The 72,089-nt window shown below is 35.6% G+C and overlaps 1 long non-coding RNA gene across 1 annotated transcript; it reads left to right on the top strand.

Annotated features, from left to right (window-relative positions):
* Positions 1 to 51,960: 51,960 nt before the first annotated feature.
* LOC131423579 (uncharacterized) lies at positions 51,961 to 68,129 on the top strand. Its single transcript, XR_009225307.1, has 4 exons — positions 51,961 to 52,272; positions 64,997 to 65,138; positions 66,328 to 66,505; positions 66,745 to 68,129. It is a non-coding gene; the product is annotated as an uncharacterized LOC131423579 (long non-coding RNA).
* Positions 68,130 to 72,089: the final 3,960 nt, after the last annotated feature.

The raw sequence follows: 72,089 nt of genomic DNA, 5'->3' as shown, positions 1-72,089 counted from the left end.
CATACAGTATACAGTCCATATATTTTTTCAAGGACTCAAATTTTAGAATTGGGAAGAAACTTTGTTTTAATCTAGTGATGACACTTTACAAAAGACACATGGGAATCTGAGATGGTTATAAAGGACTTGTTCAAGGTCAAGTTAGGTCTTCCTTCCATATTGGCTTAACTTCTCAATTCGATATTTCCCGAGTGCAGCTATTTTTATGGGGACAGAATATTAGAATTCAAAGACTGAAATTACTACAGCATAACCTGATTATCAGAATGATAAAGATACTAGGCATTCGTAAGATACACAAAAAGAGTTGTACTATTTTCACAATTTTAAAAAGGCTAGAAACTTTAACCAAAAATTAAAATATCAAAACAATAATTTAAAATGCAGGACCCAAACTTTGTTGCTTATTTCTGTTAGGAGGAAAAAAAATGATCTTCATTCAGTTTGCTCAACCCCTGATTTTTGCCTGGTGTGAGGGTTCAACCTGTGATCCCATTGATTCAGGAGTCTGAGATGGAAGGATTGAAAGTTTGAGGCCAGCCTCAGAAATTTAGTGAGAACTTAGAACCTGTTTCAAAATAAGAAAAAAAAAATTAAAATGGGGTGAGTGCCTGAGGACAGTACCAGTAAACAAACCATTAATTTTAAGATTGCTTGGACACTGGCCCATAGTTATCATTTGGTAGGGATATTTTAAAAATGCTATACAATTCATGGTGACAGCGATGTATATACTTCCCCCCTTTTGTTTAAAAGAATAATAGAAAGATACATTGAGAAATAAACTGAAAATCTTTTGTATTCTCTTTATAATATTAATCTGTCCAAAGATCTAGGTATATAATTTACTAAAATTTTGTTTTATATTTAATTAGAAATAATACATCATCAACAGCAATTTATTTCATGAAGATAGCTTACATCTTTGAAAATAAGACGTGTCTGTGAAATATGAGTGTTTCCTCTGACTTTCATCTTTAAAGTAAAGGAGTAGGATTATGAAGTAAATCATTCGAACTGGATTCATGTTGGTCTTAAAGACCTATGAAAATCATTAAATTTGTTTTTAAGCTTTTAAAAATTAATTCCTTTTTTTAGTTTTATTGATTTTATTTTTGAAAATCATTAAATTACCCACATATAACAATATTTTATAAAGTTATAGATATTTAATATAGGGGGCCAGGGAATTTGTCAGCAGGGGTACAAATCCTGGTCCAGTCATTTCCTACCTATGTGACCCTGGGAAAGTTACTTAACCTCTTTTTGCCTCGGTTTCTTATAGGGCTAACACAAGTGTTTATCTCATAATTATGTGATTTAATATATATGCCAAACACAGAAAAATGCTGAATAAATGTTAGCTATTATTATTATTATTATACACTGAAATAAGCATACTATAATAATGAATATGCATATATAATTTTAATTAATTAAAAATATTTTTAGTTATAGATGGACATGATACCTTTATTTTATTTATTTTTAATTTTTTTTAGTTGTCAATGTATCTATATTTATATGTGGTGCTAAGAATCAAACCCAGTGCCTTACACATGCTAGGCAAGTGCTTACCACGGCCCACTATGACCCTAGCATCTATTTGTTTATTTTTAATGTGGTGCTGAGGATGGAAACCAGTGCCTCACACATACTAGGCAAGTGCTGTACCACTAAGCCACAACCCCAGCCCCTAATTTCCATGAATTTAAAAATGTGTGTTTGAATTCACGTGAATTGATTTGGGGTGTGATAGTGTTGGTATATTCTGTATTATCCTCAAGTCTGTTGAATCAGACTTTTTTCAGTGTGTGCATGTCAGAGAATAAAAGATTTTTTTGTGTTGGGTCATGAAAAAAAAAAAAAAAAAAGACTGAAAGTGGCCTTCCCAGAGCATCTAGATTCTTAGGCTCCTGAGAGTTTCTGAGTGCTGTCTCAGGTTTTCACCCTCTAGTGAACAATGAGCAATAAAACTGGCTCCAGGGATGGGGAGTGAAGATAATGGCATAAGCAGCTTGGAGGGCGGGGGATCACCCCAGGGTGTAGACTGGGCAGGGGCCGAGGAGGAGGAGGTGGAGAAGTATAACAGGGTGGAGCTGCAGAGGTCCCAGGACAAGCAGTAACATGTGATTCCACTCTGGGCTGGGCTGTACTGAGGGCTAGGGAGGCTTCGCTGAGATTAGGCATGCTTGGTTCTTGAAAGGATGGAACGCAGGTTGAGAGAGACAGAAAAAAAATGCAAGTAGGCTAAAACTTTCTTAGCATAGGATGCAGTTCCTAGGGGTAATGCTGTTGAAAACTTAAGAGAAGGTGGAAGTAGATGGGGCATGGCGGAACGGTGAGAGATACTGGGGAGAAGAGCTTAAAAAAAAAGAGGTTGGTATCAATTAAATAAAAATTTTGACACACAGGACTCTCTATGACTCAAGATGGTGTGTTAGTGCTCCTAAAGCCAATTAAGAGCTAAATGGAACAATAGCAACCAAAGTGATGTTGCTATTCATGATTTGTACTGGATCCAGGGAATAAGAACAAGAAGTTGTTGCAACAGCGAATTCGAACTTTGGTTTCTGTGGCTGATGATGAGCTTTGGTTGAATTGCAATATTCATAAAGAACTGAAGAAACGTGAAGGGCAATGGTGGGTGGGATTCTCAGTGTGATCTGTTTAGGGAGTTTTCTAAGGAGGTATTTAATCTCCCAGGAAACCACCCAGAGTTATAGTCATCTCCTTATTAAAACCGATAAACTGTATGGAGGCAATGAGGGACAGTCTGTGGGGAAAAAGGATAAATAAATCCCTCTGATCCTTTTAATTTTAATTGATCTTTTACCGGATAGGGCCCCTCACCTGCTAATAAACCCTCAGATCACTAAAAGGATCATCCTCTCAACTGCCCCAAGCAAGCCTGAGATTTCTAGGAGAATTTCACCCAGTGTTCATGGGCAGAACTGGTTGGATGCCACATGCAGCACTTCCCATCCCCAGATAACAACATTATCGCTTTCACTGGGGACAAATGGATCCTAGATGCAGACATCTGGGGAACCCCTCTTTTATTATGGAGGGGTATCCAATTAATGAAACATTATAAAAATCCTTCAAGAGTGAAGATCTGTGGACCACTGTGAACCTAAATCTCGCACATGGGCAGTTCAGGAGAACTCTAATAATGCACAGTGACTGTTCTCCAGTGTGCCTGACTTTCCCAGAGCCAAGGCTTTGCCATTGGGCAGAGCTCTGTTGGGCTGTCTCTTTCCTTACAGCGAAGTCGTCTCTGCCTTGCTACACAACCACACATTGATTATTTAACTTTTTTACAAATAATTTAAATTGACTATAAAATGAAACAGGACTCTCAAAAGTTGCTTGAGGGAATAAATAAATTAGCATCAATGCTTTCATTTAAGAGCTTCTAAAGTACTTTGTTTTTTCCATAGAGAGCCCTTTTAGTATTTAGTAATTACAATGAATAAATATATAATTACATAAAATATGTTCTATCCTAAAATGAAAGGGTTGTTAACCTGCGAGAAGCATAAATCTATATGTAGGGGAGATCCCTTTCTCCAATCCCATTGTTTGCCTTTGGGTGCAGCATGTATGAGATGGGTCACCAGGAATGGTGGTCTACAGGAGGGACTGATAAGCCACCTTGCAGAAGATCTTACCTGGGAAAAAGAATCAGGAAAACTTGGGGAAGAAAGAAATATTGGTTGTAAGACGTGAAGAACCAGTGATGAATATACCTGTTGAGCATCATATAGATTTGTCTCTTGACCCAATATATTTCCAATTCCAATAGAAAAGGAGGTAATGTATGTAAGGCTGAAATGACAATTTCACTGAAACCTATAGACATTGATTACTAATACATGATTCCCAATCCCAACAACTCCTTGTAGAACCCACTGCAGCTTCTGCAGTTTGAGGATTCTGGACATGTCCAGTATTCCTGGAGGATACAGAGTTTCATGGTAAAAGATGATGGTAAACCCTGCAAAACTAGCTTATCCCGAGCACTGAATTCCACAGGAAAAATATCAGCAGAGAAAAGAGGAAGAAAACGGAGGGTGCTTAAGTGGGGGCAAGTTCATGAGCATACATGAGACAACTTTGCATTCTTAGAAATCCTGGGGTTCCACATAAATTTCACATATATATCACTTTGAAAAGTAGGGTGCAATTGTCTTTAGTTATCATTTTACTTTGATTTTTTTTATATATATAGGAGATTGAAACCAGTGCTTAACTACTGAGCCACATTCCCCACAGAATTTTTTATTTTTTTTTAAATTTTGAGACAAAGTCCTTCCTAAGTTGCTTTGAACTTGCCATCCTCCTCCCTCAGCCTTCTGAGTTGCTGGGATTATAGGTGTGCCCCATCCCGCAGGGCTAGTATGGGCTTTTAATCACCTAGACAGAAAAGTTTCAAGTTCTGTTGCCAAGTCATCATTTTAAAAACCATGTATAAAAAGAGCAATAACAACAAAAATTAAGAAAAAGTTGTGTCATCTTGTCAATCCTCCATCAACCTCCTCACCAAATTAAAAAAAATTTAATAAAATTTAAAAGATAAATTATATTTTTGTTGCATTAATGTAACAAATCACACTAGACTCAAGGCTGACTTTTACTAGCTTTTATTAACACTAAATTTTGGCCACATCTAATTTCTTTGACACAATGAACTATAATTATGCTCAAAAAGCGAATTAAGGTCTGTATGTCTTTCAGAATAATACTAGTCGTTAGCTATAAGAGAAAACCAAGGAAAGAAAAAAAAAAAGGCTACTTGTCCTCTTTGAGGACCAGATTGAAAGAATGCGAAATGGTACATAAAGCCAGGAGATAATAACTTAAGGTTTCATAATATATAAAAACTTATGGTTTCATAGCATAGTGTAGAGGGTACAGGGAGGTCAAGGAGATGCTTAACAATCTGCTATTCACAGATTGTGGTTATCAAAGGCCAGACATATTTGTCATTGAAGAAAGAACTCAAGTTTATTGGTTCTTTGTCTAAGACGAATTGTTTTTGGAGTTTGGAATAATATCAGAAATGAAGCAACAATTGCCTGACAACTATAGTAGAATATTTGGAGAATATTCAATGTTAGTATTCTACTCTCAGACTATGAAGAGTTTACTGAAGTTCTCATAACATGTAATAAATGCTAAGACTATGGAAAAAAATCCAGAAGAGAATAATGAAAATAATTATTCATGTCGAATACTAGACTTCAAGCAATAAACTGTGTTTATTTCCTTTATAAAGTTAAAGTCTGAGGGAGGATAGTTATTTTTATGTCTATTCATTTAGTAAATATATATCAATTCTTGATATATGCTAGGTTCAATTTTAAGTGTTTGGGAAGTAAACTAATAGTCCAAAACCCCTGAGTTATTGGAGCTTACAGTCTAGTGAGGGAAGACAGACAAAAACAGTAAAATGATAGCTAAATTATATGATATGTATTAAAGCGTTAAGTGCTTTGATAAAAATTAAAGTGTGGAAAAGGAATTTAAGAGTGGGATCTGGAACTGAGGTGGTAGAGTGATAGAGTGCTTGTCTAACACACATGAGGCACCGGGTTCTCTCCTCAGCGCCACATAATAATAAATAAATAAAACAAAGGTATTGTGTCCATCTACATATATGAAAAAAAGGGGGGGCTGCCATGGCTGAACAGGGTGATCAGGATAGTTGATCCCATGATCTTTGAGCACAAACATTGAAGAGTAAAGGGATTATCCGTGCACATATCAGGGGGATGAATATCTCAGCAGGAGGAAACGGCCAATGCAAATATTTTAAAGCAGAAATACCTTAAATAAAGTAGAGAGGAAAGAGATGTCACAAAAGTAAAGGAAAAAGTGGGACAGATGGATGATGTGGGACCTTTGTAAAGATATCATAAGGAATTTGATTTTTACACTGGATATAATAAAATATTTCTGACTTTTAAACAGAGAGAAACTATGATTCAATGTTCATTTTCAAAGGATTCTTCTTATTGCAACGTGAAAAATCGATACCAGAGAGGTAAAAAAAGATAGCAGTCAGACCACCTAAGAGCCTAAAGAAATAATCCAGGTGAATGATCTTGGTTGCCAGTATCACTATTACAACCATGGACATGGAAGGAAATTGACCTGGATAGATTTTGGAAGTTGAGTCAAGAGGATTCACAGACAAGTTGGATATGGGGCATGAACAAAATAGAGGAATTCAGTTGAAACTGTTCAGTTTGATGTGCTGATTATGTTTTTAAGGGGATCATTGAATAAACAGTTGGCTAAGTGCTTTTGGAGTTTAGGAAGGAAGTTTGGGCTGGATGTATGAACATGATAGTGATTGGTGCCTGTGGTTTTTCGACTATAAGACAAGAGAATATAATCAACAAAGTGCAGTGAGAAAGATGAGAGCAATCTTTTGGAATTAAATCTTTTGGAATTACAAAACTGAGAGCTAATGAAAGAGAGGCAGAACCATCAAAAGAATCAACAGGTAAGAGGAGAAAAGTAAGTTTGCTGTACTAAGACATTTCAAAGAAAAGCAGATCAAGCATGATTGAATAAAGCCAATCAATTATATTGAATAATTTCACATGATATGAAAGATGAAAAATCGACCATTAGTTGGATCCTGTTTTTCAGAGATTAGAGAAGAAAAGCTTGACTAGAATGGGTTTAAGAGATTGAAATGGGGCAAGAAGAAATGGTGAAATGGACAGATCTTGCCAGGAGATTTGCTAAAACAGAAAGACCAGAGGGAAATGAGGAGGTAGCTGAGAAGAGAAGAAGGAGTAACAGATTTTTGGATAAAAATTTAAAAATTTTAAGATGAGAGAAGTGGAAGTACATCTATATGTTTGTGGAAATGGTTCAATATAGAGGGACAACAATTGAAAAAAAGATGGGTGTTTTCCTGTCCACTGAGGACTGAATCAGGGGGAATGCATTTCACTCCTATTGAGGGATATTCAAGATAAATATTAGAAAGAGCTTCCTGACCACATAACAGTGAGACCAGAAGATAAAAACCATAAGGAGTTATTTGAAGTTGATATGCTGACATTTAAAAACATCAATGTAAATAATAATGTAACAGATGCTCATGGAATATTTATAGCACTCAGGACCATGGAGATACAATGATGAATGAAACTGTCTTGGATTTTCAGGAGTTCACCATAGTGGACTGATAGAGAGTAAAGACCTGAGAGTCAGGCTGGCTGGCTTGAATCCTGCTCTATTATAGCTCTTATTAGCTAATGTGACTCTGGGCAGGTTACTTAAACTCTCTCTCTGCCTATGTTTGCACTTCTTTAAAAAGGGGTAATAAGAGTATGTACCTCATACATTAGTTATGAGAATAAATTAGTTAATATAATTATAAAACATATGTAGTAAATGGTATCTAGAGCTATTTATTAGCTATTTGTAGTCCAATGTAATATGTGCTCATTTAATGGAGATAAGACAACCAAGGCTGCATGGAAGAGACTGGTACACTTTGACTTAGGGGTTATGAGGGGTCCCAGAATACATGCCACAGAAACCATATTTAAATAGACCTTGCAGAATCAGAATCATTTAACGGGGTAGAATAAAGCCAGGCAGAGCCTTCATAAGTGAAGTGCTCAGAATTTGAGGATGCAGACTGTGCTTGAGAACAGGGAGAAGAGGAGAGTGAATGCGTTGGCTGGGAGGTGGCCACTGGAGACAGAGTAGCTGAGCCTGGAGTGCTTGCTCTGGAGTTTGGACTTGGTTCTACACACAGAGAGCTGTCACAGTGTTCAAACATGGAGTCAGCTCAGGGAGTAGGAAAACAAGAGTCAACGGGGAATGGCCCCAGGTCTCAAGTCACCCTTCTCTTATCTCATTAGCATCACCACCTGCTCCAGCTTCTGTCTTTGCTCAGTTCCCTGGTTGGACTGTTCCATCATTCTCAGTTTCTCACTTTCACCATTCTCTCCTGCCTTTATGTATCTGACCTCTGTGTCCTCTGCTTCACTAGTTCTTATCTTCAGAGTCATCCTGGATGAGTTCTAGAAGCCTTCCTGACCTCTCTGGACAGGCATGGCATGCTGTTCTTTTTTTCTTTTCTCTTGGTATTGGGGATTAAACCCAGGGGTGCTTAACCACTGAGCCATATCCCCAGATCTTTTTATTATTTATTTTGAGACAGGGTTTTGCTAAGCTGCTTAGGGTTTCACTAAATTGCTGAGGCTGGCCTCTAACTTGTAATCCTCCTACCTCAGCCTCCTGAGTTGCTGGAATTACATACAGGGATACATCACCATACTTTTCTGCAGGCTCCCTGAATGCTCTGGAATTCCCCTGCCAGAGTGTGTATCCTATTCCTTACTTTTATTTTTAACTATGAACAAAACAAAACAAACTATGACAACAAAAAAAGCAGCCTTTTAAACTCTGTAAGCTCTCCTACAGTTTTTGGAACACAATATGTTATCATAAATGCTGAAAACACATAGATCAGTGAACTAACAAAGTTTAATCCTTTAGAAAATGAATGATCAGATAATTGGGAGAAAGTGATGTTCAGAGTCTACAAAAAACAGTTTAACGACCCTTTTTCAGTGTTCCTCCCACAAGACAATCCTGGGAAATCACCTATGTTTTCTGGATTCATTGTTGAATATTTTTTTTGACATTGGTGAAGTCTTTTTTTTTTTTTTAAAGTAAATGAGGATTTCAAAGCACATGAAATTAAAGGTTCCAACCAGGATTCAGACTGCATCTTCCTAAGGTCTACATAAATGTGAAACTTTCAACTATAAGAGAAAATCGTGTTTGAACCAGTGGCTACTTCCTGCATGGTCATCAAAGTCATCAAATTCCCTAGGATCCTACTAAGTCACCTGCTCAGCATCCTTGTGCAGGACACTCATGTTCCTTGTGTTGGCTTATGTCTCTGCCCCATCCTGCTCTGCCCACCACAAAACTGTCAGCAGCCACCTTCTCATGAAGCAGCTGGCTCCTTCCATGGACCTGTGGGTATGTCCTTATCATCAGAAGGAACACATCCAGGAGATCTCTACTGTCCATCTCATCTGACTTGCACTGCAGTTAATTGTTTATGCATGTGACCTCACTCACAGCTCTTTGGCATGTGCACCCACATGCACATGTAGGTGCACATGCACACGCGCATGCGTGCACACACACACACACACTCACACTCATCCTGAAATGTTGACATCCTGGAAGAAAGGGGTGAGGTCCACTCACATTCAGGAGCCCTTCACTTAAGTGTTCAAAGAAGAAACCAGTTTTGCAAATACATGGAAAGTGCTATGGAAATGCTTGTGGATTGTTTCCTGAGTAGAGAAAAACCACAGAAAGAGGGGGATTAAAAAAGATTTAAACACAGAGCAATTTGGACATACGGCAGAATATAATTAGGTAGCACCATTCCCACAGCCTTGAATTGGGGGTATTAGAATAGAAAGCTTGTGTGTCTCTCTGTTAAACAAAGAATCTGCTTTAAAAAGGACATGAAGTAAGGGAAGAAAAGAGAATGTGGTTAAGGAAACTAGAAAGATCTACTCTGCTGTTTTAAAGGATCCTGAGTTTCATTTCATCCAGGGTGTGGTGTAGGAGGCCTGGGAAGGTGCAAGCCCACAATTACTGTATTCTCTGAGAAATAAAATAGAAACCTACCTACTTTGATTGAGATCTTGGCACAGTCTAACAAAAGTCAAAGAGACCTAGTTTTTTTTTTTTTTTTTTAATTAGTTACCCATGACAGAACAATGATCTTGACATATCATACATTTGAATCAGATGGGGTATAATTTTTCATTTTTCCTAGTGTACAGTTTGCAGAATCACATTGGTCATGCAGTCCTAGTTTTTCTTAACTGGCTAAAATGATAAAGTGTGGGGGGGAATTCTTAGAACATAGGAAGTCAGATAAGTTTTTAATTTTTCCAAACCAGTGTTTATTTGATAAATAACACTGAGACAATTATGCACCAGAATCGTGTACCTCTTCCAGACTCTTAAAGAATGCAATGGCATAGTTATTTGGTGTTATTATGTTTTAGCTTTGGTCCGAGTGTTCATAATGTGAAAGGAAGTCATTCATTTTCAGGATCGGAAATAAACTCTTGTGACCTTGTAGAAGCAGACAGGTTTTCCAATTTCTATTTGTGTTCTCCCCTCCGCACACAAGGTTGATTTCATTTAGCTCTTCTCATTCTCAGTACCATTTATTAAAAATCCTGTATCTGAAATAATGCAACTACAATCCTTCGCTCAGCCTGTCATCAGCTCTATTTTCAAAGATTGTTTATGAACCTTCAAGTGGTGAGCTTTGCCAGTCATCACTGCAAAAACCTCTCCTGAGGTGAGTGCATTGTGATTCATCCTCTTGGAAAGAGGTGGTGGGACTTCTTGAATGTAGGTTTGGGGAGGCATATAGACCTTAAAACCTAATAATTTTATTTTTCTATAAAAAGCATCCCACCTTACCCTAGAATATAAATTCAGTTCATGGGCAGGCTTCACTTTTCTTTTTTATAATTTATAAGCACCTAACCTATTTTACTCTCTTAAAGCAAAGAGTTCACAGATATGGAAAGCTAAGCCCAGGCCTGTCTGGGAGGCTCAGACACTCATCCTCTGTCGAAGATAATGACTAATCATGAATTTTTGTATACAAAAGGGCCACAAACTATGCAAGAAGTTCTATATCATATTATTGTGAAGATTTTTATTTTTAAATGGGAGAAATAATATTCACCTTCTGAGAAGAAAGAGCTAACTCAAAGACCTGTACATTTAGAATAGCCTGAAAGATGATAATATCCAAAGAAGAATATGTTATTATTTTTTGAAAGACAGCAGTAGATGGAAAGAGAAATCAGGTTTTTTTTTTTTTTTTAAAGAAAACTATTTTATACAGGAAACAATGTTAATTGGGATTTTAAAAACTTGATAGTAAAGATTACCAATTTCAGAATGTAGTTTCTAGAAAAGAATCACAAAGGATCTTGGATCTTCTATGTGAAAGCTGCTTTGTTGACTTAGTCAACAAAAAGATGTTCATTTGAAAACACACACACCAAACTGGAACTGCTTATTCAGTGACGCTACTCACCAGAAGAATTATTCTTTGACTCTGTTTTTAGCTGGGTGTGGAGAGATAATTCTCCCCACCGGCTGGAATCTTGGCGAGGAGCCGAAGTGAACACCCATGTGCACACAAAACAATTAGGAAAGATTCATTCTGAATCAGTGGGTTCCCATGCATAGGCTGGGATTTATTAATCTGTCCTGATTGAAATTACTCACAACACAGACTTGGGAGGGATAAGTGAACAGGGTGAAGATAAGTAAATTGGGGTCAACAAAACAAGTAATCTGAGAACATAAGGATAGTAGTAGGAAAAATAATTATTTAATACCTCTCTTTTTAATAATCATTGTTTCAAAAGAATGAGAAAAAATATTAATGTTGTAATATCTGTTGCACAAACATGGCTTTTGGGAAAGGACAGATATGATTCTAGAAAAATTGGAGCAATTCTACACTTAGAGTGTCCAAATCTTTTTTTTTCTTAAATAAAGAGATTTGTTTCAGTTTTCTATTGACTGCAAAATAATAATTAATAATAATAATAATAATAATAATAATAATAATAAACCTCCTTTGATACAATACTTGCTTCGAAGCTAGGGCCAACATAAATTGTTATAGGTAATTGTGTAACATGTACACACCAGCCTTTTCTTTTCAAAGCTGGGAGCAAGATGTCAAATCCAATCCATCAACTTGTCAGTACAACTGCAAATAGCTTTGGAGGAACAAAAGGGACAACCCAAACATTGTTATTTAATTCACAAGGGCAATTAGTTGCAAGAGTTTCCGCCTGTAATTCTTGAAGACCTGGAGTATTATTCCAAATAATAACAGCAGAGGTCAATGCTGAAGAGTTGATTCAATGATAGCAAAATTCAGAGAGTTATTATTATTTTAAATAGCATTTACATGTTTTTTTTTACTTTAAAAATATGTGTGTGAAGATCCTAGAAACAAAACCTCATGGGATCTTTATCTTCTTGAAAAAAGTTTTGTCAATTCAAATTGATTTTCAGAATTTATGTATTTCTCAACTTTATACAAAGCACTGTCTTGAACTTCAGAATGATTTTTATAGTGTTATAAAATAATCTCTGGTGGAAAACTGTGTTCCATATACAAAGCTTAGCAAGTTACTGAATGTTACTTTTAAGAAGTTTTGATTGTGGATTATTAGAAATCATTGTTGACTCTAGATAAAGAGATCTCTGTAGTTGCATCAAAAAATGATCATGTAAATAATTTCAGTTTCATTTTTCTCAGCTGGAAAATATAAGATAGCTACCAATCAACACCCACTCACTCAACAGGAATATTGTATTTATAATGATAATAATTTAGAAGAATTTTGAACTTCTTGGAATATACAATGATTATGTAATGTTATGTTGTCTTAACATTCTGCAACATAACAGAGTGTTCACCTCAATATTTAGGTATAATTTCTATAATTTTATTATTTGAATAGTATTTTCTTTCAGGCTTCCAAGAACCATCAAATGAATAAAGCTTACCCTTTACTGGAAAGAATATAAAACATTAAATGACATTTTTATATAAATGCCATTTTTTATTAAACCACAATAAAGGATAGAACAGAAATTCAGTAGATTAGACAAAGAGGAATTAAAAGAAGGGAGGGAGGATAGGAATGGGAAAGACACTAGAATAAATTTAACATAATTTTCCTATGTGCATGTATGAAAATACATAAGTGAACTCCATCATTGTGCCCACTCACATGAATGGGGTCTTAATTAGAATCAGATATAACCTATGCTTATAAAATTTTATCAAAATGAATTGTACTGTCATGTGTCACTCAGAAGAACAAATAAAATTAAATTAAAAAAATATTCCTTTAGTAAAGCTAGTCAGTTTTTATTCATTATCTTATATTTGCCTACATTTTTACATGGTCATTACAATATTACACAAAACATTTTACATTATAATATTTTTCTTGACTGTGGTTTTGCAATTTAAAAAGTATTGTCATATTCTGCTTTGCTTTATTAGAATGCTTTAAACTGTTTCATTAAAACAATATATTTTAGATTTTTGAACTTTTTCCCCCTTGGTTTTGTTATTATAAGTTTTCCACTAATATTATGATAAGTCTATCATTTTAAAAGTGTTTTCCTAAGGATTATATGGTCTTAGTTTTCTCTGTCTCCCATATATACTGTACCTTATAGAAATAGTATTAAACTGGAAAGTAGTAATTTATTATTTGTTTCAAGCTCTCCATTAGCATCTTAGGAAAAGGATGGATATTGCTGATATTTATGTTATAGAAACCTAGCTTAAGGGCTCAATAAAAATCCACTGAATAAATAAATAAGCAAATTTTCAGAAATAAAACATGATGTGGATTTTTTTCATGATCATTGAAAGACATTGTTTCTGTAAACACTGTAAAATTTATAAAGTCACACACAATGTTCCATTGGGCCAATTCCTTCACAACACAGCCACCAGTATCATTGAGTAGATTTTTGGCACTTTCATGGGTGTCATTTGGCATCTTGAGGTTGTTGTAACAATGAATCTTTGATTATAAGTATATATAAATATCTTCTGAGTATTTCAGGGAACTAATTTTAAAATATATTTACTTAGCCATTGTTTGTTTATTCATTTTATTTTATATTTTCTCAACATGTATTATTTAAACCATGCCATTGAAAGTGGTTTAAAATTTAGCCTAATTTGTATGCAGTTCAATTTAATGTTCCTTTAAATCACTCCAAATTTTTTTTTTAAAAAAGTTACTACAATTGAAGATTACAATAGAATAGTATATAGTAAATTGCAAAGAATGAGGAATTTTCAGCCTCTTGCTGAGTTCCTATGCTTTGGCCATGCTGACCCAGATACTCTGCGCATGCAACCTTCACCACTCATGTGTCCATCCACTCTGTCCTTCATCAGCCACCCTGAACTGCAGGGTGGTAATGGGATGCGCACGGTGCCCAACACGCCCTGCATTTCTATATTCATTCAACATCAGCTAACTCAGAGATCTTTTTCTGATCTCCAGATTACAGAAACTAAAAGCAAATTTCCTTCCCCAAGCAGCTTGGGACCTGCACTATTCCTCTATCTGAAATTGCACTTCTCCTCATATTTTTCCTGGGAAGTGCTATCTGATTTTAAAGACTTGGCTCATTCTATATCATTTCCATGAAAAATTCCCAACTCCTGTAATCTGAATTCATCTCTCCCACTTGTAGTTTGCAGAAACTGTTTCTACCCCTGTTTTGAAGCACATATCTTGGTCTACCTTTGGTTATAGGGTGCTGAGATGGTCCAGAGCCTACTCTGGAATCAGCTTTTCTGGCTTCGAATCCCATTTTAATCTCACTGCTTCTTTGGGCAAGATTCTTTATATTCCTGGGCCTTGGTTTCCTTTTCTATGAAAAGACACAATAATAAAACCTACTCATATGTTTGTTGAAAGGATTAAATGAAATCATATATTTGAAGTGCATACAGTAAACATCAAAGAGTGTAATCTAATGTTAACTTTCTTCATAGTTTGTGAGTTGTTGGGGGAAAAAAGCTTTGCATTACTGATAATTATAATAGTAAATTGCATGAAGTAATAATGTAATGAATAGCATTTTAATTTGGAACAAGTTTTCTAATGAGTCCTCTTCTGGGTTTGGAAAAATCAAAAGTATTTTGGATAAACTTGCAAAAGAGGAAATGACAGACTGGTTAGAACAAAAATTATTAAGAAAAAATGAAATTACTTCAAAAGATACATATCTTCACACTGCTTTCTTTTGTTCAGAGGCAGCTGCATTTACTCTTTTCTGTTTGGAAGCATACTTTTAAGGCATTCTTCCTAGAGTTTGAAGGAAAGAAAGAAAGAAAAAAAAAAAAACTAGCCTTTTCCTAATCTTCAGTCACAGAAGAAGCTGAATCTGAGCTCCATTGTTTCCTGTCTCCTGCTGGGCATAGGAGCATTCATGTAAATAGAATTCCTTTGACACCACAGGTATGTTTAGAGAGGTAAGGTATGTGGGACTGCATAGGAGAAAATTAACAACTATTATCTACTCATGGTGGAAACTAAGAATTCCCATTACATTCCTGTCCTGGAAGTCCACAGAGGAGAGTCAGTATTCGAATGGAGAGTTGGAAACTAGGTGGAGGCTGAGGATGCCACATCTTTGGTGTGACCAGTCTGTTTAACCCATGGGCAAAAGAGGAGGGAGGTGTTTTGGGGTAGCTCTACCTGGGCTCTCCTTTCTCTATTCACTTTAATAACCAAGTACATGCATACCTTTATTTCGAAGGAGGGATCAGGAAACAAGTAAGTGCATTTTAAAAGCAAACGTAAAGTTTTCCAGGTGACTAAATACTGAGTAATACACTCAAATTCTCACCTGCTCACTTTAGCTGAGCACCAGAAATGATCTTGATGCTGTACATGATTTGATTCCCTTATTATTACACCCCATGAGATTGTGATTCTAGCCAGCAAGCTGATTTTCACATCAAGCCTAAATGGGCAACAAAGACATAACTTAATTCCCCATTGAAAGCAGAAATGACACCCTTCACTCAGCACTTACTATTTCCTCTGTCAGACTCTGGTGTCCAGATCTCCTCCACCTGGCAGATCAGTCCTCCCTTCATGGTGAATCTCACTGCTTCTATCTCCATGTTACTTTCCAAATTTGTTTCTTCCTTACCCCTTCAGCTAACAAGATTTTTCCCCTTTGTCTTTAGATCATCCAATTCTTGCTTTTTGTTCTCCTGTGTCATTTACCAACATCATAATCCTAATTATTTTCTTTTGCCCTTGCCCAACTCCTCTGAGACAATTACCAATTACTTATATGAAATATGAACCCTTCTATTGTTTCTTATATTTCAACATTCATTTCTCTTTTATTTAGGCTCCCTACCTGCCTGTCAATCATGCTTGATTTCTCTTTTTTATACTTTTCTGTCTTCTACTCTGTCACTCATCCTCAAGCCACTCCATATCCAGCTCAATAGAGCCCTCATTCTTTTTCTGAAATCTTCTCTTCTCAAGCCTGTTTAGCAAAATATGGAACAGAGCAGCCTAGTTTTTCTCTTTACATATCCTCATTTCAATCTAGAAAATTCTTGAATAATTGTAGTACTTTGTCTACGATATTAACAGCAGAATTTAGGACAAATATTTTTAAAATTCTTAACTTATTAGTCCCAAATAAGAAAAAAAATCAGATGTATCAGATGACTATGTTGGAGGTTTTTTGTTTTTAACTTACAAGTAAACTTTTGTCTCCATTCAGTTTTTGCTGTTGTCATCTGGATGAAATCAGGACTCCATCCACGATTCCAGTCACTCAGAGAGCTTGGGCTATTGCTACTTCTGTGACTTTGGTTCTTGTCTTGGTGCTTTATCCCAATCTTTAAAAAATACCCCAGGAAAGTCCCTGATATCCTCTAGGCTCACAGAGACAGAAACTGAAGAGAAGACAGATGTGAAAAAAGAAAAAAAAAATAAGTGAAAGAAGAACAATGAAAATGCAATAGGAATAGAGATTGAAATTCTGGCTCGAAAAAGTCCAAAGAAAAAATAATGCAGAGATTGCACTTGCTGCCTTCCAGGGTCTTTTTTATTTGCTAATGTGCATGGTCTTCTGTGGGCTAGTTGGGTGAAAGTGGCCATTTGCAAAGGAGCACAGTCTCTTAAACTGTGGCACAAAATGCTTCATTATCTTCCTGGGAAACATTTGATTATGTGGCAATTTAATTTAGATATGCATGATGACCAATAGGCCCTAAAATGAAGATAGGAGATTACTGACAAGCACTCTAGAATTTAGATGCTTATGTGAAATTTTAGACAGAACAATAAAGAAGTGATGGGAAGCAACCAATCAATTATTAGGAATGAGGAAACCCATCTCATCTTAAAGGAAAGATGCTAAGAATCGGAGGAACTCTGTTGACAAATGATGCAATAAAGGATTAAGGTTTGGAATCACTGAGAAAGGGCTGGTTTGCTCTTCAGAGGCTTTGTGAGTGTGGGAGAACTTAGGTGCCATCTGATTGGGAATGGATGGAAAAATCTGTGTACCATGATTCTTACCAATAAACTCCTGTTTCAATTGCTCCTACATGCCCATATTTCCTTGGGTGGAAGGGTTAGTGTCTGATGGGAAATTTAGTCAGGGATGGCAGTGATCTCCATGTTCACAACAAAAACTGTCTTTTCCTATTGAAGTCCTTAATCGGAGAGTAGAGATTAGGAAACTTGCCTTTTAAAAATAGCAGTCACAGCCACACTATCTGTATAGTGTATTCTAATTTCAAAGGTACATTATCACACAGTATTTTACTGGCAGACAAGAAGACTTTATGGGTGTCTGTTTCAATCTAATTGTGCAGTGAATTGAATAAATACTTTAAAGCCCACTATTTAAATTAGGATTTATCTTCTGACTTATGGGACCATTCTTAGTTTCCAGAATCATAGTCATTATATTTATCATTTTGTTCTTCATATTTCAAGAAAATTGTAGAAAAAAATGAGTGTTAAAATTATTTTCCTGTTATACTCCTTTTATGTGTGATGTGTCAAAATGCATTCTACAGTTGTGTATAACTAATTAGAACAAATAAAAAAATCTAAAAATTATTTTCCTCTGAAAATGATTCAAAGTGGAAATTGGAAAATTGCAATGTTGTCTGACAGCTCATTCATGTAGCATTTATTAGTAAAAAAATGAATATAAGCAATCAGGGAATTAAATTAGATCTTCACAGAAATCAAGGCCTTGAAATCAAGATTTGTAATGAGTTTACTTACATATTTGTAGGTATAGGCTGTACTTTAGAAGTCTTCAGAATCACATCATTTTTTTTTTTTGAGGAACTGTTAGATTGTTTTCATAATTAGTAATAGTTCTTATTGTTGCTTGATGCTTTTACAAGGAAATGTCATAATACTTTATAAATAAGAACTGTTTGCTACAAAGGTTGAGACAGATTTGCTTAGGATGCTGCCACCTTCAGGAAATTTTACCTTGTGATAAGTTTGCATCTATGATATTGGGGAACACATTTCTCTTTAAGGGGTGTTAAAAATTCGCTGTGTTCATGTTATGATTTTTTTTTCTTTACCTGGTAACAAAGAGTTGAATAGCACTTTTGATATTAAGATTTTCTATTTTGGAAAGTATTTGAAAGGGGTTATGTTACTCCATTAAGAAAAACAAAATTTTCAAAACTAATAAAGACATGATGTGAATTTTAAATACTTTTAAATGTTATACCTGACTTGGAAAATTACATATACCACTGCAAATAGTTTGAGAAATAATTAAATAATTTTCCTGCTTAGAAGGGATTAAATAATAAAGCAGTTTACTTATAATTTCTTGTGCCTTTTAATTATGTGGCTATTAATATAGTTATGCTTAATTCCCTAAGATGTGCTCAAGAAAACTACGCTTTTATCTTGAAAATAATTTTCACTCAATGTTGGGATGAAATATTATGGATTATCTTGAGGGTTGTTTTGAGGTCATGATTCATTACAAATGTAAATCCTTCTAAAAATGGAAATTTAAAGAGTTTTGGAGTTGATAATATGCTCCTCAGTATTTTTCAATGTTAATCATGCTCTGAAAACTAATATAATAAATAATAATTAAAAAGCAATTTCTGTACTTGTCTATGTATAGTAACCTTTATATTTATGTTTGTATAGAAGTAACATTCTTGCAAAACACACACACCTATATAAAATATATTAGTTTAGTAGATTCTTTTTTTCCACATAAGACACATATTTATTTTAACCATGAAAATTACCCAATAATTTCATAAATTTAGATATTCCATTGCACTTCTCAATTCCGCTCTCTTCTTTTTCCCCCGCTCTATTGCTACCCAAGTCACACCAGCTTCTGTAGCTGGACAGTTATAGAAGCTGGTGTGACTTGGGTAGCAATCGTTTCCCTCTGTGAGCCCAAGTGTGTTGCTTTGTGGAATTGTAAAAGTGCTCTTCCATGAAGTTTTTGTGATGTTCACGTGAAAAATCACACATACAAGTGATTGTTATCTAAGGTCAATGTTGCTAAGCATATAAAAACAAAACTGATTTGTTGAATTATGTCAAGGTTTTTATTCCAGTTATTAGAATCTCTTTTACTAGAGTCTAAACTCTACATCACATCACTCTTTGCCTGGTTTGAATATTTATTCCATTGCAATTGAAATACTTAAGCTTGATTGCTACATAACAATTTACCTCTGTACTGAAGTGATGATCAAGAAGGAAATGCAAAATACTGATTTAAATTTGAGAAAATAATAACTATGTCAATTTTGGTAGAGGTTACATGAAAGACAGAATGTGAAATCTTTAACCTACTCTCCAGTCAGTACATGGGAAACTTAAAACAAGTTGTCTACTGTTATTTACATTCATTTGGTAGGAAAGTAAATCGGTAATCTTGTTTGTACATAGTTTACAGCGAATCTTCAAACTTTACTTGGTTATATTTATTTAAGGCTTGTTTCTACTACATTTGGTCAGTTGTCCTTTGTGTTAAGACTCTTTAAAGACAGAAAACATGTGCATGAGTGTGCATGTACACACACACACACACACACACACCTCTTCTAGTGTGCAGAAGTAGTTCAGTTTTTGTTAAAACAATCTAAATGTTCTCATTTAGTTCTTTACTCACAAGAGAACCTTCTTTTTTATAAGCATGTCAAATAAGCAAAACAAGCATGAGTTACTTTAGTTAAACATTAAGTGGAGTACAAGGGACCAGTCCCTGATAAGGGAAGAATGTGGATCTGTTTCTCAGAGTGAGAAATGTTAAGGAGGTACAGTTTGCTTTGTAAATAGCAACCATGATGAGACACAGAAAACAGAGAGGTATGCTAAAACACAATGATAGACACCATTTGCTTCTAATAATCTTTTTATTTTACTTATATTCAAGTTTCCAAAAGAAGCAACTTTACAAATGAAATGGACAGAAATTAAAAATGAAATGCATGGGTATATTCAGACTTTTAAAGTGTGATAGATAAGGTTTTAAATAATCTCATGAAAGTATTTGTTAGGAACATGAATTTAAATTTGAATTAGAAAGTGACTCACACTCCTCTTACACACACCTCAACAGACTCAGCGTGCCAGGAGGGAGTGTGACCTCCCACCCTACTGGCTCTGGGCTGTACAGTCATCCCTCTGTTGCTCATTCAGAACTGTCTCAAAGACACATTGAAACTTGAGACTTGAGAGTTTCTAGAAGCCTCTTAAATCTATAGATGCCCCGGAAATTCCTCAGGTTGTCTGCAGAATCTTTTAAATTTGCAGGCCAATTTGGACCTTTCTGTTCCTCTGTCTCTGGAGAATTCATTTAGCAGGGCAGGAGTTTGAGTACAAATCTTTAAAATCCTTGGTTTGGAGAGGATGTAGTCATGCTGTACTGTGTCAAGAATTGGGGCTTATGGGTTCAGAAAACAAACCTAAGAGCCAGGGTGTTAAAAAGGAAATTATTTGGGTCTGTAAACTTGGACAATTTGGGGGTAAAGTTCAGGGAATTCAATAAACTGATACAGAGGGATGAGTAATCAGAGCAGATTAAAGGTCTCTCTACTGCTGACCCATAAAATAATAGAAGTTATGCTTTAAAATGTCAAATAAAATAGCACGATCTGTGAGAAAAATTCACATTCTCATGTTTAAACCCTTTTTCTTTCTTACTGTTAAGTAACTTATATTAGTTTTTCTTCAGTTTAAAATTTGTGATGTAATCTATTGAATTGTTCCTGTGGAAGATGAGACTGTCATTTAGTTTTCTTTAAAACTAGAAAACCACCATCACCACCACCACCAACAACAATGACAAACAAAACAAACAAACAAAACAAAAACAAACAAACAAAAAAGTAAAAAAAACCCAAAACCCTGTCCACATAGATATTTCTGTCTCAACTCATCTTTCTAATTCAGCTATCCCATAATTTGTGTAATTTGTGTAAGACAAAACTTCAGAGCTTACATTATTCTATCTATATTGTACGTATCTGAACCACATAGCAACTATGATTAAATATATTTTAAAAATTTTCCATTTTTCTTTCAGGTAAAAAATTGTAGTGTTGCTTAAATTTCTGTGATCCTTTCAATGAGTCATTTATATATGAACGTTTACAGATTTCTGAAAGCTTAAGTGATCACTCAGGATTTTAATTAACAGTTCATTTGTTTATTTTATTTATTTATTTATTTTTTATTTTATTTTATTTTTTTTTAATTTTTTATTGTTGGTTGTTCAAAACATTACAAATTTCTTGACATATCATATTCCACACTTTGATTCAAGTGGGTTATGAACTCCCACCTTCACCCCATACACAGATTGCAGAATCACATCAGTTACACATCCATTGATTTACATATTGCCATATTAGTGTCTGTTGTGTTTATTTTATTTTTTTTAAGCTGCCTACTAGAATGTCCTGTCTCTCAGCTCCAATGTGGTCTGGCTGTTGTTAGACAAGACAACAGGTTAGACAAGACTTCCCTCCATCCTCATCCTCAGTATTTTCTGTCACTCTTTCCCTTGTTCGATCTACTGATTCCCAATTTCCATAATTTCTGCATTCTTGATCTATTCCTTTGAGAAAAGCTGTATTGGAAGTAACTGAGATGTGACATACCTGAAAATGTATATATTTTACTGTCTCACTTGACTGTATGACTAGATAATGAATTCTAAGTTAGAAATTAATTTTCCTCAGAATATCAAATATATTGCTCTGTTATCTTCTCACTTTCAAGATTACTGTTGAACAATCTTACTATTTCGTGGGATTTTATCAATAATAATACACATTTGCATTTGGCTCCTAATACTTAGTCCTCTTTATTATACCACATTGATTTCTTGTTTTCGCAAATATTTTCAACCTGCTCAAGCATGCCTGATTGTTTCTTAGGGCCAAGAGGTACTACATTGATTTGTGATTTCTGTAAGATATAACATAAATCATTTTTTAAAAAACTAAAAACAATATTAGACAGAATGGAGTCATAGTACAATTGGAAAAGAAGGTAAATGAGTCAAGAAATTTCCCCAAAACACACAAGAGAACTCTGGGGTTACATAAAATACTTTATAACTGTTCAATTTGAGTATCTGTTTATTTATTTTTTTTTATGTCTCTTAACTTTAAGATGGCGGACTAAAAATGGTACGAGCAATTCTTTAGTTTTGTACCTATGTTACTAGAACTTTCTAATATTCAAAATTCTTAAGGACTAATGTTAAACTTATATGCTAGAGAAAGAATTACATGGCAAAGTTCTCAATTACACATGACCTATGAAACATCATTTAAAAAAATACATTTTAAGCAATTAAAACATATCCTTTAAGCTCATTCTTTCACTTTATAATTGTTCATATATTTAACTGGCTTATATCCAACAAGCAATAGATTGACTCTAAAAAAATCCAGCTTCTGGGAAGTCTACTGATGCCTACAGTAACTGGAATGCATTGTTTATGAAACTTAGGTCCCAACATTCTGAATAGTGAGAACCTGATCCCTTTCCTCCGTTAGTCCATATACACCAGCTTCCAGAGTTATTCCTCCTGGTTAGGAAAATGAAGATTCTTTTCCAGCACAGATGCACAGATCTTTAGAATTGGGAATAGTTAAACCTGATTCCCTAGCTAGATTACCCAGTGACAAATTCTACAAGTTGACAATCCCTGTGTATGCACTGAGGCTCTATGCAACTTTTTTTGGTCTCACTCTTAAATATGGCTGGCATCAGATTTCTCAGCAATCCTCATAATTAGAAAACAGAAGAGAGGACTGGGGATGTGGCTCAAGTGGTAGTGCACTCGCCTGGCATACGCGGGGTGCTAGGTTCGATCCTCAGCACCACATAAAAAAAATAAAATAAAGATGTTGTGTCCACCGAAAACTAAACTAAAAAAAAATAAATATTAAAAAATTCTCTCTCTCTTAAAAAAAAGAAAATAGAAGAGAAATGTCTTCAATACTTTAATAATAGAAATCGACTACCAAATTGGAATCCTATTCTTAGCCAACCTGTTAGTTTAGTGTAAGGATAGAATATGGACAGCTTCAGATATTCAATGTCTCAATTTTTTCCCTCTCATGCATCTTTTTGTAGTAAGCTAGCAGAGGATGTTATTCATCAAGGTTAGAACTAACCCAAAAAAGAGAATGATGTGGGATCAGAAATCAGGAGTGCCGACATAAGAGAGAAGAAATGGTCTGGATATTATTTAAAGCAAACCCAAGATGACAACTAACATAGGGAGCCATTCAGATTGAGGAGGACAAAGAACAATAGAAAATTTATTATCCACCCTTCCCCCCAAAAAATTATAGACTCTCATATGTTTGAATGATTTGCAATTTTCCTGGAGATTTCAGGGAGGATAGGTATGTACAAATCTAAACAAACAAACATAAAAGCATGAGGTGTCAAGTTGCACAAACTTCAAATTCAATGTAAAAAGCACATATTAGGGTTGGCTGTGTACATCTAATGGCTTGTTGGTTTAAATTTTAACATTGAGGGCTGGGGGTGTAATTCACTGGTAGCGTGTGTGCCTGGCTTGTGTGAAATCCCGCATTTGATCTCCTGCATTCTAAAAAGATTTTTTTTTTTTATTTTGAACATTACAAACTTGGAAACTATTCATGTGAGCTATCAAGTTTCCTAGGAAGCAATACATGTTCCTTCTTCTTTCAGGACCTTATGTTTGTGTTCTTTCTGCCTGAGATGTTTTTTTCTGCAAAATATTTGATTGTCTCACCATTCTAATCATTCAAATTTTTGCTCAAATATCATCTCTTTGTTTAATTTGTGAAAAAAAAAGTTCCCTGTCATCACTTTAATGTAAGTTAATTCTTCACTTTAACTTCCTCTGCTTCATTTTGTTCATTGAAAATAACAATTTCTGAACTGACCTTATTGGCTTTTTATTGTTTATGCTTTGACTGGTTCTCTGCTATGTCCCAGCCCTTAGAACTTTGTCTGACATGTGGTTCGGTGCTCAGTATGTTGGTAGGTGCTCAGTTAAAACTACAGCACAAGTGAACCCAATGAACAGCAAGTGTCCATGGGAACAGAGACTGTCTTGGGCACCACTGTATCTTCAAACCCTTACAAAGCGTCCATGGGTAGAGAGTTCCAGAAACGTGTTGGTTGAATGAATGAATAAATGAACAAATGAATCCAAGCATGAGATTTCTCTTAACAATTTCAATAAAAATGTCATACTGTTTTTCAGAATTTGAGGATTTCATACAAATAAAGAAAAGTCTCCCCCCACCCAGAAAAATTCAGAATAAATGATGAAGTGAATTCTCTCTTCCCTTCCTCCATGAGGGGTCTCAGAATCTGGGCCGTAAGCTCTGAAGATATGTTTTCCTCACCTCTGAGCAAATCCAGATGAACATGATTCCTGAAGTGGTTAAAAGGGGATAAATATGCCCTGGGGTCAATGTTAATTTGTACCCCCTTTGGAGTTCTGTCCACAGCAGGTCCTCTACTTCTTCCCTGTAGTTTATAACAATTTAGGAAAAAGATGCAAAGTACTTTTTACATTATCTATGAATAATGTAGCTAGGATTCTACTGATTTTTCTTAAAGTAGTATGAAGAGGAGTGAATACTCCAAGAAATGGGCCATAACCTGAAAGTATCATTAGCAAGCACAGACAAGCTCTGGAGAACATAGGCAGTTGTGAAACAGTCACTCTGGGGTGGTGGTGGTGGTTTTGTTGGCATCCTCACTTCCCAGTTTATGAATGTTTTATAGTTTAGAGTTGATTTTGCATTTCTCCCAGGTAAACATTTCCATGGAGTCTCTTAATAAAAGCATATGGCATATATGACAGAATCTTTAGAAATCATGAAGAAAAAAGAAATCCAAAATCAATGTTTTAAGAAAACCGTGACTGAACTAACACTCCCTTGCTCATTCTAAAGTTTTTAAGAGTCAAGGGTGTGTTCTAGAAGCTCCACTTTCAATCAACAGTACTGGCCAAGTTGCCCTTAAGCTGCAGACAAGATCTAACCTGCTGACTCTGTGAGACTGAACTATGGAGTCCCACTCTTGGATTTGAATAAACTGTGAATGAGTGAAAATGTGCTCTGAAATAGAAAAGATTCCAATTTAGTTGAATATATTCCAGAAGTCCAAACTAATTCAATTTCCATGCACATATTCTCATTAGGATTACTAATAGTAGTGACAAAGTTTATTGGACAATTTAGTAAAAATGGTGATTTGTACTTTTTAAAGAATATGTGTTATTTTGATTCCAGTCCTGGAGTCTGCTTCTGATTGGGATTTAGGGAAAGGTAATCTGCTTACTGCTGGGTGGGACCATCAGGGTAGCCAAGCTGAAACTTTTCAAAGGTGTCCTGCTGGAGGGGGTCTGTATTTCCTAGGGATAACACAAGTGGACCAAATAGAGGGGAATTGGGCTCGAACCCCTGAAAGAAGGAAGGAACTCCAGTAAAGTGCATCTGAGCGGGATAGACCTCCATTCAAGCCACACCTTTGTGTGTTACCTGAGCATGAAGTGAAAGGGGTCTACAGAAAAAACCCCAGTCCAGCCCTAAAAGCACTTAGAGAAGCACTAATAAAACATGGAAGGTGAAGCCAACAACCGAGTATGAGTTCTTACCTCACCTCCTTCCTTCTGCTTTATCCCTGATGGGAATGCAAACACATGGAGCTAGAACAGAATCCAGAATCACGCACACATGGTCAACCAAGTTTTGGCAAGGGTACCAAGAATGTACACAGAGAAAGGACAGTCTCTTTAATATGATATCGGGAAAACTGGACATCCACATGCAGAAGAGTGAAACTGGACCCTTATCTTACACCACACACAAAAAAATCAACTAAAATGGATTAAAGACAATCGTAAAACTGAAACAATAAACTATAAGAAAACTAACTAGAGGAAAAACTCCTTCACATTGGTCTTGACAATGGTTTTTCAGATATTACACCCAAAACCCAGGCAAGAAGAAGAACCACACTGAACTAAAAAGCTTCTTTACATCAAAGAAAATGATTAACAACACAAAAAGGCAACCTATGGACAGGGAGAAAATATTTGCAACCATAGATCTAATAAGGGGTTAATATGCAAATTATTTATGAAATTCCTACAATCCAATTACAATAGAAAAATAATTAAAAATGAGTGAAAGTTCTGAATACACATTTCTCAAAAGAAGACATGCAAATGCACAACAGGTATACAAAAAGGCATCATTAATCATCAGGGAAATGAAACTCAAAACCAGAATGAAGTATCACCTCACACCTGTCAAGATGGCTAATGTCAAAGACAGAAGATAAGAGTTGGTGAGAATGTGGAGTCAAGGCAATGCCCGTATGCTGCTGGTGAGAATATAAATTAGCATAGCTACTCTAGAAAACAGTAGGGAGGTCCCTCAAAGAATTGAAAATAGAACTGCCATGAGATCCAACAAGCCCACTATTAAAATAGAATTGGACACTCAGAGGAAATAGAATTGGTATGTCAAAGAAATGTCTATACTTCCTTGTACATTGTTGCATTTTCTCAGTGGACAAGATATGTGAACAACATTAGTATCTGTCAACAGACAAACAGCTACAGAGAATGTAAATGTTGTTCACATCAAAATATTATTTAGCCTTTTAAAAAAGAAGGAAATTCTGCCATTTGCCCAATCATGGATGAACCTGGAAGACATTAGGCAAAGTGAAATTAGCCAGACACAGAAAGGCAAATACTATGTGATTTCACTCACATGTGGAATCTAAAGTAGTGGAACTCAGAGTTATATAGAAGTTAAATATTACTTCTATATAGCTGGTAGTGGACACTTATTTGGTTTCATTTATTTTCCTGGACATTTTAATTTATTTTTAATTATCATTTTAATTTGATATATGTGTGGGGTACAGTGTGATAGGACTCAATGTATGTACACTCAATATAATGTAAACTAATTTAATCTGGGTATTTGATGTTTCCATCTTCTTATCATTATTTTGTGCTTGAAGGCTTCCTTTTTTATTTTATGTTTTTAATTTTTAAAAATATTTATTTTTTAGTTGTAGGTGGACACAATACCTTTCTTTTTATTTACTTATATGTGGTGCTGAGGATCGAACCCAGGGCCTTGCATGTGCTAGATAAGCACTCTACCGCTGAGCCACAACCCCAGCCCTGAAGGCTTCCTCTTTTCTAGTTATTATAAAATACATCATAAATTATTGTGAACTATAGTTGCCCCACTACCCTGCAAAGCACTAGAACTCATTACTTCTATATAACTGTTTTGGTAGCCTCATTCAGCCTCTCTTTATTACCTCTACCCCTTGACATTTTGATTTCTAAGTTGGAATTGCATTTTGTCACTTTGTGTCTTAAGAGGTCTATTAATCTTATGGCAAACAAAAAGCTCATGGGGGCTGCCCCCATTTTCATCTATAGTCAGGCCACGATTGTAGCCATTGGTTGCATTTAAAAGGATGTGGGATACAAAAATTAACATTTTATTTTGATAAAGTCACAAAACAAACATTACTACTTAATTTTCCTGTACATAGTCACTTGACTCACTTAAAGGGAATGGATGAAAATAACTATCCTAACAACAACAACAACAAAAATCACCATTTAAGAAGTTAATCTCCCATACTGAATAATGGTGTTTCAAGGGTTTATTTCATAGATTGTCTAAATTTATAAGCAAAATTAAATAAGAAGTGGCTCTAGACACAAATGAGGGTAATTTGTGGTCATGTTTGAGAATTTCCTAATGCAGTCAGTTTGATATTGGCCAGGAGAATCTGAGAGTGCTTTTTGATAAAGCAAAACTCCAAGAGACTGGATGAAAGAATTATGTTTCAAAGTCCTTAACAGAAGAAAGTGATTATTTGGATATAAACTGAGATGTATTCTTTAAGATAAGAAAAACAAGATTGCCCAAGGTAGTCTTTATCAAGGTAGTAAAAACAAAGAGCAGGGGTTTCCCATGGATTTCTCTCTTCAGCACCCCCATCTCTAACAGGTTGGCAAGCCTTATGCTTGCTAACTTCTTCCTCATCTCCACTACTGTCACCCCAGTCCTAGGTCCCATTGCTTAACTCCCAGGCTAAGGTAGCCTTCTACTGGTCTCCTTGCTTCTATTAAATCTCCAACATCTATTTTCAGTATAGCAATTGGAGTGACCTTCTGAAAAAACGGAACCAGATGACACCCTCACACTATTTAAAGCCTTCTAATAATAGCATGTGGCAGAAATATGTTCATTTGTAAATCCTTATGTGACCCAGCCTCTGCCTACTAGTCCGACTTCATATCACTTTCCCTGTCATCCACTGCTCTCCAGCCACCCTCACTGTCAACATGGCCAGGATAGCTGGCTTCCTCCTGTCATTGCCATCTCAGTTTAGATGCCACCTCCTCAAAAAGGGCTGACCTGACCAGTCATGAGCCACAAAGTCACACTCAGTTTTGATTTCCTCCAGAATCATTTCTATATGACCTTATTTTTTACATATTTATTTGAAGATATAACAAACAGACCATAATGGTAGTCCCCATTTTCTCTGTCTCCTGCTATTCACACCCTTGAATACTCCCCTCCTCTTGGGTGTGGGCAGGACCTGTGACTTACTTCTAACTAATAGAGCGTGGCAAAGATGCTAGGCTATCACTTATCTGTCCCACAATTAGGCCACATCATATGGCAAGGTGAGGGTATGCTACTCTTTAATTGGGGTATATGATGAAAGACTTCATTTTGCTAGTAAGCAGGGTTTCTCTTAGCTGGCTTTGAAAAAAGAATCTGCCAAAGTTTAGCTATTGTTAATAGTGCTGCTATAAACATTGATGTGGCTGTGTCCCTGTAGTATGCTGTTTTTAAGTCCTTTAGGCATAGATCGAGGAGTGGGATAGTTGGGTCAAATGGTAGTTCCATTCCAAGTTTTCTAAGAAATCTCCATACTGCTTTCCAAAGCGTGTTACACCAATTTGCAGGGCCACCAGCAATCTATGAGTGTAACTTTTTTCTCCTCATCCTCGCCAACACTTATTATTGCTTGTATTCTTTTTTTTTAAATTTATATATGACAGCAGAATGCATTACAATTCTTATTACATATATAGAGCACAAATTTTCATATCTCTGGTTGTATACATAGTATATTCACACCAATTCGTGTCTTCATACCTGTACTTTGGATAATAATGATTATCACATTCCACCATCACTAATTACCCCATGCCTCTTCCCTTTCCCTCCAACCCCTCTGCCCTATCTAGAGATCATCTATTCCTCCCATGCTCCCTCTCCCTATCCCACTATGAATCAACCTCCTTATATCAAAGAAAACATTTGGCATTTGGTTTTGGGAATTGGCTAACTTCACTGAGAATTATCCTCTCTAACTCCATCCATTTACCTGCAAGCCATGATTTTATTCTCTTTTATTGCTCAGTAATATTCCTTGCTTTTTGATGAAGCTGGATTTGAACTCCTCTCAAGCTTCCCCAACTCCTGGGATTATAGGCGTGCACCACTGTGCCTCACCCACAATATTCTTATTAAAAAATACTTCAGGGGCAGAAAAAATAAGTTTTGTGTGACTACAGTGAGGCTACAGTGTAATTAAATAACATTTATTAAATAAAAATATCTGAGACTGTCAGGAATTCACACTGTTAGAAACAGAAGAGGCAAGGAATCAAACACGTGCTCAAAAGTGGGTGGGCAAGGTAAACATTTTCTTTGGGCAGGAAGGCATACTACAGAAACCTGGTGAAGGAGTGGCCTGGTGGGCAGTCTGCCAGGTCTCTAATCTAACAGCAGCACTGCCCTTCACTCTGATTGGAGGAGTTCCCCTAAACTCTATGTGATTGGCTAATTCTAGAATTAGGGTGGGCAAAAGGGAAGGGGTACAATTAAGGCTGAATACTAAATTTTGAAAATAAGCTACCAGACTTTCTGTTTCTCATAACCCCATGTTATCTACCAAATATTATAATTCTTTTATAAACATTAAGTGATTCATTCTTCAAAAATGATCCAATATTTTATTTAAAACCACTACTTACATTCACAATATAATTTTTGTTAGTATGTAACATGGATTGGATTTTGTTGAACAAAAAGTTAAATATTTAAAACAGAACAATTCAATGCAACAGTTCTACAAATTCTAAGTGTGCTTCCTGCTGTAATGTAGAAACGTAAAACTGGAAACACTACAATCAGTTGACATAACAGACATTAGTTCTTTTTGAGAGAAGGCAGGTTTTGTTAAATGAAGACAAAAAAATAAGCTGACTTTAAATATTCAATGAGATTACTATTGTTAAATTGATAGATAATTTTAAAAACATGATCTTTTTATTATTATACCTATTTTAATTTGGACTCTCAAATATGTATTTGTCTTTGTTAAAGTACACTTTTTAAAAATAAAATTATCTGAAATTGCTAAAAAGTGCTAATAAGTGCTAAAAAGATTAATTATAGCCTCAAATATAACTTTTAAATTTCACATAGTACTTTCATGTATTTCAAAATTGTTGCCAAAAAACAAATTAGAAATAAAAAAGAACGTATATTTAGTTTTATTTATTCAGTTCATCACTAACTACCTTAGAATTCACATCTTTCTTCAGTTCTGAAAAGTTATCAGCTATTTCTTCACCTAGACGTCTATTGAATGTTGTAGTTTCTCAGGGTAGTCTTTTGTTAACTGTTCTGTCACATATCTTAAAAATATTCTTATTTTTCTGTGTTGCATTAAGGTGGAAATGTACAATCCTATTTTCTAATTTGCTCAGCTCTGTGTGTCTAATGTGGAGAAAATGTCTCATCTATTGATTTTTAAAAAATCTTCACCAGTGAACGTATTTTCATTTTTAGAATTTCTAATTTGTTACTCTTTATGTACTTCTGTTGTTTCATTTCTGATTTGTTTGCTCTTATGATTTTTTTCTCTATCAGGAATATCTTCCTTTATCTTTTTGGTTAATCATATTTGTTTTTGAGTAATGTTCAGATTGCTCTTATGTACTCATTTTATCCAGAATAATTTTATTTTCGGTTGTTAATTTTGTTTATTGTTTTACTACCACATTAGCTTGTACATTTGGAAGTTTTCCTTTGTGAGCTCAAATTCTGATGTTTATTTTCTCCTTATTTAGTCCTCATCCACCTTCTCTGTCTTCTAAGTTTCAGAATAACTTAAAGAGCTTCAGGACAAAATTAAGTTTATATTTATGGATTTATGGCTATGGTTCCTCTGCTGTTATTGCCAGTATGTTGACCTAGATATTCAGTAGGAAGTCAGTCTGTTTCTGACTGAAGAATGTGCCTGCTTTCTGTAGTTTCTCCAGGGACTTTGCCTTCAACCTAGGCAAGAATTTGAGTTCTTGAAGTGGTGTTCCTACAGGAGCATTCAGATTTAAGCAACTGGCCAGGTCTGTGTACACTTTTTCACATGGAATACTAGTAGAAGCAAGAGTTACATTTCTATTATTTTAGTATTTTTCTTTAAAAATTCATGGGTTCACAGGTGTGTGTGTGTGTGTATGTATGTGTGTATGTGTGTGTGTATGTGTGTGTTTGTGTGTGTGTTTTAAGCAAGTCTAATGTCATTTTGTATTTCTATCTTACTCTAATATAAGACAAAAACTTGAATACACTTTAGCTATCTATGAAACAACATTCTTTTTTTCTGGGCACAAATACATTTATTTATTTTGAAACACACTGACATATTTTTGCTTTCCTTTTTTAAGAAAAATACATATATGTGTCAATTGCACGACAGGGATGAATGTCAGTGTTACAAGTATATATGTCTATCAATTTCTTAATGGTTCTCAGATTCTTTAATTTTCATTATAATATCATCACAGAGTAAGAGTATGAAGAGGTTGTCATACTCCTATAGGTATGGTTTAAAGGTTGTCAAGGGATTTTAGTATTTCAAATGAATAAGTGGAATGGGCTCTAAAAGAAACAGGTACCTTAAAAATAGTGGTAATACTGTAATATTAAAGGAAAAAAACACTCAGAAGAAAGACAGTAGTTATTCTTTCTCTCCTTAATATGACTAATTGGGTTTATATGCAAATATACTTGGTAAATTAGTCATATCCTTTCAATATGCTCGTATTGAAAAACTACATGATTTTTATTTATTGTTACCATATATTAAAGCATTTCAGGCCTTTTCTGGAATTATTTCCATAGCATGTACTAAAGTTTCTGGTGACAGATCTCTGTTGTTGTTTTTTTTAAGTAAATTTGACTTTTAACAATGACCAAAAGTTTTTTGAACAGGTTTCTGAATTAGTTGTACTGTTTAAACTGGGTCATATGGTATAGATTATAATTGGACATTTTAGAATAAAAATTCTAGCAAGGAGTCTGTTTTTGTGACTTCTAAAATGGATCTACAAATAAGTTGCAGAAGCAGCACATTAAAAAAAATGTTTTATGCCATTATTTCAGTTTCGTAAAGTAATTACTTTGACGCAAATGCTAATTTAAGTAGTAGATCCTGATAAATTTGTTGAAAAACCCATAAAATTACCTAATTGCTATCTTTTAAGGATAGGAAAGAAATCTACCAGTCAGGATGTTTGGGTCTCCAAATCTCCTAAGAAACTCTAATTCTTTAACAAGTAATCTTCAGGAGATTCAGTGTCTCCACTGGACTTAGTGTCCCCTTCTGTCAAATGGTTATGTTAGATAACCGTGATATGGGCTGGGAAAAGAACTTACACATTTTCTCTAGTGATATAATTGACATTTAAATTCTTTCAAGTATTTCAAGGTAGTTTCTGCTATTCCTTGACTTGTTTTTCTGTGTTAAAGAAAAGATTTTAAGATGTTATAGTTATTATAGCATTTTATAGATTTTTACTGAGTATCATTTTTCCCAAACCTTTAATTGTTTCTCATTGTCTGTGCTCTTTATAATTTCCTCAATTCATTTTAAAGTCCAATGCATCAATTACTAAGAATCGAATTATCTTAATATAGCAGAGATTCACCTCCAGGCTTTTGCTTGGCATTTTTGAGTATTTTCCAGAGTCTTGTTGATTTGTTCATAGTGCTGTTTGGCTGAATCACTTAGCATATGGAGAACTGGGACACTGTTCCTTCTCTCCAGTCTCCCAAACTTTTAAAACCAGGGTTTGGAACCACATCATTAAATGATTCCTGAAATGTGGTATAGTTTCTTTGACTCATAATCTATAAACTTTTAAAAAAATCTTTCATAAATAGTAAAACACTACATATCACGATAGGAAGAAAAACAAAAATAATGCAATTTAAAACTGTTCCTTGTTTCTTTTTTTCCTACTTTACAGACGGTGAGTGTAATTGCACATTTAGAGCCAGATTTAATGCAGAAATGAATGAGATAAGTGCAATGTCTATACCTAGTGAGTGTTGTAGCATATGGAATGGGTAGTTATAAATCAATTAAGCAAATACAACAAGTTGTTGAAAAGCTATTTATAAGGACTATTAAATTTTAGATTTTAGGAATTTGGTAGCATGTCATCTTAAATTCTGGTGGGAAAAGTCGTTTTCATTGATTAATGTATTGGGGATTTTACTTAAAATCTGGTGAATGATATAGATTATGGCTAAAATAGATTTTTTTCTACAGTGATGTTTGGATTTTTTATGGATATTAAAAAAATCTCTTATGGAAATAATAAAGATAACAGTGGTCTGGGACTTGAGTGACTTTAGTGTACTTTATTGATATGATTCCTTCATTCCTAAGATTATAGTTAGGTTTCCCATCAGCAATTATTTCAAAAGGAATCATTTTGGAGTGAGATTTGTCAACTATGGATACAGAATTCTACTTTTGATCTTTCGACCCTTAAGCTTTGAAAAGATTTTTACACATTCTCTGGCTTTCATCATTTTTATATCCAGAACTTACCTATAAACATTTCTGATTCAATGGTGATGGCTAATTTTGTCCTAAGTTGAGAAGAACTGAAGAATTATTCTTAAGTAATTTTTGCTGTCTACCTGTTTTTTATCTTGTGCTCCAGTAGAAAAATCAGATTTCTGCTTTATTCCATGTCAAAGCAACCTGGTTTTTATTTTTTAAGTGTTTTTTTTTTTTTTTTTTTTTTACTTTTCCTCTTCTGAAACCACCACCTCACACACTGTTCACTCCAAAGCTCACCACCATGATAGTATATGCCACTTAAGGAAAAGACCTAACAACATATGGACCCTTTCTTGCATATCAACTCCTTGGGTCTGTAGATTGTGACTCACCCTGGAGGTCTTGGGACTTGACCACTTCCATGATTGCCTGAGCCAATTCCTTATAATAAATCTCTTCAATTTTGTTTCCATGGAGATCCCTTGACTAATACAAATGTCATAGTTTCAGATATGCATTTTGGGCAAAAATAACTTTTATTTCTAACACTAAAGGAGACTTCTACATACACACAAATGTCTTTAAAGTACATATGTAAATTTGATGCTTAGAGTTAATAATGAACAAATTTGTGGTTCATTAGTTTTGCTTAAAAAAACTTTATGAGTTATTACTCTCTATTCCAACATCTGAGAGAAAAAGTTGAAATGGCATTATGTGCAAAAGATGCATTGGTATTTATTACAACAATGATAATGATTATCAGTATTATCTATAGTGCTTATATCTTGGGTTTCATGATTTGTAGATAGTTGCACTTTTTTGAAGGTTTTGGTCAATATTTCTAAGGAGTGGCTGTTCATTTGTAACTCATTGGTCATGTTACTAGAGAGGATTTTCAGTATGTCAAAGTGCTGGCCAGATTATTTAACAGTTGATGCACATTTTCTTCAGCAGGGATGGGTCAAAATTTTCTGTTTTGAAAACTGGGAAAACAATAACAACAGGTGGCACCAACATGCTTCTTCTTAACCCCTGTCCTTATGAGAATAAACTGAGATCAAACAGAAGTGGAAATAAGCTTAGAAACAGGCAGTACCACTATTGCACAATAGTTATAAATGCTCATAGAATTAGACGTTCTGCTTCTTACTGGAGAAGGTTTGGGGGCATTGTGTACTGTGCCTGCTCTTTATGGGGCAGCAATAGTAACAAAGGAGTTTCAAATGTTTGGCTTCTTAGAATTCACTACAAAGAGACTATCTCTAGCATATGAGGTCACTTCTTACCTAAAGGGTTGGTTTGTCTCCACACCCATGAAATCACATTTTCTTTGCTGACATTGCCACTTTAAATTTATTTTGTGTGTGATGTAGACAGATGTCTGCTAGGAGCTGGACAGAGGCCACGGACACTTCATGAGGTTCTACTACCTAAGTGCCAGTTGGTCCCTCTGACTTGTGGCCCTAGTTTTCTCACTGCCTGGGTCCTTCAGAACTGGCCTGGTATCTGGTACACAGACTTGTTTCTTAGAATCTTCTCCTGTAAGCAAGAAAGAAAAGCTAAGAAGTGTTCCTCATTTGACTTGACTTAAAAGTGACTGAATTAATTATTAATTTAGAACAGAGCTCTCTTTCTCTCCTAGAGAAGGACGAGAAAGTACGGTGTCCATGCTGGTAAAGCACCTTCCTCTATCCCATCATACATGATGTTTCTGGGGGAATTAATTTAGCATTATATTTTCAAATGGATTAATTCTCTTCTTTCATCATTCCTGAAGTCATTAAAGGTCAAACACTAGTTCCATTAAGGGATGCTTAAAATCTTAATGAACTGCAAATTTTATATGTTGCTAACAACTGCAAAGATTTATGATTTCTGTGGAATTTAGTCTTAAAAGCCTTTTTCTTTCACACAACACTTTGGACACTTTCTCTCCAGGGCTGTCAGGCCAGGCATATTCCTGCGAGCAATCTTTCATTTTTTTGTGCATTTGTAAGCCTTGGAGAAAATGTGCTCAGCTAAGCTCCTAGGCTAATAAGGACCTCTCATGTCCTGACTCTTGCTGGTTTTGCCTCTGGCTATGTGCTCAGGACTTCTTTACTTCCTGTTTTATTTTGGAAGGATAAATCAAATTGTAGCACTGACTGATCACAGCGGTTAGCCATAATTGTCCTGTCTGAGCCATCTTCTCTCTGGGGGTGGTTGTCTTGATTCTACTTTCTGTTTTCTTGGTCCCGGGTAGGCTCAGTTGTGTTTCTGTCATCCCTTCTGCTCATCCACTCCCATAAGCTCCATTTCTCTGAATACTGAACCTGTACCCTCTTACCATGTCCTAATTTAGGACGGTTGTGGCTAATGAATCAACAGCACCTACTTGCCTGGGAGTCATCAGTGAACTGTACCAATGAATGGGTTTCTAAGCTATTCCACAGTGCAGAGAGATGTGCACTACCTTAGTAGCAGGGTCAGATCTCATTTTGGAATAAAAGTTTTGAATTCCAAGCATGATAGGAAATAGAATATTTTAATGTTAGGACATTCATGCAAGACAACAACCAAACTCACGATAAAATTGTTTAGAAGTAGGAACTAACAGGTTCACATGAATAAACTCTCAAGACTGAAGGAATTATGGGAATTTTTAAAAACAAAAAATGGAAATAAAAATAATTCAAAATAGAAGATGGGATTTAAACCATCAGGACAAAAATTAGGTAGCTGTGTAAATTAAACAAATAAGACTAAAGAAATTTCCCCACATGTTAAAAGAAAACACTAGCCACTTGGGCTATTTTAGGTGTCACCACTCTAAGAAAGCAGCTTTGCCGTTTCCTCAACATGAATGAACTCTCTAAACTATAAGCTTTTTGGTTTCCTGTGTCCTTTGTATTATTTTAATAAGTTTTTCAACATAATCATTGTAATTATAGTTACAAAAGTTGCATGTACAACCAGAGCTTCTAGGTTACTAGAGAAATTTTGTGTTTTTGATTTAGAAAATTTTTTAATGATGATTCGTATATGCCAGGTTGATTAATATATTCTTTTAATAATTAAAAATATCCTTTTACCCACTGCAAATATACATCGGGTAGACTGCTTAAGCAAAAACACTTTGCATTAAACATACAAATCCTTTGTGGTTTACATTTGAATGTGGGGCAGTTAAAATTACTTGATTCCTTCGTTTTGCTATCCTGCTTTTTAAAAATCTCTATCATAACATATTTTTTAGGGGTAAAATAAAATGCTATCTTATTTTAGGAACTTGTATCAATATTTTAGGAACTTGTATCAATAAAGCTAAAAGACTGAAGCCTATTTTTTTTTTGGCTGTTAACAAAAATTTCTTTCTTAAAACTGTTGCAGGTGAATTCTTATTTTGATATTCACCCAGGCCCTTGTTGATTAACCCACGGTTCATTTCACTCCAAATATTTCTCCTCTGTGTGTTTTCAGTTGACACACTCTTTGAAAAAACTCAGGTTGCAGAAAATGCTGTGCTTGATCAAGCAAATGGATTAAAAAAGGGAGTGTGCTCACCACCGGCAGCAAAGACTGTCTGCTTTGACAAACTACAGAGCAATTTGAGATTCAGCAGTTTTTTCTCTAGTAAAGAAGCTATATGTTAAGGGAGAAGTTAAATCATGAAGAGACAGCGTGTAAAAATTAAATGCGTGTTAAAGGCGCTGACCAGGGGACTCCTTTTTTGTCAGTTCTTAAAGATGAGCTATTTCTCAAATTGTTCCACTTTTCTGTCACCATTTTATTTCAGGTACTAATGCATCCCTGACCTCTTCAGACTGTACTGCTACTAGACAAATGGTCTAGGGCGTTGGCCTCAGGAATGCGGTCAGAGTCATCTGTCTGTCAATACCGGTTCTTACTGCTCTTTTATTTCTTCCAGTCCTGATGTTCTGCCTCTGCCACAGACTAGCTAAAAGCTGGTAAGGTCACAAAATCTCCAGTTATTTCTGCCTCTCTTTCCTGGGGTGTCCTTTTCGGGGAGAGTAGTCCGATCACCCCCAATTCCAGTTGTTCTCTAAAGAAGAAGCCAGTATGCTGACTCCAAACTAAGCTCAGACTGTCCTATGTTCAACGTGCAAAGAAAGTCCAGGAACTGCTAAGACTTCAACTTGTGCAGTTCTTTGAATTCTTTTTTTTTTTTTTTTTTGGTATTGGGAATTTAACCCCTGGACACTTTACTATTGAACTACATCCCTAGCCCTATTTTTATTTTTTAATTTGAGACAGGATCTCACTAAGTTGTTTAGGGCCTCACTAAGTTGCGGAGGCTGGCCTCCAACTTGGCGATCCTCTTGCCTGCCTCAGCCTCCAGAGCTACTGTGATTACAGGTGTGCACCACCACACCAAGTTAGATCTTTGAATGTTATGGTGAATTTTCATATACAAATTATCCTTGAAAAACTTTTATGAGTTGGATATGATCCTCATGTTACAGAGACTTAGTCAGGTGAAGGGTGTATCAGTGGCAAATCTCAAACCCACATCTATAGACTGCATTTTAATGTTCATGGAGACTGAACATTTTTGTTTTGTTTATTTTTCAGGGTATTTTAAGTAAGTATCATTTCTCAGAGACTAAGGAAGAAATGGAGTGAAGAGAGGGAAAAGGGCTTTTCGAATAAGTGGCAAATTACATACACTGACTGTATGAAGATACATTTGAATAAAAATACATTTGTTCTTCCTTTAGTAGCACTCTGAGCTTTCCAGTCGCTGAAAACTCTTGCCTTGCACGGCCAATCCCTCAGTGCAGCAAGAGAGTAAACTCCAAGTGTATACCAAGGAAGCTGTGTAGCTCTCCATGGAGGGACAATGTCAGCTCAACAGCTTCTGTCCTTTGGTTGGGTGACCACAGGACTGCCCCTGCTGTGAAAGTGGGCTGTTTTGTGAGATTTCATCCCCCTGCCCTGCTTGGGCTTGTGTACAGTGGCAAAGGTAGCAAATGACCCTGTCTCCTGCTCAGGATCACACTCTGTGTCAAGTTTAAATAGGAAGTCTTGCCTTGTGTCTTATCTGAGCAACCACAGTGACCCATCCGTAGTATCCACATCCCCCTGAGATTGCAGACCAGGTTTTGTTTCCAATTTGTTAAATTCTAGTGGAAGGTGAGTAACCTGAATCAAGGAGCATTAACACCTTGAGCTTATCAAGTGAATGCTGGTTGGTGTAATCAGGTATTTTAGAAATTGAATCAATCCATAGGCTTATGATAAGGATGAATGCAATAAGAAAACTGGAAACTTTGGGGCAGTTTTCTAAATGAATGGCTTCCAGAGTCTTACACTTGAATACAGCTAAAACATAAATTGCACACGTGTAAACGGTGGTTCATGGTCCCCAGCAGGCACCAGTATTTCCATAGGAACTGTTTTGTAGACCCTGGAACTTCCAGGGCTCTGGCTCTGTATCCCTGGTGTTTGCTGCAACCTCCTGTGGGATGTGTAAAACTGTATTTGTAAATCATTCAACAGTTGATTCCGTTGTCAAGATCTCCTCTCTTTTCAAGAATATCTGTTGATTTCTATTTAGAAAAAAAGGAGAAATTAAAAACCAGCAAAGACATCTTAGGGGAATTAACACCTCTTCTTTTGGGGTGTGGTTTGCATAACAGTTATTCCTTCATGAAATCCCATTATTTTTTAGTTTATTCCTGATTTTCACCCATCACATTCACTCCATGTAACCAGTAACATTTTTTCACTTTGCACTAAAGATTGTTGAATGAATAAAAACAACTTACCTAGATTTTTATATATAAATACATACAGATCTAATATACTAAGTGATTTAAAAATTCCCAAAACCACAATGAATGAATCAGGGTAGGAGCCTGGGTCTCCTTACAACTCTAGTGTTGGTTACTTTCAAGTGGTCACCTACTCAAGTACATTCACCCAGATAATATTAATTGATTGCCAATATGTCAGGCACCTCATTTGGTGTTGCTATGAATATAAAAAATGCAATAACATTCTTCCTGTCTCAAGGAATTTATTATCTTGTAAGAACAATACAATGCATCTACTGAAACTACTCCCCCAAATGATTGGTCCTCTAGTATGAATAAAACCAATGAATCGTTGGCATATTCACTTGTGACATCACAATTTGGCACATAGATTTTGGTAGAGTCAAGTATATTGCACAGTATAAAAATATCTATTACCAAGTTCATCCACCTAAGATGTTACAGTCACTATAGTTAAAAAGCCCTTAGGGGGCTAGGGCTGTGGCTCAGTGGTAAAGAGTGCTCACCTTGCATGTGCGAGGTCCTGGGTTTGATCCTCAGCACCACATTAAAAAAATAAATAAATAATAAGATAAAGGTATTGTGTCCAGCTACAACTAAAAATTAAATATTAAAAAAAAAAGCCCTTGGCTCCTTTGATGGAATGATTGGTCTAAGTTCCTACACCATAACATCTTTTGCATGTAATTCACTGACCCCTTAATGGCCACTAGGAAACAATCAGAATTAAGTTTTCATTTCTAAGCTCTTAACTGAGGCCTGGATTCATCTAATGCCCTGAGAAGTTCACTTGTTGGTACAGGACAGCTGATAATTCCACCTTGTCAGCACAACTTTGATGGTATCAAAATAAGTATGAGTCACGTAATTTCAGCTTTTGAAGGTGGGGTTTGAGAAACTAGAAAAGAAGCTTTCTTCACTAGCAGCCTGAGACAGCAGCAGCCTGGTGGGAATAGAGGTGCCTCACCTTCCCCATGGTGCAATTGCAAGGGCTACCACCAGCATGCCAGAGTCTGGTGCACCCAAGCAAACGGAGAACTTCCTTTCCCCAGTAAGTATCCTTGAGCAGCATGAGACAAACACCTCTTTTGTGAATCCTGCAGTCTGAGACAGATCAAAGATTTCAAGAGGAGGTGTTGTTGGACAGTTTCATTGCTTGAGGCTAATTATTCATATGAGAACACACCCAGAAAGTTGCTAAGCTGGTTTGCTGGCTGCTTGGTGGAGACTTTTAAAGAGATATTGCCACATTTGAATAGAGAATTCAATTTTATGTAAAAATGATACACAGAGAGGAGAAAAGACACGTTATCCTATGATGAAGTAAATGGAACTTCTTTTCATTTTCAGCCTTAAAAACCTATGTTTAAAAATGGCTGATGAGTATAACAGTGGTGTGCTAAACATGCCATTCAAAAGGCAGAATTTAAAATTTATAGGTAGTATTTTTAAACTATGAATGAATGGAGATAAGTTGGAAATATGCCATATGTTACTGTGGGAAAATCATGATAAAATATATTACTCAATAAACTTGGTTTACAGACTGCACATACATGCGTGCACATACCTACCATAATCAACCTTCTTAATTAAAAAACCAAAGGATAATGCACACAGGATTCCTTACTTATTATTCTTTCTTCAGTGAAATCTGCTTAGACAAAAGAATTAAGGAAGAAATCCTTTCACAACCAACCATTTCAGTTAGCTCTCTGGGAACTTTGAGCTGGCAGAAGTTCTGTACTCATATGTCTCTTTCCCAAATCTTAAAAGAAGAGATATTTAAAAAACATGAAGAAACTAATAACTTGATATGATTTGAAAATTCATGGCTTGGCCTTCTCCAACAGATTTGGGCTGGCTGTGGCCTCTATATGTCTCCATTGCTCATTGTTTTGTTTTGAGAACTTACCATGGTGCCTGGACTCAGGCACCTAAAACTTTTTTTGTGTGTGTGTGTGAAGCAGGTTTCAAGTTGGATTTAGTATGTGACTATTCTTTAGGTTTATTTTGAAAACATAATGCTACACGAAAATCTATCAAATGTAGTTTGAAGCCTATGGTAAAATGAGAAGTAGATTGATTTGAGGAACCCAATAAGGACTTCATCACTTCCCATTAAAATGCTACTCCTGCAATCCCAGCTGCTAGGAAGGCTGCAGCAGGAGGATCATGAATTCAAAGCCAGCCTCACCAAAGCAACTTAGTGAGACCCTCTCTCTAAAATAAAATATAAAAAAGGGCTGTGATGTGGCTTAGTTATTGAGTGCTCCTGGGTTCAATCCCTGGTACCAAAAATAAATGGATAAATAAATAAACAACAGTAACCAAACAAACCTGCTACCAATGCAGGGGTTGGGGATGTAGATCAGTGGTAGAGCACTTCGATGCATGATGCGTAAGGTTTGAATACCAGTACTGTAAAAAAAAAAAAATCTATGGATTAAATGTTATATACTTAAGTGGGTGATGAATAGCATGTGTTTGCCATCTACTCTATCCAGGTGTCTTACTTTGGATGGATATTATCACATTTAATTGTCACAAGAAGCCTATGAGGTGTAATTTTTCCCATTTTGGTATATTTTTGTACCAGGAATTGAACCCAAAGGCATTAACCACAGAGGCACATCTTCAGCCCTTTTTTATATTATTATTTTTATTTAGAGACAGAGTCTCAACAAATTGCCAAGTTGTTGAGGCTGGCTTTGAACTTGCGATCCTCTTGCCTCACCCTCCCAAGTGGTTGGGATTATACAGGTGTACAACATTAACTAGGAAGTTTCTCTGAGTCACAGTTTCTTCACCTGGCTTATTCTGCCCATTTCATAGAGGTAAAGAAACTGCGACTCAGAGAAACTTCATAGTTTTTAATAAGTGAGAAAAAAGATGAGTTCAAAATTAGGACTGTGTGACTAAAGACAGTGACCTTTATACATACTTATTAGCACTTTTTAGTCATTTACCTCTTAGCATGAGTTATTTTTTCAGACTTATTTTCTGATGAATATAACATACAGTTTCCCCTGAGAATGGGAAGCTGGAAGAGAAGACAGAGGGATGGGCAATTTTTAAAAATCTTTTTTAAAATTATTTTTCAAATTCTTATTTATTCTAATTTGTTATATAGACAGCAGAATGCATTGTAATTCATATTACACAAATAGAGCACATTTTTTCATATCTCTGGTTGTACACAAAGTAGAGTCACACCATTTGTGTCTTCATACATGTACTTTGTGTAATGATGTCCATCTCATTCCACCATCTTTCCTACCCCCATGCCCCCTCCCTTCTCCTCCCACCCCCTTGCCCTATCTAGTGTTTCTCTAATCCTCCAATGCTGCCCCCCCAACCCCATCATGAATCAACATCCTTATATCAGAGAAAATAGATTAGCATTTGGTTTTTTGGGATTGGCTCACTTCACTTAGCATTATTTTCTCCAACTCCATCCATTTACCTGCAAATGCCATGATTTTATTCTCTTTTAATGCTAAATAGTATTCCATTGTGTATATACACTACATTTTCTTTATCCATTCATAAACCAAAGGACATCTAAGTTAGTTCCACAGTTTAGCTATTATGAATTGTGCTGCTATAAACATTGATGTGGCTGTGTCCCTGTAGCATGCTGTTTTTAAGTCCTTTGGATATAGACCAGGGAGTGCGATACCTGGGTCAAATGGTGGTTCCATTCGAGGGGTGGACAATTTTAAAGGAGTTAAGAATAGAAATCTGGGGCACTATGGTGATGTGATCAACAGAGAGTAAGAGTTCAAGAGGCTTGATGTGTTTGGGTTTGTGTTGAGGTTAAGAAGGACACCTGATGGGAAAGAAAGGAAATGCTGAGGGGAAGAAAGAAATGTAAAGACTTAGAATTTGGACATATTTGGTTTTAATAATGTGAAATGGAGCAGCAGTCCATATATAAATAGTAAAGTGTTGTTGAATATATCCTTATTTTGGAAATTATTTCTAGCTTATGTTGGTTCACTTAAATAAGTATATCATAGTATCTTTAAAATTCAGTTCATCTTTTCATGCTTACATGAGGAAGCAAATGATGGTAAGGAAGAATATGAGTAAAAACGTTTTTGGACAGACAACTGGAATTTTCTATGATAGGGCCAAGGACAAGTGTAGTCCCACCTCTTCGACATTGTTAACTTAAATTTTGGAAATGAGAGGGAATAGGACAAATTTTACCTAGGGAGTCAGGCTTAAATATAGCTCATCCTAGGTGACTCAAGTTTGGGAAATTGCAAATATAGGGGAAATTATCCTTCAGAAAATTAGTATCCAGAGATATTGCAATTGGTCTTACTAGAGGCTATTGTTAGTAAAAAAACAAAAGAAAACAAACAAACACAAATACATTTTTTTTTCAACACAAAACTTCTCACACATTTGTTCGTTTCTAGAATATGCCAGAATAACCCTTGGCCTACACTCACTCTTCCTGTGAGAAGATCTGAAAAGAAGAGGGAGCCATGGAACATCCTGGTGCTCAGCTGAAGAGTTTGTAATCTCCAGTTAAATCTGGAGGCATCATTCTGAATTCCTGCAAATACTAAATGGACCTGATGCTTCACCTGCCCATCCTACTTAAAGGCCGTATTTATGGATCATGAATAATTGCTAAAATGTATTTTAATAGAATAATTTTGTCATCTCATGCCATGTAGATTGTTGTAAGTGTCACTGCTAGTTTGGAATTTAACACTGTATTTATTTTTGTGGTCTCTCTGTAATGGTCATGTATGTTATTCATGCATGTTTCATGGTTCAGGCATGCAAGCAACAATCACTCTGTTGTTTAAGTGAACATGCTATGTACACTAATAGAGGCAAGAAGATTGCAAACCCAAAAGTCATTACTAGATCACACTGAATCACACCATTATGGTCGATTTTACTTCCTACATAAAGTTTATGTGTACTAACATTAATTAGCCTATATTCTTTCATCCCATTAGTAGAAGAAGGAAGACTGGGAGTTTTAAGACAGATAGTGAGGTCAGAGAGGAGGGAATATCTGTGTCTCTAACACCAAGAATAATCCTCAAGGGAGGTATTTTGGTGAAAATATGCCATTATATATATTTTATGCTCACTAAAAATAACATGACTAGGGCTGGAATTGTAGCTCACTGGTAATATTTGCCTAGTACGTGTGAGGCCCTGGGTTTGATTCTCAGCACTGCATGTAAGTAAATAAAATAAAGGTCCATCGACAACTAAAAAAAATTTTTTTTTAAATAACATGAGTTGTACCATTATTAAATACCATCACTTTTAATTTTTTTCTCACAAACAAAGGTAAATCAGGTGCTAGTAGTTTTTATTATTCATCAATCATTGAATATTCTTCACAGAAAAAAAAAAAATTTCTACATATTTTCATTAACTCTCTTCCCCAGAGATTTCTTGCTCAAATGTTGAAGTGTTGGAACTCCAAAACTATTTGAGTATATGAAGTCATATGAAAGAAAGGAAAGATTAATTATTTGAAATGATTTAAAAACTACTGCCGATCAAACAAACAAATAATGGATTTCACAGATATTGAAAAAGAATAATTCTAAAATAATTTTCAAATCAAAAACAATTTTAGTATACATTCATATTCTTCTTGAATTGCTATTGAAAGCATCTTTCCTCCTTAATAATTATTCCTCTTTTTGTCAAAGTGTATCATTCTGTTTAACTGGGCAGAATCATTACATCACTGGTTAATCAGTCCTATTTTCAAAAACACCATTTGAAGAAGATGGTATTTTAGGCTATATCAGCCTATATTTTAAATTTCATTTTGGACATTTTAAAACAAAAAAATGCTTCATAAAGACAGAGAAAATGACAAATATCATTTTGCAAATATTTCTTTAAAAATATATATATATATATTAGTTGTAGTTGGACACAATACCTTTATTTTTATTTTTTTGTGATACTGAGGATCGAACCCAGCATCTCACACATAGGGCAGCCCTCTACCCACCGGTAGAGTGGTACACAACCCCAGCCCCATTTTGCAAATATTTCTAATGATATCATTCAAGGTGCAGCTAGTCTTCTCCCCGTGAAGCTTCCATCTCTAGGTCCTGGAACCAATGTCCCATAAGACCAAGAGATGATCTGTACTTAAATTTGTGTAATTAAAATAGTTGATTTACTTTCAGAAGATGAATTCACTATTTTCCTCCCATCAAAACGGTGTTTTTACATGTACTTTTTATAAAGATCTGTGCTGTTCAGCAACTAGACTTTTGTGGTTTAGAAACAACTTTTCTTCTCTAGTTTTCTTTTTTGTTTTTAAACTAGTTTCTAATCATCCTTGTAATCGAAGCAAATATTTGCTGCCATAAGATATTGTATTTTTATTGTAGTTGAAATCAACCATGACATTAATTGTGATCTTTATAATTTTCATTGATCAAAATTTTAACAGTGTAGTCACTAGAAAAAAAATGGGAGGGATGTTTCTTACAATTTTAGAAAACAACTTACCAAGTGAATTACTTAGGATATTTAGTGGCTAAATTTTTGCCCAAAGCTTTCTTTAAAAAATTTAAAATAATTATTGAATAATATTTGGTAATGCAAAATAAGTTGAGAAAAACAAAGAAAGCATTAGTTCTAACCAAAGTTATCTTTCTATCCATAATAAGCTTATATTTACAAACTGTCCTATATCCTTTTGGTCAGCAACAATCCACCCTTCCTTTTTCAAGTCCATATGGAACCAGGGAGCAATGACAAAGTCAAATGAGAGCTGTCATGTCCAATGAGAGCCCATCATATTGCTCAGGCCCGCCCTCCTGCTCACCTCTTCCTTCGCTTCTGGAGTTATCACTCAGGCTTTTGGTGTCAATTCACCCTTTTGTGCCAAAGATTCACAAACACATTCCCTATCATGGCCTGTTATCTTGCTACTCTGCTTGTGTTTCTGTCTTTCGACTGATGTGAGCATGTCTGCCCTGGTACACTGTGTACTGATACAAGGTCAGCCACACTCAGAAGCAGAAAACTGTACTTACACCTTCCAACTCCTGACTGCAGATAACCACTGTGCTAGGTAGGATAAGGCCCGACAGCCATCTTGGTCCCTGTGAAAGACTCAGTGACCCCACACTTCTTCCTTCTGTCCTAGATGGAAGTTAAAATCATTTTAAGCATCTTCCTCTTTCCTTCTGCCTTTCCAAGGCTTACTGAGGGGTACCTTACATCAGTCTCTTCCTTTATATGCCCCTTGCCAGAATTTAAGCCCCCGTTTCTTTTTAATTTAGCCTTTCCTGGAAAATGCTGTCAGAGTGCTCATCATATTGTTTTCCTGCCATATCCAGATGAAACCAAAAGTATATAAACACAGGGCAGAGTCAGGCACACAAAAATGAGAGAGCATATTCTTAAAATTATAATCTTGAATACATATTCATGTGAGAGCAGAACAAACTCTATCTAGCCCACTTTCTGGTATACATGTTTAAATTCCACAATTTCTGAGTCATTGCAAGTTTTAATCACACAAGTTTCATCACATTAGGGGATAGTCTCCTCTCCTCACGGTCATTTATCTTCTTTCTAGGTGTCATATGGATTGAAGGGAAACGTTTGAGGTGGCTTGGTGTCCAGGGGATGGGCTGCACATTTTCAGCAAAGTTGTGTAGACTGACTTCAACAGAGACAACAACTCTTGTTTTTTCCCCAGGCCTCTCCTCTTTCCACAAAAGCAATACAGAACAGCTTTACGCTAAAAGATAGCCATTTGGTAGGAAGCTAGGCCTAGAGGACTCATTATATCAACAATATTACTTTTACTAACACCACAGATTCATTTTGGAAGAGTTGAATCTACTTTGGGAAGAGACTTTTTATTCGTGTTGAATTTTTATCAGTCAATCTGTGTGTCGTAAATTCTTACCCAATTTTGCCAAAAGAATCTGCAGGCCTGCTGTCTTTCTAAAAGCTAATTTTTATTTCTTTCCCAGGATGCTCCAAAGGCTATCTCTTTGAATTATTCAGAGGGAAGCACAGAAGTGGTGTAGGAGCTATTCAGCAACCCATGTGATCTGGGCCCTGACAATCCACCCAGATGCTAGTTGGAGAAGATGAGTAGGCTGTCTTCCTGTGTCCTCTACATATCATCCCAGGGTATATATGGCTTTGGAACATTGCACCCAGGCTCAGGAAGCCTCTGTTACTTAACTGGTGCCATGCAGGGCTTCCCTGCTCAGGGTACAGTTTCCTCAGACATAAAATCAGAAACTCTGGAAATGTGGCTCAGCAAGGTATATTTTAATATACTCTGTAGACAATTCTGATTCATGCTCAAGTATGATAAACACAGACCTGAAGTGCATAAGTTTTTCATGTTATTCCTTCTCTGGCTCTTATAAATTGGCTTAAGGGATTGTGGGTGGAGGCAGGCAGTTTACAGAGGAACTTTGTTCTCTTTTCTAATCTCCAGTGTTTTTTTTTTTTTTTTTTTTTATGGTGGGAATGGGGATTAAGTAGGCTCATAGCACCTTGTGGAAACAACAGTGGACTAAAATGACCTCCATTGGTGTCAATGAGATAATCCTAATGCCTAATGTCTATTGTTAAACACTTCACTAATTGTACATTTTAATATATATGGTTTAATTATACAACCTTAGATCCATAGGCTAATAGTCTAGCTTTTAGTTTCTTAACTTAATGTATAAACATAGTGGGAAAGAGTTTTGTTTTTGTTTTTCATTTATATACTTGCAACAGGGAATTATTTAACATACAAGGATATAGCATATCAAAGGAGCGGTTTTTAGTTGGGCTCAATTTTCACATAAAAATGAGACATTAAAATGCAAAATAATGTATGAAAATTTTGAAAAGGATACATTGCATTCTCTTCATCTTCCTAACACCATTTCTCTTTTGTTAATAACTCAGGATCAATATTATGAATAATCATTGCTCTATTGATATGCAGTGTATTGAACTCCCTGATCTACTTGGCCATTTTAATCATCACTGGATTTGAGAGGGAATTGATAAAACTTACTTAAAAGTCTGCAAAATAAAAGTAAACAATTTCTGAGGGAGGAAAAAAAAGGGGGCCTTTGAGGTAAACTTGCATGAGCTTTAAATTAATTTACTTTGTGATGCCCCTTTAATAATTCAGATAACTTTTGCTTCCTTATTGATCTTTTTGTCAGTTATTTTAAGTGAAGACTATGATAGAGGTAATTGTTAAATAAAAATGTAGTGAAAACTTTTAAAATTAAGTGTCTTTTGAAATTACTAGTTTTAAAACTTAAAAAAAAAATGTTTTCTTTTGATGGTGCACGCCTGTAATCCCAGTGGCATGGGAGGCTGAGGAAGGAAGATTGTGGGTTGGAAACCAGCCTCAAAAATGTATCTAGGCCCTGAGCCACTTAGTGAGATTCTGTCTCTAAAAAAATAACATAAAAAAAGGTTAGGGATGCAGTGGCTCAATAGTTAAGCATCCCTGGGCTCAATCTCCAGTACCAAAAAAAAAAAGTTTTCTTTTCCTTAATTTTTAAAACATCTTTACTTATAAACATGACATTTCCTAAGTTTGTTATTCTCTCCAGACTTAGTATTCTGTCAAATATTAGCATTCTCACCAGAATGAGATTATATATGTAATTAGAATATCCTATTAAACATACTTTAAAGAAATTTACATTCATTTTACAATTGAATGTCTCACCTCATCCAAAAACTTCTTTAACTAACCAACTAGGTTGCTTTTTCTTTTCTCAGAAAAACAATACAGAGCCTGTATCATTTGCAGCTATTCATGTAATTCTGGCACGTCTCTCTTAGGGATGATTCATTGAGCAGAAAAGACCACCTTTCATTGCTGAAAGGGAGACTTGTTGCAATCTTAATCCATTTTAGTCGAAACAGGAGGCTACCTGGATACTAATTCTGAGATATATTAACAGACATATGAATTCATATATGTTTATGTGAATTTATGCCCAAGTGTCATAGTTAGACATTGCAGTGTGGGGTCAATGTACGAACAAAAATGTGAGTAAGTAAGTAAACAAATAAAGTTGGCAATAATTTCACCATAAGAGAGGTAAATAGGGAGTCTACATCATGGGAACAAATTTTTACTCCTCATACTTCACATAGAGCCCTAATATCCAGAGTATACAAAGAACTCAAAAAATTAAACAATAAGATAACAAATAACCCAATCAACAAATGGGCCAAGGACCGGAACAGACACTTCTCAGAGCAGGACATACAGTCAATCAACAAGTACATGGAAAAATGCTCACCATCTCTAGCAGTCAGAGAAATGCAAATCAAAACCACCCTAAGATACCATCTCACTCCAGTAAGATTGGCAGCCATTAGGAAGTCAAACAACAACAAGTGCTGGCAAGGATGTGGGGAAAAGGGTACTCTTGTACATTGCTGGTGGGACTGCAAATTGGTGTGGCCAATTTGCAAAGCAGTATGGAGATTCCTGGGAAAGCTGGGAATGGAACCACCATTTGACCCAGCTATTGCCCTTCTTGGACTATTCCCTGAAGACCTTAAAAAAGCGTACTACAGGGATACTGCCACATCGATGTTCATAGCAGCACAATTCACAATAGCTAGATTGTGGAACCAACCCAGATGCCCTTCAATAGATGAATGGATGAAAAAAATATGGCATTTATACACAATGGAGTATTACGCAGCACTAAAAAATGACAAAATCATGGAATTTGCAGGGAAATGGATGGCATCAGAGCAGATTATGCTAAGTGAAGCTAGCCAATCCCTAAAAAACAAATGCCAAATGTCTTCTTTGATATAATGAGAGCAACTAAGAACAGAGCAGGGAGGAAGAGCATGAGAAGAAGATTAACATTAAACAGGGATGAGAGGTGGGAGGGAAAGGGAGAGAAAAGGGAAATTGCATGGAAATGGAAGGAGACCCTCATTGTTATACAAAATTACATATAAGAGGTTGTGAGGGGAATGGGGAAAAAAAACAAGGAGAGAAATGAATTACAGTAGATGGGGTAGAGAGAGAAGAGGGGAGGGGAGGGGAGGGGGATACTAGAGGATAGGAAAGGTAGCAGAATACAACAGTTACTAATATGGCATTATGTGAAAATGTGGATGTGTAACTGATGTGATTCTGCAATCTGTATTTGGGGTAAAAATGGGAGTTCATAACCCACTTGAATCTAATGTATGAAATATGATATGTCAAGAGCTTTGTAATGTTTTGAACAACCAATAAAAAAAACTTACAAAAATAATTTCACCATAATAAAAAAGTATATAATTTTGTGAGTAATACATTGCTTTTCATGATGGACTACACTGCAAGAGTAATTTGATTCTCAGCATAGTAGTGTTTCATGTTGGCAAGTGAATTAAACCTTCAGGTAGTTTTTTTTTTTTTTTCTCTCAAGACATGTAGCTTTTTGTTAAGACTTGATTTAAAATATTTTTCCCCTCTTCTTCCTTCTCTTCTTCTTAATATCATTATTATTATTAGCGCTGTGTTTTTTATTAAATCTTTTTTTAAAAATTATCAATGGACCTTTATTTATTTTTATGTGGTGCTGAGAATCAAACCCAGTGCCTCGCTCATGGTAGGCAAGCGCTCTACCACTGAGCCACAAACCCAGCCCAGCACTGTTAGTTTTTATACATTTCTAACTTTCACTTTTTTTTAACCTTATGGAGATTGCATAATATTGGTTGGTTTTGCTGCAGGAAGTCTTTAAAAGGAAGATTTGCTTTATGCTTATAAAGTGTGATCCTAAAGTCTCACACGCAGTGACTGGCCAAACAAACCAATAAATAGCTCCTATTGTAAACAAAGCAAAGAAGTGGCTGAGACACAGCTGAGTTAACAGGAAGCTGGTCACCTCTGGTCTACTAGAGGTTGTTTACTGCCTCTGGTACACATTTGACATCTTACACCTTTATTTCTATTACTCCAGTGTAATATGACCTGCCTCGTGGTACTGTAATCAATTGTCACTCATTATAAATGAAATGCTGTCACAGTCTCCTTACATGCCAGGAACAGTGTTTTGCAATACACATATTCCTCAAGATAACCATGTGTATTTACTGAAAAGAAAACCACAGTCTGAGCTAAGAAATTTGCTGAGATTTACATAGTAGTAAAAATCAGAACCCAAGTCTACCTAAGTCTAGGAGTAGCACGGATAACCATTTGTTTTAATATAACTGTGGAAGATGGTGATTTTTATTTACCTTCTTATAATAAATCTTTTCTCCTCAGCATTTGAAAGCAAATAGGATATAAAATTGACGGAAAACACTTTATCTGTGGAAGGAAAAATAATGTTGTCAGGAGTACACAGAGTAAGTAAGTAAGTATGAGTGGGTTTCTGTTTTAGGGGAGAAAAAAATGCATTAGCACAAGAGATAGAAATGAAGGTGAAATAGCAGATTAGGTCTTGGAAAATGTTAACAGAGATATAGAAGCAGAGTCTAAAAATTTCAGCACCAGAAAAAGACAAAGGTGACGAAAAATAATGAGGAATGTAGCAAGTAGATTTAGAAGATACAATGTATGTATTAAAGACATCTGAAAGAAAGAAAGAAAGAAGAAAGAAAGAAAGAAAAGGACAAACAAAGCACAAACAATAACAGAGTAGAAGAAAACAATTTAAGGACTGTTTTAGAATGGCATGTAAAGTGTCACTCAAAATTGTTTAAAGAAAAAAACTCACTGTCATATGTTAGTAAAATGTTAGTGGTTATGTAATTTTTTCTATTTGTAAAGTAAATATATATATATAAAACTATATATATTTAATCTGCCATTTTGACTGGAGTGAGATGAAATCTTAGAGAAGTTTTGATTTTCATTTCTCTAATTGCTAAAGATGTTAAACATTTTTTTTTCATATATTTGTTGATCCATTGTATATCATCTTATTTCAGTTCCTTGGCCCATTTATTGATTGGCTTATTTGTTTTTTTGGTGATGTTAAGATTTTTGAGTTCTTTATATAGCCTAGAAATTCGTGCTCTATCTGATGTGTGCCTGGTAAAAATTTGCTCCCATTCTGTAAGCTCTCTCTTTACCTCACTGGTTGTTTCTTTTGCTGAGAAGAAGCTCTGTAGTTTGAGTCCATCCCATTTATTGATTCTTGATTTTATTTCTTGCGCTATAGGAGTCGTGTTAAGCAATTTGGTTCTCAAGTTGACACGATGGAGATTAGGCCTACTTTTTCTTCTAGTAGGCACAGGGTCTTGATCCACTTTGAGTTGAGCAGGGTGAGATGTATGGATTTAATTTCATTTTTCTACACATGGATTTCCAGTTTTCCCAGCACCACTTGTTGAAAAGGCTATCTTTTCTCCAATGTATATTTATGGCTCCTTTGTTTACTATAAGATAACTGTATTTATGTGGGTTTGTCTCTGTGTTTCATATTCTGTACCATTGGTCTATGTGTTTGTTTTGGTACCAATACCATGCCTTTTTGTTATTATTCTCTGTAGTATAGTTTAGGGTCTAATATAGTGAAGCCACCTGCTTCATTCTTCTTGGTTAAGGATTTCTTTAGCTATTCTGGGTCTCTTATTTTTCCAGATGAATTTCATGATTGCTTTTTCTATTTCTATGAGGAATGTCATTGGGATTTTGATTGGAATTGCATTAAATCTGTATGATACTTTTTTGGTAGTATGGTCATTTTGATAATATTAATTCTTCCTATCCAAGAACAAGGGAGATCTTTCCATGTTCTAAGGTCTTCTTCTGTAGCATTATGTAGTTTTCATTGTAGAAATCTTTCACTTCTTTCATCGATTCCCAATTATTTTTGTTTTTTGAGGCTATTGTAAATGGGGTAGTTTTCCTAGTTTATCTTTCAGAGGATTTGTCACTGATGTAAAGAAATGCCTTTGATTTATGGGTGTCGATTTTAAAGCCTGATACTTTGCTGAATTCATTTATTAGTTCTAGAAGTTTTCTGGTGGAATTTTTTGGATCCTTTAGATATAGCATTATGTTGTTGGCAAATAGTGATAATTTGAGTTCTTCTTTTCCTATTTTTATCCATTTAATTTCCTTCATTTGTCTAATTGCTCTGGCTAGAGTTTCAACTATGTTAAGTAGAAGTGGTAAAAGAGGGCATCCCTGTCTTGTTCCAGTTTCTAGAAGGAATGCTTTCAATTTTTCTTCATTTAGAATGATGTTGGCCTTAGGCTTAGCATAAATAGCTTTACAATGTTGAAATAAGTTCCTATTATCCTTAGTTTTTCTAGTGTTTTGAACATAAAAGGGTGCTGTATTTTGTCAAATGCTTTTTTCTGCATCTGTGATTCCAGAAGAAACATTTTTAAGGGAAGACTAAGTAATGACTTTGAACTAAATTTTTATGAACTATTTTAGAAAAATACCAGAATTGTGAGTAAAGTGGTTTAGGGAAGAAAGTGGGAGAATAAAAGCATTCTAGACATTTCATTTTGTATGGAAGGTATAAGTGGACAAATTGTTGGGGAAGAGATGGGGATTACTTAATTTGTAATAGAGAAATTATAAATAATAATAGAAGAGTACTAATTGGTTTGTAACTTGTAAACATATAAAGGTACACATAAAGCATGACAAAACAGTATGATAGACTTTTTGAGTACAAAGCAAGTGAAAAAGAACATTTTCCCTGTCTGTAGCCTCAGGTAGACATGTCCACCAAGCTGGAGAGTGTCTGGTCATGCTAAGTTCTCACCTACAGGGCAGGAGCAGAAGCAGAATATAAAATTGTCACCAGGATTAAAAAGAAGATTGCCTACTTTGAATTCCTATTTCTCATGCTGAACACAAATGTATTCCCAGGCTAGCTTTGGGCATAAAGGTAAGAATAGAGTCAGAAATGTGGCCCAAAAAGAACATGGAAGAAATCTGAGTGTTTTGGTAGCTGACTGTGTGAAGCAGCTTAACCCAGAAACATAAACTGTTTGTTTGTTTTGTGTGTGACTATTAAATTATGTATAAAAGAAATAAATGTTTATTTTAATAAAATCACTGAATTTTGGGATCTCTTTATTATTACTACAACTTAGTTTTTATAGTGACATAGTGCTAGAAGTGGGTTACAGACATCTCCAAAACAGAAAAGATGAATATTTGTTTGAGAAGAGAGTAATATAAAACAAAGATAAAATATAGAGTAGCCCGAAAAGATGGTTACTTTCATTCAGTCTCTTGGATTTAAATGTCATTTTTAAGCTAATAAGAACTAGCTGACATTTTTACTTTAATATCTAGCAACAGTTGAAATTTAACATATTTAAAACAAAACTTTTAATTTCAGAACATATCTCAAACAATTGATGACAGTATTTCATGTGATAATTTGCAAGTCAAATTTTCCACTGAATTTGTCCATGTAGGTGAAGTGGTTGGAAATTTATGGAAAGATGTTGTGAAAAGGATTGGTACAGCATAGAAGTCAGAAAAGAAATATGATTAACAGTAAAATTTAAAAATGTATTTATTTGGTTTTGGTTACTGGAACATGCAATCAATTATAAGCAAATAAATATGGCAGTTATGGTTTTTAAGGGGTCATGTTACCAATTTAGTGAGCAGCATAGCCTGCAGAAGCAAAATTATGAGACATAAAGCCATTCTCAAGGAAAGCAAACTCTCCAACATTCACTTATGAGTTACCATGGAGTATAAGAGATGAGAAATAAGCTCCCAGAAGGGAAGGACTGAGGCCCACAAAGAATGAAGGTGTTTCTAGAACCAGGGACATCCAGATGACCCAGTCAAGGACCTATTCCATGCCAAAGTTGGCAAATGGAGGACTCATACCTAGCACAGCATTTGATCTAGATCATTCTCTCTGTTGTATTTTCCATGTTTTCCTATTCCAAAATGCAGTTTATATTGCAGTTATCGGGTTCCTGCTATGCTACTATTTACTTATGGGAGAAGGCCTGGAGGGAGATAAAATATTGATTTGGTGAAGTGGTCTGTCCTTCAGCCAGAGATCCTGAACTTTGAACTTGATGCAGTAATTGGATCAGAGTTTAGCATATCTCCCTTGGAAAGAGTACAAGCATGTTCTATTTGTGGAAAGAAATTTATATCTAAATAGTTGGTTGGATAGAGCCAAGCATTGTATCAGACTGCTAACTGTCCACCAAATTCCATTGTCCCCTTTTTCTGTGGAATAGAGATTAAGTTGAGCCTATATTTATTTGGCAGAGGTTGTATTTCCTAGGGTTCTTTGCAGATGAGAGTGATATGATGGCACTCTTGCAAATTCAATGTGAGCAAAACTGCTGGATACCATTTATGCTACAGTTGTTTAAAGATAAGTAAAAAGCAAAGGCCCAGGGGTGGGAAAGATGTGTGATTTGAAAGAGAAGGGCCAGGTTACTGGAGTGGAAGAGGCCAGAAAGGTAGGCAGAGGCCACATCAATTCATGATGCAAACTCGGGTTTTATTTCACAAAAAGTACTTGAGCCAAGTAATGATAAGATTTAATTTATATTTTTAGAAAGTGATCTGAGAAATATTTTACAGGCACAGAGAAATATTTCAAAGCCTATTGCAAGTGTCCAGTAAGAGATGAAGGTGACTTGTTCTAGAATGGTGGCAGTGAGAAAGGACAATCAGTTCATCTTCTGGGCATATTAGGAATTATTAGCCCTATCAGGCGTGCTCATGAATTACATGTAGAGTAAAAGGAGCAGAGTAGACCCAGGTGACTCCTAGTCTGGGGCCAGAAAAAAATCTGGATGAATGGGAAAAGCAGCAGATTTGGAATACGTTCTGAAACCAGGAGTATATATATATATATATATATATATATATATATATGTTAAATTTTAATTTCTACTAGATATCCAAGTAGAGATGTCAAGTAGGTGGTTGTATATCTGGTCTTCATTAGATTAATAATGGTATTTAAGCCTGGGAAATTGAATGAGACCATCAAACATCTACATGTGCATAAAATGAATAAAAGTGAATCAATGGCTTGGTGCTAGGGTATGCAAAATTCAGAGCTCAGGAGAAAAGAATAACTAGTGACATCCCCAGAGAGGAAGTATTCTGGAAGTTAAGTAAGAGGAGTGTTTCCAGAAGGAGATAATGATAGACTATATTTAATGCTACTGTGCGTTTGGATTGTTGCATGTTCTATGGCTTTTTTATTATTTATCAGAAGAGAAAAGGAAAAATGACATAGCCAAGTTCAAACCAACAACACTTAATGGGACTACTGTTTTGGGAAGAGAAAAAAAAAACATATTACTTATAATTCCTAACTGCCTCTAATGAAGGTTGGATTTTGTTAAATAGTCTTTCATTGTACTGAGTATCCTGAGGGGCTGGTTATATACACTTGCCTCTGAGTGTTATGGAAGATTGAACTGATCAATAAAGCAAAGAAAAGGGAAGAGAGAAAAAGAATTTTAAAAAATTAAAAGAAAAAGAAAAGAAGCAGGACCTCTAGTTCTATAGAACTGAAGAGGTCAGCCAGTCCTCCTCCCAAAATATAACTGTAAGACTGGCAAATTTGTTTAAAAAAACACCAGTGCTCTGGAAATATAACAAAGGCCAACAATGAAGTGAAGAACATACTAAGAAAAACTACAGAACGTTGGGTAAGACAGTGGGCACTGTGGCATTCTTATCTTGAACTGATATGATACAGGGCTGCCTGGCCATGAAAACCAGCGCCTTCACTGCTCGGAGGGACTGAGTTTGTTTGCAGTGGAGGCTGGAGCAATTTTGCCCAGCAGCAAATGGGAAAAGGCTAAAGTTCACCTGGCCTGAAGTTGCAGTCCTTGTTTGGCCAGTAACAAAATGGATTAAGGAGATACTTATCAGGAAGACAGAAATTGAGAAACTTGACAAATGTACTATATATCCCTGATTCTGGGAGCCTGTGGGCCCATGTGGTGGTTACTTGAGAAGTTCAGGAGAAAGAAAAAGCCAGGCTAACTTGAAGATTGCTCAAAATGAATGTGCTCCTTAAAGCTAATACAGCTCTACCACCTGCAATGTTTGAACCCAACTTCTGTTCAATCACTGACTGATCACTAAGTTATACAAACTTCCAGTAAATTGGGTTAAAAAAATAATAACAATAACAATAATGCTGAGAAAAGACATCACTCACTCTACCCCACAGGGTTTATAATTTGATATCTTACAATTAAATTCAGGTATGTTAACTTGAAAAACAACAGCAAACAGCAAGAACAAAAATCCTTAGAGAAAAATCAAAAAGAAATTCAAAATACAGGGTTGCTATCATACATTATCTCAATTGTTTACCTTCATAAAAATTTTTTAAAAATACAAAAATAAGTCTGAAACAATTGTGTATATATATATACTGCTTAAAATTTTATATATATATATATATATATATATATATATATATATATATATATATAGCTTAAAAATAGAAAATAGATTAATGTACAGATTGTAGGGTCATCCTGAGCAAAGGTGCAGAGGGAAAGCCATCCAGAGGAGCCATCCATCTGCATGTCCATGTGCCTTCTCTTAATCATTTGGCTAATGAAATGTAGCTGGAGTCATGTGTGGCAATTTCAGGTAGAATCTTCTGAGTCAATGTTGGGTTGACCATTTCGTCTTTTCTTCTGCCTCATTGATTGGTTGACAATACAGTCCAGAGCTATTGTGTTTGTTAGCCTTGGTCTCAGGGTAAGACTAACACACGGAGCAGAATCCCAGTTGACCTGCAATGAATAAGAAATAACCCCATTATTTTAAACAGTGATATTTGGGGATTATTGTTAGCACAATATGTCACTCATTCTAAGGCATATACATTCTCTAAAAGATCTTACCAACACACAGTTGTTTCATTCTCAACTTATATAATTTTTTTTTCTTAAAACCTTTTCTAAAGGCTAGGTACAGTGGTGCACATCTACAATCCCAGAGAGTTGGTAGGTTGAGGCAAGAAGATCAGAAGTGCAAGGCTTTGACAACATAAGGAGACCTTGTTTCTAAATAAATAAATAAATGAGGATGGAACTCAGTGGTAGAACATCCCTAGGCTTACTCCCCAGTACCACACATTAAACAATTTTAATTGTGACAAGAACACTTAAGAGACCTCTTAATATGAGACCTACTGTCCTAACAAAATGTACAGTACTGTATTGTTAGTTGTAAACACAATATACCACAGATATTCATTTTGCATTAATGACACTTATACTCACTGAACAGCATCTTCTCTATTCCTATACTCCAGTCCCTAGAGACCATCATTCTACTACATGCTTCTGTGAATTTGACTATTTTTGATAACTCAGATGAATTGAATCATAAAGCATTTTCCTGCTGAGTGATTTATTTCACTTAGCACAATATCCTTCAATTCATCCATGTTGTCACATATGTCAGGATTCTCTTTTGATTTGGGCCAAGTAACAGTTCATTGTACGTAGATACCACATTTTCTTTATCCATTAATCAACTGATGGACATTGAAGTTATTTCCATGTCTTGGCTGTTATGAGTAATGCTGCCATTTACATGGAAGAGCAAATATACCTCCAAGATCCTGATTTCAATTCTTTTGAGTAAATACTCAAAGTGGGATTGATGAATTGTGTGGTAGTTCAATTTTTTTAATTTTTGAGGAATTTCCATACTGTTTTCCACAGTGGCTAGTCCACATTTTACATTCACATTGGCAGTGTGCAAGGGTTCCAAATTCTCCACATCCTCACTAAGACATATTACTTTTTGATAGTAGCCATTCTAACAGATGTGAGGTATTATCTCATTGTGTTTTAATTTGCATTTCTCCGATGACTGGAAATGTTGGAAACTTTAATACACCTGCTGGTCATTCATAGAACTTTGATGAAATATTTATTAAAGCCCTTTGTCCATTTTCCAATTGGTTTGTTATTGGTTTGTAGGAGTTTCTCATATATATTAAATATTAACCCCTTGTGAAAAGTATGGTTTGCAAATATTTCCTGCCATTCTCCAGGTCACATTATCGCTCTGTTGACTATTTTCCTTTCTGTTCAGAAGTTTTTTTAGTTGGTTTTGATAATACTTGTCTAATTTTCTTTTTGTTGCCTGTACTTTTGCTGTTATATTCAAGAAATTGTTGCCAGGTTCAGTGTAATAAAATTAGCTTTCTATATTTCCTTTAGAATTTTTACAGTTTTATGCCTTGAACAGAATTTTGTGTATAGTGTATGTGTCTAATTTCATTATTTTGCACGAGTGTTCAATTTTCCCAGCATCATTAGTTGAAGAGACTATTTTTTCCTCAGTGTGATTCTTGGAAGCATTTTTAAAGGTTGGTTGATTGTACAAATGCTTTTTGACTAATGACAGAGTTTTTTTTTTCTTTTCTAAAAATGGGAGTTCATAACCCACTTGAATCTAATGTATGAAATATGATATGTCAAGAGCTTTGTAATGTTTTGAACAACCAATAAATAAATAAATAAATAAATTGATTTTTAAATTTGTTTTAATTAGTTATATATGAGAGTAGAATGAATTTATGCACTTTGATATATCATACATAAATGGGGTATAATTTCTCATTTTTATGGTTGTACATGTTGTAGAATCACATTAGTCATGAAGTCATATACGTATATAAGGTAATAATGTCTGTTTCATTCTGCTATCCTTTCTATTCTCATATCCCATACCCCTCCTTCACTCTCATCTATCTAATCTAAAGTGACTCTATTCTTTCCTATCGCATCCTGCCCATTATTGTGGATTAGCATCCGCATGTCAGGGAAAACATTCAGTCTTTTTTTGGGGGGGATTAATGGAGTTTTATCTGATAAATCCACTGTAAGTTGGAAAATGTATTTGATATACCAAACCCATCAAACAATGGAACTTAACTTAGATCAGAACACTCATATTATCCTACATTTGGGAAAAATCATTTAACATAAAGCCTGTTTTATAAGAGTATTAAATATTTCATATAATTTGTTGAACAGTGTACAGCACTGAAAATGAAAAACAATGGTTATTTGAATACTCTTTGTTTTCATTGTTAAATTGAAAAATTCTGCTTATCATTGTAATTTAGGGTTCATCTATATATTCATGTGCTTATTTCTGGACTTGTTATTCTGTTCTATTGGTCTATATGTCTTTCTTATGCCACCAACATAATTTTTTGGTTTTGGTGGGGGCGGGGGGTAACAGAGATTGAACTCAGGGGCACTTAACCACTGAACCACATCCCCAGCCCTATTTGGTATTTTATTTAGAGACAGGGTCTCATTGAATTGCTTAGCTTCTCGCCTTTGCTGAGGCTGGCTTTGAACTTGCAATCCTCCTGCCTCAGCAGTGTGCCATAGTGCCTGTCAGTAACAGGTATTTTAACCGTTAACTTTGTCATATATTTTGAAATGAGGAAGCGTGGTACCTCCAGTTTTGCTTTCTCAAGATTGTTTTGGCCATTTGGGTTCTTTGTGGTTCTATGTGGTTCTAATGTAAATTTCAGGACTTCTATTCATGTGAAGAATACCACTGGAATTTTGATAGGGATTTCAGTGACTCTATAGATTGCTTTGGGTAGTATGAACATTTTAACATTAAGTCTTCCAATCCATGAACAAGGGATGTCTTTCCACTTATTTATGTTTTCATAATAATCTCTTTCATTCCATGTTTTTTTAAAATCTTTCATTGTACAAAAGTCTTTGCCTCTTTTGTTGAGTTTATATCTAGGTATTTTATTCTTTTTTATGCTATCATTAATGGGATTATTTTCAATTTTATTTTTGAATAGTTATATCCAAAATAGTGAATAGAAATGTCATCAATTTTCTATGTTGTTTTTATATCCTATGACTTTACTGATTTAATTTATTACTTTTATCAAATATTTCTTTTTTGAGTATTTAGGGTTTTCTACATATAAGATCATGCCATTTTCAAGGATACTTTTATTTCTTCTCTAATTTGTATTCTCCTTACTCTTTTGTTCCTTCTTTTCTTCCTTTCTTCCTTCTTTCCTTTCTTCCTTTCTTCTTTCTAACTTCCTTCTACTAAGTTGAATAAAAATGATCAGAATGGGAATCTTTGTCATATTCCTAGTCTTGGAACAAAACTCATAGTTTTTCCTCATTGAGGATAATGTTGGCTAACATATGTGACACTTAATGTGTTGAAGTACATTCCCTCTATATCTAATTTATTGAGAGTATTTTTATCATGATAGATGTTTTTATTAAATAGTTTTATCAAATAGTTTCCCTTCATCCAATGAGATACTAGTAATTTTTATCCTTCATTCTGTTAATATGGTGTTATAAATTTTTGTATGTTGAACCACTGGTGTATCCCTAGGATAAATTCCACTGGATCATGGTGTATGATTCTTCTAATGTGCTATTGAATTTGCCTTGTCAATATTTTGGTGAGTATTTTTGTGTCTATATTCATTAGAAATAATGATTTGTAATTTCTCTTTCTTGTCATATTTTTATCTGGCTTTGGTATCACTAAAGTTGGAATGTTGAATATATGGTTACCATTCTTATCCTCCGTGGTGAGAAGTTAGAATCCAAGTTTTTGTTTGTTTGTTTGCTTCCATTGTGCTGAACTGGAAGAAAGGTTATGGGGATTGCTTGTATACTGAGAAACCGCCATGCAAATAATGTATTCAGTTTCCATCAGCACTCTGAAATAGGCAAGACAGAAGCTAGTCCCTTAGGCAGCTCCCCTCCAATATTATACCCACAGTTGAGTCATTTCTTATCCTTTTCTTGGAGAAGTTGGAAGCTGGGAGTTTTATCATATATATGGCACTGTACCCAGAGAAAGAACTAGGAAGAGACTGAGACTTAAATTTTCCCACTGGTTTTAATATGGCTGTTTTTTTTTTGCATTTGCCTGGCCTATAGGAGTTTCTTGTCTGGTTTGTGGATTTCTCCCAAGGGAATCACAGTTGAATTGAAGATTTGTTGGGAAAGGAGGGCTCAGGCTTCTATTCCACTGTCCTACTAATGCCCCTTCTCCATATAGGATATTAATATATGTGCCATATTGATTGTTATTTTTCTATGATTAAAATTTTAAAAATATTATTTATCAGTGGTGCATATAGTGGAATGTTTGTTAAGGATATCTTATCTTTTCTCATGGTATCAGTCTAAAAAATATCTCCTTTATGGTCTGGGGCTGTAGCTCAGTGGTAGAGCACTTGCCTAGCATGTGTGAGGCACTGTATTTGATCCTTAGCACCACATAAAGACCCTTAGATCCTTAGATAAGGCATTCTGTACATTTACAACTACAAAAAAAAATTAAAAAAAAATCTCCATTAACCTGTAATGGGATGACTGAGACAGTCTGGAGATAGAGCAATCTGCTTGCATATGGCAGACTCTAGAAAAAAACAGACAGTTATAGGAAATGAAAGAAAGTCTAGTCTATTAGCAGAACATTTCCACTGAGGCAAGATTTCCTAACTTGTAAAACCATTTACTCTATAATGATTTTAACTCTATAATGGTTTATATGGCTATTTCAAGACCGTGGTTAAAATAATCATTGATGAGTTACAGATCTGATAAAGGAAAATTTAGCATTCAGGGCCTCTAGATCAGCCTAAAATGTCCAGAGCTGCTGGACTAATTATATCTCTCTATCAGCAGCTTCATCTACATGTCCAATATTTCTGCTAAAAAATGATCACTTTCTATGTGTGTCATGATGTGAGAAAGATTGGAAAGTACATATATGAAGGGTAAAACTAATTATATTTCAGCCAAGTGGTTTTGTGAAAAAAATAGAGCCAGAGAAAAATAGATAGAGGTATTAATTAAGGAATTAGGGAAGCACAGTGTCTCAATACAAGCTTCCTGCTAGAGAATGAATTAGTAGTAATTGAGCATCTGTCCCCATATTTAGTACTTCAATTAATGCATAATAGTGTTTAGTTACTTGTGAAGAAATTATTGCTATTAACATTTTAAAGATGAGGAATCTGGAGCTCAGGTAGTTAAAATGACTTGGCTAGAATCATAAGTTTGCAAATGTGAAGACTAGGATTTGAATCAAGTTGCTGGACTGGAAATCAGTCTAGGATCCTGGAGCAGGTGATAATATGGAGAGCATGCAGGCAAGTTGGTTGCCAATATCAACAAAATTGTCTTCATGAGGCAAGACCCAGCCACTGGGCTTGGGTTTAGTTTGAGTTCATGAGTCCTAGGAAAGGGAGGGAGGAACCAGCATGAATAGATCAGGGTCATCAATTCCAAAAAGACTAGCTCATTATGCTGGGGGTAGCCCGAAGTGGAAAAGGCAGAGGTTATTCTCATTACCTCAGTTTAAAATCAAGATCAGAATTGCTGCTCAGGGATGTGTTGTTAGTCCTGGAGTCTTAGGTCAGAAGGTGAGTAGGGAGAAGAGCAGGAGGAATCCTAGGAATTAGGAGACCTCTGAGTCCTCAAGTGTGGGAGAGCACCCAAGAGCCTAGGAATCATTTAGCACCCAACACAGGACACTTAATGCTATATTAAATTTTATTTTCCAGCTTTATTTATATTTCATTTGTCCTGACCTTTGGATGAGACTTCGCTGGCTTCTGTGAACTCCTTACACATATTAGGTTTAACTCCATAATGGTTGACTATGGCTATTTCAAGACTGTGGTTAAAATAATATATTATACGTGCTTAATAACACTCATAATCTAGTAGCAGTTTTTCAACCTGAGAATTAACTAATCTATGAAGTGTGTTAAAATCATACTTCATGAGTCTCACTAATCAAATTAATAAGAATATCTGGTGGACTAGGAATCTGTAATCTGTACTTCAGTGGATTCTCCCAAAGGAGTAAATGAAACCACACAAATGAGAGCAAGTTCTCCAATGTTATCAAGTTACAAATTCACCTAGCATCATTTTATAGTTCAATTTATTTTATAACTATTTTCTATTATTTTGTTCAATGGCGTGCTTCTAATTTTAGAATTGGTCAAAATGTACCAAAGTTTCTGCTTTTTATTTTCTTTCCCTAATTTCTGTTACTCTATTCACAATCAGAATAAAGTACATTTCATCAAACAGGAAGAAATATTCTATGAAGAAAAAGTTTGGAAAAAATGAGACACGAAATTGAGGAAAGTTTAGGACTCATGGTCAATCATCTTTGGATCAGCAACATTAAATTATTAATTCAAGAATACAAGGGCCAGTACAAGTTTCCTTGGTGAGTACTGTCTTGTTTTAAAATTCTAGTACTCTAATATAGTCTTAGTTTTTCTTGTTAAGTCAATTTTTGGAAAGGTCCAGATATTAAACTCCCAGTAGGACATGTACAAATGTCATTCGGGCTTCCTCCACTTCTACCTTCAATTAGATAGCAGTCATGTGCCTTGTCCTTCATCTTCAGCCAATGTTTTGAAATAATTTTAGATGATATATATAAATTTACATCTTTGTTTTTAAACCACTGTATACCATGTCATTTTAACTTTACATAGGAGAACACTAAGTCTTAAAAAAATAATTTGTCCAAAGTACACAGAGCATCAAAGTGGTAATGAATTTGAACCTAGGCAGTTTCATTCCTGAGCTTGCTGGCTTAACCACTGTTCTGTAGACTTAATACTCTGGGGAAGTGCCAGAATCATAACAAGACGTAATGTGACACAATTGAGTTCTTAATGAAATGATAAAAATGACAAACTGACTCAAAAAAATGATTACACAAGAAAGGATTATAAAAGCCATCTACCTTAACTTCCTTACTTAAAGATGAGAAGAATAAAACTCCAAGACATACTGCTAGTAAGAAACTTGATAAACCAATTCTCCCGCTTTCTAATTTATTGTGCTACTGTGTTTTACAACTTAGGCATTTACAAAGATAATCAGAATTTCATAAGGATAAACAGGATGTAACCAGCAAAGAACCTTTTGGTAATGTAAATGAAGTTTGGTCTTCAATTTAATAAACAAAGCAGTTGTTTAAGGCCAATGTGTTGTTCAAGGCTAGTGTATTGAAGGGCAAGGGCTATGATCTAAAATTTATGTGATGGCTAAAAAAGGATGTGAAGACTTGGTTTTCTTCTAGGATGCTGACGATGGAAAGATCATCACTCTTATCTCTCATCCTCACAACTTTGACCTATTCAGTCAAATGATCTACAAATCCATTACTTTTTAGAATCCCTCAGAACACTGAAGTTATATAGCAAGTAACTAACCTGAAATGTAAAAAATAGAAAAATATCAGCAGGGAAGGAGGGGTGTGAAGACTCCTTTAGCTGCAGCAGATGCAATCGGGCACCAATGAGAATTCAGTTAAGAAACTGGCAGAAGCCAAGTGTGATCTGGTGAGTAATTAGAGTCCTTGGGGGCTGTAGATATAGGAGAGGTTCACATACCCTTTGTAGACTTTTTTGCAGGGACTTCGCCTGCTCTCACAAAAAAGATTGATGAGGATTCTGAAAAAGCATACTTAATGGTGCAGACCCCAAGAAGCGAAGAGCAGGCCGTGGAGGACATGCCTGATGCCCTGTGCAGATCTTCGTTTATCTCCCCCAAAGAACAAGAGCCCTAAACCATAGATAGGTAAGAAGCACTGCAGCACTTATGGAAGTGGGGGGAAATTCTAACAGTGAATGGTGAACAGAAAAGCTTACTGGCCTTAGAGGAAGGAAAGGAATATCTGTGAAGCCCATAACTATGGCTGATGGCGGGGCAGGAATACCATGGGCACATCCTGAATGTCCAGGGACACTGAGCTTGCGTAAGACTGAGGATTAAGCAGACTAATGGAGACTTTCCCTCCTTTTCCTCCCTCTCACCAGGCTAACAAGCATTGAGTAACTTGTAACAGTGGAATGTTGTTGGGAGAATGGTAAGAATGTGGAAAGAGAAAGAGATCCTATCTGAGCCACAGGAGAAAACAGATATTGAGTCTCCATTGTGAAGCAAGTTATCTCCAGAAGAAGTTAAATTCTTCTTTATGTTGATTGCAACCACTGCAACAGGAAATCTCAAACCTGACTCAACTCCTTTCCTAGATTGACAATATTCCTGAAAATAAAGGTCTAGGATAAGGAAAGGTATGCCCGTATATACATATAGAAACTTTGTCTCAGTTTCTACTTCCATAGAATTGTTCAACTTTGAACAAAAAATTACAAGGCAAACAAAGAGGCAAGAAAAAACAAACAACAACAAAAAACTACAAAGAGAAAAATAAATAAATCAATAAAATCAAACTCAGATATGATAGTGAACTCTCAGAAAGAAAAATGGAAATAGCTATGATTAATATGTTGAAGGCTATAAAGAAAAAGACAGTCAACAAATATGAACAGAGAGTCATATTTATTTTTTGCAGTGCTGGGGATCAAACCCAGGGCCTTGTGCATGTGAGGCATCCACTCTACCAACTGAGCTATATCCCCAGTCCAAGGTGTTAGAAATGAAAGGCACAGTAATGGAGATAATTAATATTCAAGGGCTTATTGCCATGGCTGAGGAAAGAATTATTCAGCTTGAAGATAGGTAAATAGTCATTACCCTAACCGAAGAACAAAGAGAACAAAACCATACTTCTCATTTATTGTTAGTGAAAATACAAAATGACACAACCATTTTGGAATATGGTTTAGTCGTTTCTTGTAGAGTTAAGGATGGCACTTACCATATGATCCACGAATATTACTATGAGCAATTAATTACCCAAAGGAAATAAAAATGCATGTTCACACAAAAACTTAGACATAAATATTTGTAACAGCTTTATTCTTAAATGCAAAAGAAATTGGAAAAAAATTTGAAAGCCTTTTAATGGTGAATAAACAAACTATGGTACATCCCTGTGATGGAACACTGTTTGACTAGAAAGAAGAACCAATTTGAGAGATACAAGTAACATGGTTAAATCTCAAAAGCATTTACTGAGTGAAAGAAACCAACCCCTTCCCAAAATTATATACTATAAAGTTCTATTTACATGCCATCATTTAAAAAAATATAAAACTATAGTGTTGGAGAACTTCTCAGTGGCTAGCAAGGATTATAGGAAGAGCCTACCATTAAGGGGTAGTATGAGCAAATTTGGGGGTGTGATTGACTTGTTCTTTATAGTTTTTTTTTTTGATATATGACTTGATGTATTTGTGAAGTTACTTAGAATGCCACAAAGGGTAAATTTTACAGTATGTAAGTTTAAAAAAACACACACACACACTTATAAACAAAAATGTCAGTTGCTGATGTTACTGTATTTAGAATTTGGAATTGAAGTAGTTTTTAGGGCTGGGGATATTTAGCAAACATGCTACAAACATAATTGAAATCAACTTTTTACTCGTTTAGTGTCTGAATTATTTCAGGGTGAAATCACAAGAAAGCACCTTTTTCAAACAATCCTCTCTTGCAGAGAACATAAATAAGAACTTGAATGAGCTTCTCTCTTGTTCTGCTTTGGGCCTTGTCCAGTTGAAAATAATATGCATTATAATATACACTGATTTAAAAGATAATTATTCTATTCTTAACTACTTAACACTTGGGTTAACTTGATCTTTTCCTTCATCACAAATAGCCCTTGTCACTCTCTCCCCATCACCTTAAGAGCTATCCGATTGTCCATTTACTAAAGAATGCTCGTGGGTGTGCTAAAAAACTATGAGGTGTTCTGCAGACATGCTGTCCTTACCTAAGTAACTGTCCTTCCACTAAATTATTTTCATAATTACATGGCTCAGCTATTCAATTTGCATTACCAGCTCTCCAAAGGAATAATGACGACAATTTAAAAGTATAATCAACTTCAGTCACATTTCTAAAAATCCTTTGACATAATTTCTGAGTTATTCGAATAATATCCACCCACAAAAGGAATTAATGAAATAATGGAAATGTTAAGCACAGTTGGAACCATGTTTCGACAAAGTATTCATTTTAAGATTCATTAATTATAAATAGGGCTACCCTGCTATCATTGATTAATAGCCTTGAAGTACTTTTAGTCACTAAAGTTCAACAATTAATGCATAATTTCAGTTTAACTGTGAAGAGGGTTTGTGGCAAGAGCCTGGGTGGACATCCTTCTCTCATTCATAATGGGCTTGGAGCAAGAGGGAAGGGAGCTCTAGCTATTAAGTTAAGACAAGGGAATCAGCACTATAAAAAGGGGTTCCAAATGTGCAAATGGATTTTTTTTTTACTTCTCAAAGTAGGACACACTTCTCTTTTTGTAAAGAATCTGGAATTTTATCAATGCTAGGGTAAGAAGTTTTCCTTACTTAATTGATAGAAGATATTGTTTTTTAACTGGGAGAAACAGGAAGCACTGTGAAGACTGGATTTGAAGATAGCAAAATGTGAGACAGTATGACCCTCAGAAGGTCACTGTGATGGTTTAGGTGGAAGCTAAAGAAGCCACACCTCAGGTAGTTGCATTAAGAAGGGAAAAAAGGAGAAAGACTAAAACAGTGTTATAGAGATAAAAACCTATAGAATTCTAGCAAGGAATTTTTGAAGGAGAGTTTTGCATAAGGATGAACCACCAGTGGCCATAAGGTTTCCAGTATCTGTCATGTAGATCGTGGAAGTTCTGATAAAATGGGAAGAGTAGATGTCAGGGTATTGGGAAGCACGGGCAGGTATTACGTTTAAAGAAATTCAGTTTAAAATCTATCTCTGGAACTTAACCCCATAGCATAACAAAGAAGTGTCTTACTTTCTATGTTTGCACATATCTATGTAACATGGTAAAAATACAAAGCTACAGTGGGTTATGGGGCTCAAAAGCACCTGCTGCACAGTGAGTTCTAGGTCAATCAATGGAAGTTATTATTACTATTGTTGTTGTTATGACTATCATAAAAAAATAAGTGGCACCTCCATTATTAATCAGTAATTGACAATTGTCTACATTAGAATGAACGTCTGAGAGCACTTACATGAGGCCTTGCCTCATGCCCTGAGGAACTGGCCTGACTCATTGAGAGTCTAGCAGTCCGTTTGAGGGAAGTTACCATCAAGGTGACCTGTTTTGTGACAGTCTTTGGAGCTTTGATCACTTTACCTGGTTTGCTTGGGATTTGAAGTTATTTGGAAAGGATTTACAAAATAAAAGGGGAAATGCAAGAAGACAGATTAAGAGATCCACATGGGAACTGTCTGTCAAGCAGTCAGGGGAGGCCCATAGTGAGAATCAGGGACTAAACACTGGGACAGAGGGAATCTGCAGCTGGAGCCAGTACAGTGGCCAGGGTGTGGCATGTGAGCTGTTAGCTGCAGAGGTGCAATCACCATAAAAAGAGGGAGGTTCCTGGGAAGGGCAGGAGGGTGGAGATGTGGGAGGAGCAGGATGGGAAGGAACAAATGGGAAATTGCTGGGCCTAGCTGGGTGGGGCTCACTCCATAAATCATTTGCAGTTACTGTAACTGGCTTGAGTGTCCTCCTTTATAATGTTGCTCCATTAAAAGGGTACTGCTTCCTTTCTGTGTTGGCTTTAGTCACTCCATTACTCATCCGAAGCAGCTAGACAGCTGTTTGCTGCTGTGAGTGAGTGGCACAGAGCAGTTGACTGTGTTTCTCGCTTGAGCAACCACAAACAGGATTGCACATCACTGAAACACAGAAGATGGTATCAGCAATGGGACAAGCATAATGTCAGGGTGGGACAGAATTATTACTTAAATTAATTACACTGCAGAAATGTGCTCATGAAATCATGCGCATGATATATACATGAGTATGTATTTAGTTTTTTTTCTGATAAAAGTATGCTTTTATTCAGCATGTTAAATTATAGCCCATTGCGTTCTGTGATTGGTATGTAAGAAATAGAAAGAAGAGGACCATTGGAACAAACAGTCTGTGTGAACTTGGTATGAACTAGAATGGGTTCAAATCCCAGCCCTGCCTCTTAGTGGTGTGACTTCAAGCAAGTTACTTAAACTCTTTAGGCCTTATTTATTTATTGTTTTTAACTAACAAAGAGGTGTTATGGGGATTAAATAAAATATGCAAGAGTCAGTATATAGTAGATACCCGCTCAGTATGTATTCAGACTAGAGCTTTATTTCCTGATGCTATGTGCAAAGCACTGCATGACCTGCCTCTAAGAAATAGTATGATTATTCAAAAATTGACCTTTTAGTTGACACACATTTGTACATGTTAGTGGTGTACAGTATGATAATTCAATAATGTATGCAAATGTATAAAGATGAAACAGGGTAATTAACATGTAAAAGTGTTATTACAACTAGTTTTGGGACGGTCACTTTGGCTTAAGAAACATTTTGTAGGTGCTCTCAACCATGTAGCACCGAATTTCCAGGACAGTTATGTTTTCCTTGTAAAGAGGAGAATGCCTTGGGAGGCAGGTGTACAATAGATAGAGTCAAAGAAGAGCAACAGTGATGGGGAGTAAGGGGTGGGGTGTTTAAAGGTGATGAAATTTCTTTTGCTGCAGTCAAAACAAAACAAAACAAACAAACAAACAAACAAACAGAAGGCTGCCAGGCAGTTTCATGAAAATTCTGCATACATGGAGGCATCATCTAGTCTTAAGAAATTTGATATCCATGTGGACAATAGTGGTTTTAAAATGTCTTCTCCAATCCTGTTATATTTTTATAATGGTCAGAGCTCATTGCTCTTATAACGAAGCCCAATTTTTAAGGATTGCTAGCAAAACTGCACAGATTGTCTCTTCTTTAACTCTTTATCCTCATCTCTTGGTCTCTACCCCAAACTCCATGCTCCAGGCAGATGGAGCTTCTCTTAATTCTTATATGTACCACTGTAGACCTTCACGCATGCTCTTTGGAAACACTCTGTCCTTTCTGACACTCCAACATCCCCCTTCCTTTGGTCATATTTATCCTTTGGAGAGTAGATTTAAGGTCGTTCCAATGGCTAGCCTTCCCTACCTGCCACCATGAAGCATGAGTCTGGGGTCTCTGGTGTGTTCTCCCAGTGCAAATCCTGGTTCCCTGCCAGGCACCCCTTACACACTGCAGTGTGTTTACCTATGCCTTGTGTGTCCACCCCCACAAGATACTCCATGCTCACCCCCTGTTTTGAGGGCAGGGATCTTCGCTCTCCTCATCTCCATTGGGTCCTCAGGGTCTAACACAGGGTCTGGCACACAGCAGAGCAGGCTCTCCATAAATACTT

Source organism: Marmota monax, unplaced genomic scaffold (genome assembly GCF_021218885.2).
Source record: "Marmota monax isolate L192 unplaced genomic scaffold, Marmota_monax_Labrador192_F-V1.1 WCK01_AAM20220418_F8-fsc00031, whole genome shotgun sequence".
NCBI classification, from domain to species: Eukaryota; Metazoa; Chordata; class Mammalia; order Rodentia; family Sciuridae; genus Marmota; species Marmota monax.
Note: the sequence above shows the minus strand (reverse complement) of the source record. Positions and strands in the feature narration are given on the sequence as shown.